The sequence below is a fragment of the Cololabis saira genome, chromosome 11, assembly GCF_033807715.1.
Source record: "Cololabis saira isolate AMF1-May2022 chromosome 11, fColSai1.1, whole genome shotgun sequence".
Classification (NCBI taxonomy): domain Eukaryota; kingdom Metazoa; phylum Chordata; class Actinopteri; order Beloniformes; family Belonidae; genus Cololabis; species Cololabis saira.
In genome coordinates this window covers 16342376-16413700 of record NC_084597.1, presented here as the reverse complement: position 1 = coordinate 16413700, position 71325 = coordinate 16342376, and the positions used below count along the sequence as shown (strand labels likewise).

The following is a 71325-nucleotide window of genomic DNA, read 5'->3' as shown; positions in this document are numbered from 1 at the left end:
AAGAACGCTTAGATTTTATGAGGAGCTCACTAATGCAGAGGAAACTGCATAAACGCATAACGAGAGGGACACCTAGTGGACAAAATCCTGAATGATTTAGAAGGACAGAGGCAGAAGCCTGTCACTTCCTCTGTGTACTGGCCACAATGACATAAAACAGACAAAGAAATGAGCACCCACCTGTTCTTTGTTCACACAATAATTTTAAATCTTGAATATTCTTTTGATTTTATTTCATCCTGTCCAGTTATGTGCTGAATTTAGTCCCTACTCTTGCACTATGATGCTACTTTTTTAGTCTAAAACCTATTCACAATCTCCCCGCAGGCCTTAGAAACACTCAGATATAACTTCAGATCAACAAGGTATAACTTTTTCCACTATGCAAAGTATTTAACAGAAAAAAAGGAGGTTATAATAACCACCCCCAAGTTTTAGATCCAACTTTGCCAGCAATAACTTTAAGTATTAATTTCCTGTATGGCTTTATCAGTCTCTCACATTGTTGTAGGAGAATATTTGACCCATTCGTATTCACTGTGTTTCCGTTCATTGAGGGTTTTTGGTCATTCACTCATGCACTGCTCTTTAAGGCCACAGCATTTCAGTTGGGTTGAATTCTGACACCAAACTGGGTCAACTTCACTTTGGTCTCATCTGTCCGGAGCTCATTGTTCCTGAGGTATTGTGGTTTGTTCGACTGGAGTTTTGCGTAGCTTAGATGTGCTTCCTCTTTTTAGACAGAAGAAACTCACTCCTGGCAGCCCTCCCAAACAAGCCGTGCTCGTTCCGTCTTTGCTGCCACGGACCTCCACATTCTAGATCAAGCTGTGGGATGTTTTGTTAATAATTGCTCTGGGGCTTTCTGGAAAGCTTCTGTTGTAATAGGCGCTATATAAATAAAATTGAATTGGATTGAATTGGATTGAATTGAATTGAATTGAATTGAATTGAATTGAATTGAATTGAATTGAATTGAATTGAATTGAATTGAATTGAATTGAATTGAATTGAATTGAATTGAATTGGCCCCTCCTTGAACCGCCACCTTACTGTAGTGGAGGGGTTTGTGTGCCCGAGTGATCCTATGAGCTATGTTGTCGGGGGCATTACGCCCCTGGTAGGGTCTCCCATGGCAAACAGGTCCTAGTTGACGGGCCAGACTAAGAGCGGTTCACAAGCTTGTTATGAAGAGGAAGACAGCGAGGACCGTAACGTCGCCCGGATCGGCGTCACCGGGGCCCCTCCCTGGAGCCAGGCCTTGGGTTGGGGCTCGAAGGCGAGCGCCTGGTGGCCGGGTCTTTGCCCGTGGAACCCGGCCGGGCTCAGCCCAAAATGGCGACGTGGGGCCGCCTTCCCGTAGGCCCACCACCTGCAGGAAGGTCCATGACAAGCCGGTGCCATGTGATCTGGGTAGCAGTCATGGCGGGGTGCCTCGACGACCCAATCCCTGGACCAAAACCCTCACAGTGGGGACATGGAATGTCACCTCGCTGGGGGGGAAGGAGCCGGAGCTTGTGCGTGAGGTTGAGAGATACCGGAGATAGTCGGGCTCACCTCCACACATAGCTTGGGCTCTGGAACCCAGCTCCTTGAAAGGGGCTGGACCCTCCACTACTCTGGAGTTGCCCAGGGTGAGAGGCGGCGAGCTGGTGTGGGCTTGTTTATAGCCCGCCGGCTCAGTCGCCATGTGTTGGAGTTCACCCCGGTGAACGAGAGGGTCGCTTCCCTGCGTCTTCGGGTCGGGAAACGGTCCTTCACTGTTGTTTGTGCCTATGGGCCGAACAGCAGTGCGGAGTACCCGGCCTTCTTGGGGTCCCTGGGAGGAGTACTGGATAGTGCTCCAACTGGGGACTCCATTGTTCTACTGGGGTCTGGGGGACTTCAACGCTCACGTGGGTAATGACAGTGATTCCTGGAGAGGCGTGATTGGGAGGAACGGCCTCCCCGATCTGAGCCCGAGCGGTGTTTTGTTGTTGGACTTCTGTGCTAGCCACAGTTTGTCCATAACGAACACCATGTTCAAGCATAAGGGTGTCCATCAGTGCACGTGGCACCAGGACACCCTAGGCCGGAGGTCAATGATCGACTTTGTTGTCGTTTCATCTGACCTTCGGCCCCATGTCTTGGACACTCGGGTGAAGACGGGGGCTGAGCTGTCAATTGATCACCACCTGGTGAGTTGGATGCGCTGGCGGAGGAGGAAGTTGGACAGACCGGGCAGACCCAAACGGATTGTGAGGGTCTGTTGGGAACTTCTGGCTGAGCCCTCTGTCAGGGACATCTTCAACTCTCACCTCAGAGAGAACTTCTCTCAGATCCCGGGGGAGGCGGGGGACATCGAGTCTGAGTGGACCATGTTCTCTGCCTCCATTGTCAACGTGGCGGCTCGAAGTTGTGGTTGCAAGGTCTCCGGTGCCATTCGTGGCGGCAATCCTAGAACCCGGTGGTGGACACCGGAAGTACAGGATGCCGTCAGACTGAAGAAGGAGTCCTACTGGGCTATGTTAGCCTGTGGGACTCCTGATGCAGTAGATGGGTACCGGCAGGCCAAGCGAGCCGCGGCTCGGGCGGTCCTGGAGGCAAAAACCCAGGTGTGGGAGGAGTTCGGGGAGGCCATTGAGGAAGACTTTCGGTCGGATTCGAGGAAATTCTGGCGGACCGTTCGGCGTCTCAGAAGGGGGAAGCAGTACTCTGCTGGCACCGTTCATTGTGCGGGTGGGAAGCTGTTGACCTCGACTGGGGACATTGTCGGACGGTGGAAGGAATACTTCGAGGATTCCCTCAACCCGACTGACATGCCTTCCACTGAGGAAGCAGAGATTGGGGACTCTGGGGCGTGCTCATCCATCACCCAAGCCGAGTAGAGGTCACTGAGGTGGTTTATAAGCTCTTCAGTGGCTCCGACAGCTTCCCATTTTCATCCTTTCTACACCTTGCCTGAAACCAGAAACCTCTCTTTTTACCGCCTCTTTCTTTGAGTAAATAAACAAAACAATTTTTTTCTAGATAATTTGTTAAGCAAAATGCTACACTGTTGTTCAGCTTGTAGTTATCATACCACCCAGTAATTGTTTTCAAACTAAAAGGTATCGTGGTCATCCCTAGGAGAAGGATGCAGTTTAGTTACTGTTAACTGTTACTTATCTATAAATACATATGTGTTTGTTTAAACAGTTGTAAACATAATACTGTTGTACTGCCAATCCTGGTAAATGTTTCCTCAAAGTTTTACTAACGCAAGTCCTTTTTGTTTCTTCCAGCAGTAGCGCCTCTGGGTGCAGATCATTCCCAAGATGTGATTTGAAGTTACTAGAATTGAGGTCAATCGTCTTGAATGATATGAAAATAAAGGCCTTCTGATTAAACTGAATTTATGATTATTGCAATATTTAATTTCCCTTTTGGGATTAACAACATATTTTTGAATTGAACTGAATGAATGGATGATGGAGGTAGTGACGTTTATATTGTCCATGGGAACAATAAGCATATAATTATAATCTGACAACGTTGCTGATTTTATTCAAACACAACGAAGCGTAAAGATGCTTCTAGGATGCTGCCCACCACCCAAGCGCACTTTAAAACTGAACACGTGATAATCAAACTGTCATTTGGCGAACATAGACCAGTGGGGCTGGTTGTTATGGACTATGGACTTATCTCATTTATGGCAACATTGTTTGGGCAAGTACATATTCATCAAATTTACACAAATTACTCATTACTCAAAAGAAGTTTGTAAGAATAGCTACTTCTGCTTCCTATTTGGCCCCATCTGCCCCTTTGTTTAAAAAATTAAATTTATTATCCATCTATGATATTAACATACTCCAATCATGTGCTTTCATTTACAAATGCACTTATCTTACAAATATGCTTCCAAGTACTTTCAAAGATTTTTTTAAAACCAATTCACAAATTCATAACTATAATACTAGACAATTTGAGGATCTTCATTCTTCATTCAGTCGTACCAATAGCAGTCAGTTCTCCATCAAAGACAGAGGTGCCTCACTCTGGAATTCTCATATACTTATTGCTAAATCTTCACTGTCTATTAGTAGCTTTAAACAGAGATTGAAGACCAGCCTTATGGATCAAGCGTCTAGAAGTGCTTCCACTTAACGTGGAGTCACTTCTGCACGTGCACATACACACGCACACACAAACACATACAAACACACATGTGCATGCTCACATGCAAGCACACACACTCATTCAACCGAGAAATTGTTTGTTTGTAAATATCCATCTTTTTGGAACGCTGTTTTTTTGTTTTTTGTTCTTGCTATTATTACAGTATAATGTATTTTCTTGGTGAGAACTTTGAATAAGCCCATTTAGGGCTTCCTTTCTCACCTGCACATATTTTCATGCTTTTATGTTCATTTCAACTTTTGTACCGTTTCTATGTTGTGCAAATAAACAAATCAAATCAAATCAAAATATGGAGGACTAATCTTGAACTGATAAGCTGATTAACAAACTGCTCAAATTAAAACAGGAGTGAATGATAGGCCACCATTGTGGTATGGCAAGAACATCACCTTCCTTTGTCACTGATTCTGTTTTATGAACAGAATTTCAAGGCCCAGCTTAGGGGTGGAGGGGAGTCCCAATCAATAGCATCAGGATTTGGTCTCTGCTTTTTACAGATTATATTGTCCTGTTAGTGTCACTGCGCAAGGAGCCTCACATTTCAGTAAAGTGGCTGGAACAATTCGCAGCCAAGCATGAAGCGATGGGAATAAAAATCAGCATATCCAAATCTGAGACCGAAGAAAGGAAGAGTGGAGATCAACAGGGGGATTGGTGCAGAGCCCAGTACTGGCCTGCTGTGATGAAGAGAGAGATGGACCAGAACTCCAGGCTGTCCTATAATTGTGACTGAAAGAACATGATCGCAAGTACAAGCAGCTGAAAATGATTTCCTTCTAATGTGGAGCTTTATGTATATTCTGTTAACAGATGTTAGCACTGCAGTCCCTCCTCTTTTACTGTTACTGCCATCTCTATCGGATCATGTAGTCTGAAATCGAAATGTTCACGCAAATGAACACATTATGGATGATGAGCACATTTTAATAAAATGTCCAGTCATTGAAAGATGAGACAATGACGTCCAAAAGGGTTCCCTCTAAAGCTCACCTTGAAAAGTCTGCTCGCATGAAGACTGTCTTAAGTCCCTGTACTGAAAGACAGATAGATCCGTTCATTGCAATTATATTTCTATCAACTCCTAATTACCAAGTGTCTTTTACAATGAGGTGGGTTGAAGTGAGCAGTCCGACATCGTCTGAAAGGGTGTTATCTTAAGGCAACAGACAAAGACATTGAAATTCCTGCCTAAGCTGTTTTTTTTGAGGAATCAAGAGCTTCATTGTCTCAAAGCAACAGATTGGAGGCTTCTGCAGATCTTGGAAAGCGATATAGCTACACTAGATGAACCCAGGCAGACCTGGAGCAATCTGGAGAGCTGTTATCAGCCTGTGCTGTTTGCTGCATGCTGACTCAAGTAGGGCTGCAGGGGCAAAGGCCGAGGAATAGCCGCCGCTACTGAGACACAGGAAGACAAAAGGCAAAGTTAATATTTGCAGAGAGTTGCAGAGATAAGACATATCTATGGGGGGGTGTACATAAGAGCATAAGAATATGACAAAAATAGTGTTTACTGTTGCAAAGATGGTTTTCATGTATGGATGGGGAAAGCTACTTCTACATTTGTGAAGGTTGCTGCTAATTACATTTCTTCTTTCTGTTCAGTAACCTGGAAAACTTTGAATTGTTTTGATAGTACAAGTTTGCATTTAGGGGAGAAAGTTTTTTGTATCATGCAGTTGAGGGTTATCATCTCTAACCAGCTCTCTCATGCGGCTCAGATTTGACCTATTGTGGAGTTGTGATGCCGGTGCGAGTTTGTGTTAGCCTGTTGAATGAAGAGAGGAAATTATGTTTCACGATCAAAGAGGAGGAAAATGTAAGTAATTTATGACTTCATTTCAACTGGAAGTTGAGTTTACTTAATTTCATCTTCGTAATACAGCAATAACAGGAAGTGAAGAAGAGGACACGCTCGTGATCGGTGGAGAAACAGGTTTGTAGATGCCACTAACTTGTTACCCAGACTCTGGTAAGGCTCACGTGACTCCACTTATTACATAAAGGTTATTTTCAACAACCAAGCCTCATAACGGCAGACTGAGTTCCTGTTTGTGAGTGTCTTGACTTGAAGGCCTCGTGCCAGTGCTGGGGCATAGCAGCTGTGGAGCGCAAAAAACGTGACAGACATCAACAATGCCTTCAAGAGACTGTCTCTGCATTGCTGTCGTGTGGTGGAGCTTCCAAGTGCTTTATCGACTCTTATAAAAGCTACAGCTGAGCCACTGTTTCCCAGCTCCTGTCTGTGGTATCTGAATGGCTGACATTTTGAGATGTTGTACTCTGACCTGGGTCTGTGATGACACAATACCCAGTAAGCCTGAATGACTAACTGAATGACATAGTTTCAGAGTTCAGTTAGGGTTGTGTTATGTCAAACTTTTGGATCTGGTAGTTACTTCATACACCCCAATATACAGTCTTAAACACAAATAAAAGTTTATTTCTCTCAATATGCACCCTATAACAAATGAAATAGAGATGATGGGAGAAAAAACATTAAATATCTTTGGTTCATACCGTCTGCAAAGAAATAAAAGCCAAAGCAAATGTGAGGTTTACTGTGTTTGTGTGCACATATGTGAGTATTTAATTAATTTATTTTACTTACTTACCCCCCCACCCCCTCAATCGAGTGTCCATTTACCTCGGATATTATAAGTCGTAATGACATGTGACAGCACAACTGAGTAGACTGTGATTCGGTTGTGTTAATTCATAACAGCGCTGTTTTAGACACCTGGAAAAGGTCTAGCAACACATTCAATGATAAAAAAAAAGCTAGCAATGATATGTGTTTTTCTAATTTAAAGGATCATGAGGCTCCTTTTAAGAAATGAGACTCTCTAGCGCCACCCTTCACCACGACGGCCGTTGGGGGTACTGCAGCCAACAGTGAAGCCGGCACGGGAGAACGGGGAGAACGTGCACGCAGCGTCATGTGACGTCACATCCGCAGCCCAGCGCGGGAAATTCGGGACCGAATTGCAGCACATTTTGCAGCACACAGCCTGTTCAAGGCAAAGGAGAGATACACTAGAGGGCTCATTCTTTTGGGTTTGGAACGCTTCATCTGACATTATTACTAGAAAACTTAAAATGTATACAGATTTTTTTCATAAATCCTGCCTCAATCCGGCCTCAAGCTCCTTTAATGTGTGCTATGTTATGTGCTATGTTATGTGTGCTATATTGCTTTTTTTGTGATTATTATTATTGTTGTTTGTATGATTTTTGCTGATTACATCTGGCAGGGGGACTACCGATGTAAACCAGCCTATAGCTGCAATCTGGGTGCATCTACATTTTTTTTTTTAAATGCTGATTGATGTACATTGTCCCTTACCAAATAAATACATTGAAATTGAAATGTCAATATAATAAGACAGAACTCCCAAAAACAGTAAAAGTAGCTCAATGTTACTTTGAAAATGTGACTAGCTGCTGTGTTGAATTCTTAAGTCAAGGTAGAAGATGTTTTAGTGCGTTCAAGTTGGACTCAAAAATCAGAATTTCCTACTTCCTAATCTGATGTTCAGACTGGAATGGCCCTGCAGATGGTATTTCCACTCATAGCAACTACTCCAATGTCTTCAACCAACGTTGATAGCATCACTTCCTCATCAGTCACAATCGCTTTACAAACCTTAGCAATTATAATTTTATGATAACTGTACGCCGACTAAATGTCGATTAAACTTTCTGATTTTGTCACCGAAACAACATCTGAAACGGGATATTCAGCTGCAAACATTTACCAGCGGCTTTGCAGCTCCTCGCGGCATGGATCGGCTGAAGGAGCTGGTAGCCATGGCAAACATGAAGCAGGCGTGTTCAACCCATTTGTGTCATGATGTTGTGCAGTAGGAGGAAAAAGAGACTTCAAAACTCTCTCTCTCTACTATTTTTGCTCAACCCCTCTAATCAGAGGCGTCGCCAAAGTGGATCAGTGCAGTCCACGCATCTATCAGGGTTTACGATGGATGCCCTTCCTAATGAAAACCCGTAAGCACAGGGGAAACACACACACACACACAATCAATCAATCACACCTATGGACAATTGTGAATCATCAAGTAACCTGACATAATGTTTCTGGACTGTGGGAGGAAGGCAGATACAGCAGATTAAACTCCATCCAAGCACACAGAGAACATGCAAACTGCACACAGAAACACTCCTGCTAACAGTTAAACTGGGAAGCTTCTTGCCGTGAAGCAACAGGGCCAACCATAAGACCCCGTTCTTCACTGAGACTTCAAAACTGCTCTTCAGAAACCCAACGGTTGACATCACAGAGGGTTTGTCCAGTCATTTTACACTCTATGGCGTTAATATGTTTCCCTTTATACTCTGTTATGAAAACATACATGTATCTGCTTTTACTACATTACTGTATATGTGTGTGAATGAGAAGAACCCAAGTGAAAGAGTGAGGTTACTGGGAGAAGAGATAAAGAAGGGGGAGGATTTTAAGTACTTAGGGTCAACAGTTCAGAGCAATGGAGAGTATGGAAAAGAGGTGACGAAACGTGTGCAGGTGGGATGGAGCGGGTGGAGAAAAGTGTCAAGTGTGATGTGTGATAAAAGAGTTTCAGCTAAAATGAAAGGAAAGGTGTACAAAACTGTGGTGAGACCAGCGATGTTGTTGGTCTAGTGCAGGGGTCGGCAACCCAAAATGTTAAAAGAGCCATATTGGACCAAAAACACAAAAAACGAATATGTCTGGAGCCGTAAAAAATGAAAGGTCTTGTATCAGCCTTAGAATGAAGACAAATGGTGAAAGGAGAAATGTCGAAAAAAAGTCAAAATGTGGAGAAAAAAGTCAAAATGTAGAGAAAAAAGTCCAAATGTTGAGATTAATGTTGAAGTACAATCTCGAGAAAAAAGTTCAAATGTTGAGAAAAAAGTGGAAATGTCGAGAAAAAAGTCGAAATGTTGAGAAAAAAGTCGAAATGTCGAGATTAAAAAGGAAAGGAAAAAGGAAGAAAAAAAAGTGGAAAAAAGGAAAGAAAGAAGAAAAAAGAAAAAAAACAAGAAAAGAAAGAAAAAAAAGGAAAAAAAGAGAAAAAAGAGAAAATAAAGACAAAGAAAGAGAAAAAAGCAAGAAAAAAAGAAGAAAAAAGGGAAAAAAAGGAAAAAAAAGAAGAAAAAAGAAAAAAAACAAGAAAAGAAAGAAAAAAATGAAAAAAAGAGAAAAGAAAGAGAAAGAAAGAGAAAAAAAAGGAAGAAAAAAAAGAAGCAAAAAAGAAGAAAAAAGGAAAAAAAGGTGAAACATTTTTGAAAAAGCTCCAGGAGCCACTAGGGCGGCGCTAAAGAGCCGCATGCGGCTCTAGAGCCGCGGGTTGCCGACCCCTGGTCTAGTGGTCTAGAGGCAGTGTCACTGAGGAAAAGACAGGAGGCAGAGCTGGAGGTAGCAGAGATGAAGATGCTAAGATTCTCTATGGGAGTGACTAGACTGGATAGGATCAGGAATGAGCACATCAGAGGGACATTTTAGAGGCTTTGGAGATAAAGTCAGGGAGGCCAGACTGAGATGGTTGGGAGTTTTGAACTGCCAGGCAGGAGACCCAGAGGAAGACCAAAGAGGAGGTTTATAGATGTAGTGAAAGAGGACGTGAAGGTGGTTGGTGTAAGAGAAGAGGATGCAGAAGACAGGCTCAGATGGAGGAAACTGATTCGCTGTGGCGACCCCTAAAGGGAAAAGCAGAAAAGAGAAGAAGAAGTTTTCATTTAGGCTCTATTATAGGAATTACACACATAGAAAGTACACAGTATGTCAGTGTCAACAAAGGTAGTCCTGTCAGATTCTGAGCACATAATTGTAGTTTGTAAGTGGTTGACAGGTAGTTATTTTAGATTTCTTGTAAACCTGTCTTAAAATGTAAGATAGTGAACCTGGGTTGGTGGAAAATTTCCCTTATTTTTAAATCCAAGACTTGACAGGTGAGGTTTATAGATGTAGTGAAAGAGGACATGAAGGTAGTTGGGGTAAGAGAAAAGGATGCAGAAGACAGGCTCAAATGGAGGCAACTGATTTGCTGTGGCGACCCCTGAAAGGAAAAGCCGAAAGGAGAAGAAGAATAAGGCTACTATGTAAACTTCTGATATCAAGCTCAACTTCAGAGTAAATATAGAACTCACTATTTTCTGTGTTGAGGATGTTTTCATTTATTTCACATCTTTAATTAATCAATTAATAAAAAAAAAAACTGTGCTTGAGATTATTTATATATTGTCAGACACTAAATAAACCTTACTTGAGAAACACAAATGTAGGACGGAGTATTAGAGCCAAACTAAGACAAAAAAAAATTGGAAGTTACGAGAATAAAGTCGTAAAAATTACGAGAATAAAGTCATAATAGAATAAAGTCGTAATATTATGAGAATAAAGTCGTGATATTACGAGAATAAAGTCGTGATATTACGAGAATAAAGTCGTAATATTACGAGAATAAAGTGGTAAAATTACGAGAATAAAGTCGTAATATTACGAGAATAAAGTCGTAAAATTCTGAGAATAAAGTCGTAATATTGCGAGAATAAAGTCGTAATATTGCGAGAATAAAGTCGTAATATTGCGAGAATAAAGTCGTAATTTATGAGAATAAAGTCGTAATATTGTGAGAATAAAGTCGTAATATTGCGAGAATAAAGTCTTAATATTGCGAGAATAAAGTCGTAATTTATGAGAATAAAGTCGTAATATTACGAGAATAAAGTCGTAAAATTCTGAGAATAAAGTCGTAAAATTCCGAGAATAAAGTGGTAAAATTACGAGAATAAAGTCGTAATATTACGAGAATAAAGTCGTAAAATTACGAGAATAAAGTCGTAATATTACGAGAATAAAGTCGTAAAATTCTGAGAATAAAGTCGTAATGTTGCGAGAATAAAGTCTTAATATTGCGAGAATAAAGTCGTAATATTACGAGAATAAAGTCGTAATATTACGAGAATAAAGTCGTAAAATTCTGAGAATAAAGTCGTAATATTGCGAGAATAAAGTCGTAATATTGCGAGAATAAAGTCGTAATATTGCGAGAATAAAGTCGTAATATTGCGAGAATAAAGTCGTAATTTATGAGAATAAAGTCGTAATATTGCGAGAATAAAGTCGTAATATTGCGAGAATAAAGTCTTAATATTGCGAGAATAAAGTCGTAATTTATGAGAATAAAGTTGTAATATTACGAGAATAAAGTCGTAAAATTCTGAGAATAAAGTCGTAAAATTCCGAGAATAAAGTGGTAATTTATGAGAATAAAGTCATAATATTATGAAAATAAAGTGGTAATTTATGAGAACTCTAACAGGAAGAGCAGTCTTCTCCCTGTGTTAAAATGAGGAATATTGAGCAGCTTGTAAATTATATTTATATATTTATAATATATTACAACTTTATTCTCGTAATATTACGACTTTATTCTCAAAATATTACGACTTTATTCTCGTAATATTATGACTTTATTCTCGTAATTTTTTTGTCTTAGTTTGGCCCTAATACTCCGTCGTACAAATGAGTAAAGAATCTAAATGTATTTTCAAACTGGTTCCCCTTTAAATGTTGGTATTCCTTCTTTGAAGCGCCGCCCCGCGGGCTCATGAATAAAGCCGTCGTGTTTCCGCTTTCCCAGCAGTCTTGTGACTGAAACTAAACCAGTGCTTCCGTTTACTTTCATTCATAATGTTGCAGTTTACGTTTCTCCTGCTGGTTCTTGGATGCTGCCAGGGGCTGCAGCCGGACTACGACTCCGAAGACTTTCAGCCCGTTGTCCAGGCTTCAAAATACGGCTCTCTGTGGCCTCTGCCGCAGAAAGTGCAGATCTTGGACGTTTGTTTCAAGTTAAGTGGCTCCAATTTCAAATTTACTGACGCCAAAGACTCGTCTGCCGGTCCGAGCTGCGTCCTGCTGCAGAATGCATACAGGAGGTGAGGAGATTAACTTGTTTATTTATTGATCAATCCCCCTGAGTGGTTGAGGTGGTGTAGTAGTGATGCATTCACGGACTGTCTCTACAGGTATTTTGAATACTTGTTTGGAGCTGCTAAACAGGTGAAGGCTGGCAGAAGCTGGCTGACTGGTTCCACTGCGGTGACACAACTGCAGGTGTGGATCACATCACCTGACTCTGAGTGTGACACCTACCCCAGTGTAACATCTGACGAGTCATGTGAGTACCTTCACTCCTCATCATGTCATTTCAGGAAGTACTTGTATAGCCTACAGTAAGTTCATGTACTTTCGTTTCACCTGAGCTCCTTATGCCTTAAGCACAGTACTGGAGTTGAGGGGGGATGAGGGGGGATGGCATCCCCCCTGAAATAAAAACGGTCCAAATCATCCCCCCTGTGAAACTGCCATCCCCCCTTTCTATCCCTTATGTCATTTCATCACTGAATGTGGTTTTACTGCTATTTCAACATTTAGAGTCATCACCAGAAAAATAACACCAGAAAAATAACTTATTTGACAATTTTCACCTGTTTCAAGTACATTTTCACTTGAAATAAGTAGAAAAATCTGCCAGTGGGACAAGATTTATCTTGTAATTACAAGCAAAAAAAATCTTGTTCCACTCGCAGATTTTTCTACTTATTTCAAGTGAAAATCTTCTTGAAACAGGTGAAAATTGTTTTTTTTTTCCAGTGATGAGTCTTGTTTTAAGTATAATGAGATTTTTTTTACTAAAATGAGACATTTTAACTAGAAATAAGACAAATATTCATGTTAAGATTTTGAGTTTTTGCAGTGATCCATTTTAATTATCCTGTGAAGGACAGTCATAATGATAAGTTCAGAAAACAGTTTTTTATTGTTGTGTTTTGATGTATTTGATGTAAGCCCAGTGGATATTTAAAGCTTACAGAAGGCTGCATGTAAAGATAAGAGATAAGATAAGAGATAAGATAAGATAAACCTTTAATAGTCCCACAGAGGGGAAATTTGCAGTTTACAGCAGCAAAGGGGATAGTGCAAAAACAAGAGGCAACAATAGGAAAAGTAATAACACAGTAATAATAATAACACACTATAAACAGTAACTGGTATACAATAATAATAATAATAAGAATAATAATAAGAAAGATAAATAATAAGAAATACTAGTATATGAAAAAGATAACAGACGGATATTTACAGAAATGCTGCTATATCATTCCTGCAGTATTTCTGCAGGTGTTTTGGTCAGTGCTATTATTTGTAATATATTATATTATTTGTAATCAGCACAAATGATCTGTCCCCATATGATAAAATCCACCATCCCCCCCTGATTTTTTTTTTTTTACAACTCGAGTACTGCTTAAGCATATCCCAAAGTTTCCAAATGTAGGTAAGATCTCAGGTCATAATGACTGATAAATGTATGCACAAGATGTTTCATGCTCTCAATCTTTATTAATTTCAGCCTAGTGTATATTAGCATCGTTATTTCAAGATTGATCTCTGACTAGATACGGATAGATTGTAAGAAGAAGGACAAGGTCCAGTGATTTGTTGAACTCTATCATGTCAAAGACATCTGCAGTGTGGCAGAATTTGCAAGTTAACTTTGCAAGCAACAGTTTGCATATCTACGGTACATCAAACATGGTGTTTCACCTGAAACGGTAAGCCAACTCCCCCCATCTATTTTAAACCCCAAAATAGCTGAATAGTTGATTTTGAGGGGTTCAATCGACCAAGAATTTCTTTGTTTGATTACAGCCCTAGTACAAATCCAGAGGAGTAATACAATGTCTCAGTATCTTGGTAGATGGACTGAAGATTTTTCTTTCAAAACCTCTACAGAAGTTAAATATGCTCTTATCGTTAAGACTTTGCTGACTGTATATAGATAAGTCTTTGAATTTCCTGTCATTTCTAAAAATCTCTGCTTGGAGGGAATTTTTTTATTTCTTTTTTTATGTACACAGTTTATTTAAGAATCGAAAATACTGCAGGCTAAGAATTTACAAAAATACAATTTTCTCCAAAGAGTACATGGAAGATGAGACCAAAAAATCCCGTCAAAGACAACCCAATTCACTTGTATTATATTCCAGTTCATTGTAATTCAGTTATTTAAATTCATACTAAAAGAGTCCAGATTCATCTAAGTTCATGTAAAAAAATAAACAACAAAAACAGATTGCATGTATTCCCCATACTGAGGAATCACAAGGCAAAATATATAAGCAACTATTTCTAGTAAACTACTATTTCATAAAATTTTGAAACATTTTTGAACGCTTTAAGTTATGAGTTTGAAAAAAGAAAAGCACATTTGCTAAACTATTGATGCATCATAAGGCATTTTTGGTTTTATTTTATTGGAATATTCATTGTTCATGCTTGTCTGTGACGAACTTTACAAGGAATCTAGAGACCATCATCTTAAACTCATCAATCATCTTAAAACATTTGTCCAGCTTTTACGGTACTGAAAATGTATTTGTAATTTAAAAGAAAATGCTTGTTTGCAGACGAGCTGACGGTGGATCAGCCAGTCGCCGTCCTGAAAGCACCGACGGTCTGGGGAGCCCTGCATGGTAGGATATGAATCTTTTAAGTCTTTTCGTCAGATAGTATTTTTTTTTTTTTTTTTTTTAATTCTATAATTTATTATTTATTTTCTTTGACTTTATTAAGATTTATTTATGAATTGGCTTTTACTTATATAGCACTTTATGGCTTAGCTTAAGATGAAGACAGGAAACTTGAAGCTAAATACCAGGAATAATGACACTATTCCTGGAGACACTGCTGTGAGATTGCTGCCACTGCTTATCCCCGAGGTGTGCTTCCCGTACAACAAATTAAACCAACATGGTATGATGCATCATTAAACTAACGAGCATCTGATGTTCGACTGTTTCTTGTACATTGCTTTACCATGTAAGCTTTAACCACAGCAGTCAAAATTGCAACATTTCCGAATGTTTGATTTGACTTCAGCAACAGAAAATTCACTGTTCGAATGCTGATTTTTGAGAAACACCCGTGTCACGTAACGATGGATCGTACTGTGTAGGTTATCAACATTGTTGCCTTCTTTGTTCGAATTCTGTTTTCCATGGTGACCTGAAGTCCCAAATTCCACTAGTGAACAGTGGTGTTGATCGTTTTCTCATTAAACTGTAAAAATATAAATATTTTGGACTCCATAAAACTATTGCTAACAGATGAAGGCTTGTAATCAATGTGCTAAATTATTTATTTTCCAATTAGTTGATAGAATAATCGTATCGGATAAATGAAATGATCAATAAATGCAACTTTAAATGTTTTAGAATGATTTTCGCTCTTATTTTCTTTCTTGAACATTTTACACATCTTGTTAGCCATTTCACAGCAACCAAAATTCAACATTTTTTACATAAATAAAATGTAATTATTTGCAGTTGTGATGCTTGGTAGTTGGTAGTATGGTAGGAAAAAAACATGCTAGCATTTATTTTTCTTTCTATCACCTCTATGCAGATGATACCCAACTCTACCTGTACACGCATACATTTCGTTTCGACTCAAAACTGCTTAGATGCATATCTTTTTGGTTCCTAATGAAAATGAAATTAGGGGGAACTCTCGCAACCCCCTAAAAATGATCATGTAGGAACTTTTAAGTTAACCGTTTTGGGAAAAAAGTGTCCAATGTCTACAAATAAATGTACTCTGCTTTTAATGTCCATTTCACTTTAAATATTTGGAAATGGGCTTCAGTATTACATTGGAAATCACTATAAAAGTTTTTTTTTGATCAAATTTCTTAAACCTTTTTCATTTTAGGTTTAGAAACATTCAGCCAGTTGGTGTATGAAGATGAATATGGAGCTGTAAGTGAAGACCGTCTGCTGCTTCTTACCTCCTGCTATCATTAAATTAGGACTTTTTGAGCAGTTGTATGTGAGTTATGTCATTAAATCATGCTTTCTTTAAATTTTCTGAAACCTTTCAGAAAAGCATCAACTCGACAACAATCAGCGACTTCCCGAGGTTTGCTCATAGAGGCATCTTGCTCGACAGCTCGCGGCATTTCCTTCCCATTAAGGTCATCTTGGCCAATCTGGTATGTTCGACTCTTTTCTCTATTTTCATCTGTTTATAACTTGAGGTGTGTGTGTGTGTGTGTTGTTTTTTTTTTTGTTTTTTATAAATGCTTTGTGTTGCTCAAACAGGAAACAATGGCGATGAACAAATTCAACGTCTTCCACTGGCATATCGTTGATGATCAGTCCTTCCCTTACATGAGCCGAACGTTCCCACAGCTGAGCCAGAAGGTCAGTAAGACGATCTCTTTTGTTAAATCTCAATATAAAAATCTATGTTTAAATTTACGCATTTAATATGTTCACAGGGAGCTTACCACCCGTACACGCATGTTTACACGCCTGCTGATGTAAAAATGGTGATCGAGTTCGCTCGTATGAGAGGCATTCGAGTCATCCCAGAGTTTGACACTCCTGGACACACGCAGTCCTGGGGTAAAGGTGAGTTTCCCAGATGGTCCATTTTCTTTTTTCTTTTATTCTGCTCATACAGTTTTTCTTTTTTTCCCCTCATTCAGGCCAGACTGATCTGCTCACGCCCTGTTTCTCCGGCATCAAACCCTCCGGCACCTTCGGACCGGTGAACCCCATCCGGAACACCACATACAAGTTCATGGATCAGTTCTTCCAGGAGGTCAGCGCCGTGTTCCCTGACCACTACGTTCACCTGGGAGGGGATGAGGTCGACTTCACCTGCTGGTGAGACTTTTTCCATAAAGATATCAGCAACTTTATCCATACTTGACGTATTGCAACATTGTTTGGGGCGCTTCTTATTCTTCGTACCTTAACCAATTATTTTTAATTCAGAAAAGATTCTTGAGAATGATCTCATATTCTTCTCATCAAGCACCTTCTGCACCCTTATTTAGCAAATTTAAATTATTATCAATTTTCTCTATTAACAAGTTTCAAACATGCCTGTTTATGTTTAAGTTCATTCATTTCAAACAAGACATTCCAGGCACTTTTCATAATTTTTTTCTGTTATCATCAGATATTCACTCTTATTCAGTTAGAGGTGGGAAGAACTTTCATTTACCTCTTTGTCGTACCTGCAGTCACCAATCCTTTATTAAATTCCATGGCCCTCAACTCTGGAACTGTTTAGATAGATCTCTTAAGTTAGTGTCATCCTTAAAAATGTTTAGGACCAGCTTAATGGGGTATCTTTTATTTAGACAAAATTAACAGGCTATTCTTACTGAAATGAAATTGCCATTTCATGGATATTTTTGTTTGTGTACTTATTGTATTTTTCTTTGTTTCTTTTACCTTTTCTTTTTCCTTTCTATTCTCTTGCTATTGACTGTTTTGTTTTGGTGATTTTGTATTGAGGGGAGGATTTTTTCATAAGCCCTTCGGCCTTCTTTTCCTCTCCTGCACAAATTATTTGTCCTTGTATGATTAAAAAAAAATAATTATTGTGTTATCACTGTGCAAATAAAAAAAAAAAAAAAAAAAAACTTCAGCTCAACCTGGGCGTTGAGACGGATGTTAACTGCTGGTTCGGTCCCACAGGAAGTCCAACCCAGACATCCAGAAGTTCATGGCCGACCAAGGCTTCGGACAGGACTACAAAAAACTGGAATCCATCTACATCCAAAGGTGTGTTTATTCATACTTTTATGGAAGTGAGATTATAATTAGTTTATTATTACCTTATTATTGTTGTTATTGTTATTATTTTAACCTATTTGGTCCTAATAGACTCCTAGATATTGTCACCACAACCAAGAAGGGCTACATCGTCTGGCAGGAGGTCTTTGATAATGAAGTCAAGGTAGGACGCTCACGTGCTGGCATTGTTTTAGGTATTCTCAGTACCAATTTTCCTGTGTGTAAGTATTTCCAGTTTCTTTGATGTAGCTTCTTCTTTAATAAGAAAGAGCCATAATTGAATCTTGTTAGTTTATTTGTTTTTAATTAAAAAATCTTAAATAAAAATGTAAACAAGTGCTATTTGATCATAGTAAAACGTAATTTTCTGTTAAAGGAAAACAAATGAAATTAGAGGTGCTTGTAGGGCTTTTTTTCTTTTTGTAATTTATATACAGTTGAATCTGTTTCTAATTGTATAGAATTACAACACTGGCAAATTTTAGTTGTTTTTAAAAGCAGTATGTTCAAGAAGGTTATGAATGTGGGCTTTAAGCTTTGCTCTCGGAATATAAACATCTAAATTCGAGGAAAATAGTTTAGAAGTTACGTTTTTTTGAATTTATAGAACTGGCTCGAGATTAATTGTACAATTGACCAAAAAACGTTATAACTGGGAAACATCCAAGCTGCTCCTTTATCACGTCTTCTTCAGTTAAGCTGGTAAAACGACTTGGGGTGATTCCAGAGTCTTGATTTTGCATTTGCTGGTTCCAACAAATATAAAAAGAGCCTTCAATGCAAGCAGAAGAAGAAATGGGCTACCAAAACAAAACCACTCAGTCAGAGAGATGGCAGTAAAATTTAACCATTAGCCAAATCAGTAGTGGTGTATGATGGGACTTTCAGCTATGCAATTTGACCATAAAGAAAAACCCTCAGCACTGATGGACTTAACTGTCTTGAACAAAAAGGCTGAACTGGAGTTTAGTAAAACACGCTTCAAAAGCTTTAAGTCGACCACATGCTACAAGATAACCCCCCTCAGCTATCTCAAGTAAAGTTCTGATCATCTGGATAGGGCTACTGATAGTCAGATTTATTGCGTCATTAGGTTCTTAAAGCTCATATTTATTGTCTTACTTGAATATAATTTAGATTTATTAAAATAAAAAACAACAACAAAGATTGTCAGTGATCAAACATTTCTAGCTCTTTTCTCAAGTGGCTGCTTATGGTAACTTCATAACTCTGTCGGTTCCTTTAGTTGAAACTAGGGTTGCAAAATTCCGGGAATTTTCAAAGTTGGAAACTTTCCATGGGAATTAACGGGAATATATGGGAATTAACAGGAATAAATAAGAAATTTACAGAATTGAAGGTTGGCCCTTAACAGGGAACTTAAATATAGTTGGGGGAAATATATTGTAGCATAGTCTTGGCTAAAACAACCAGATTTAATGCAAGTACACTCCTCAATCACATGCACACAGCACATTGCTTACTGCAGGGCTATTGAGGCCACGCCCCCTACATGCACTGTGCATTCCTCCATCACATGCACAGGTGATTTCTTGAAGCCTGGAGGCCACACATTTGAGCTCAAAGCACAAGACTATTGAAGCCACACATTTGAGCCCATGGACTATATAAAGTCAAGTAAGTTTTGATAATATTATGGGGTAAATATATTTGATCTATAATGGTATTAATGTTTAACTTGCAAATATTAAATAAGAATGTATTAACACAGTAGCTAGCTAGCTGGTAAGTTAGGTGCTAATGTTTGGATATGATACAGTTTGTTTAAATTACCCCCAATTTCCAGTTAATTCCCATAAATTCCCAATAATTCCCATCCGATTTGGAATATTTCCAAAATTCCCCAGCTAAACTTCCCATGGAAAGTTTCCGGAAAGTTTCCGGAAATTTACCGGAAATTTTCCACCCCTTTTGCAACCCTAGTTGAAACCAATTCAACTGTAGTCTCTAAACTAAAGACAGAAGCTTGGCTTGTAACGATTGCAGCTGAAACCAGACACGGTAGTGCACGTGTGGATGTCCGGTGGGAGCGCTGCAGAGATGAACAAGGTGACAACAGCCGGATACACCACTGTCCTCTCTGCCCCATGGTACCTAGATTATATTAGCTACGGACAGGACTGGCAGAAGTACTACAAGGTTGAACCGCTCAACTTCAACGGTTGGTTGTTTTTTGTTTGTAGTTTTTTTTCACTCTTATCCTGAATCCATTAACTCGGAGGGGGATTTAATTTTGGGGGTTTTTTTTTGTTTTTTTTTTCTTTCCCTTCTTCTTTTTCAACAGGCTTACACTTAAAAACTGCACAGTTGTGACATTGTGTGTTCATGCTGAAGTGGGCAGAGGGTACAGTGAGGAGGATGGTTTAGTTTGAGGTTTTAACCAGGATTTTATTTCGGATAAGCAGGTGGTGAGGAAGTCGGAGGTGGAAGTCGGTGGGTTGGGGGGGGGGGGGGTTGATTTGCTGGAAAGGTAAAACTGGGTGTAATCCACCAAGCAGTGGAAATGGATATTGAATCTGCAGGAAAATATGGCCAAGAGGAGGAAGGTAGCCGAAGAGAAGATGCACTCATTTGTCCCCAAGGAACACCTGCTGTAACAGGGGAAGGGTGGGATCTGAAAGACTTCGGTTGGATAAACCGAGTGCAGCCTGAGAGATGTCAAAAGGTTGCCAGTGGGAGACAACCTATTGATGAGAATAAAGTGAGAAATTATATCAGAGGACGAGAATAGTGAGTAAACCAGACTCTCCTGCCATGAGAAGGTTGTCAGGGGTGGTAACCAGACTGGAATTGTTTATATAGGCAGTTTTTTTCACCATATCCATCTCCACCCTGTGGAGGGCACTCATTTTTAGCCCCTTGTATTCACAATCTCATTCTTTCAGTCACCACCTCGACGTGTAATGAAGACTAAACAGAGACCTTTGCTTTTGGCTCATCTTTCCCATGATCAGAACAGACCAATAGAGTCTGCGTTACTGAAGATATCGCTCTGACCTCCCCATCAATCTCCTGCTCCAAGACCCGAAGATCCACTTCGGGCATCACATCGCTCGTAACTTAACAAGGGGACATGGGTAGAAGATCCTCTGCTGGGGACTAGATGGTTGAGGGTCCTGTCTTCTGACATCGCCAACTAAGTACTTGTCTTGGTCATTCTTTGTTGATTAACCTGCCTTGTCAAGTAATAGAGCTTGAAAATGACATATGGATATACTTGGAGTGGGCATTGGAAGATATTTCCTTTCACAATGAAATAATTGAATTATATTTTAGTCCTGTTTTGGTTTGGCATGCTTTATTCCCAGGAGGAACGCAGCAGTTTCTTCTTTTTGGAGTTTTTGTCTCTGGTGTTTTTTACATTTTGCGTGAAAACAACCACCCCGAGCGAGAAAGAAAGCTTGAGTTTGTTTTTAAACAGACTAAAGACACTTCAGGTGTGACTGGAACGTACACCCATCAGCCCCTGCGCGTTTTCTGTTGTTTATTGAAATCATCTTCCTACTCCTGATGCCTCCATGTATGTGTGCCATGTAGCTGAAACCAGACACGGTTATCCATGTCTGGAAGGGAAATCTGCAGGCATACCAGAAGGAGATGGCAGACATAACATCAGCAGGGTACCAGACCATGCTGTCCACTCCCTGGTACCTGAACCGCATCTCCTATGGCCAGGACTGGCAGGGCATTTACAAGGCTGACCCACAGGATTTTAAGGGTTTGTGTTCGCATGATGGTCTCCATATTTTGACTTGATTATGCCTTTCATTACTCATTGTTAGTTTGTTGTTATGTTTTTAATTCGTTCACACAGTCCTGGTCAAAATAAGAGTTGGCACAAAATTGAAAATATCTTTTATTTGAAAGATGCGGTAGACCTCGGACAAAATGGTAGTCCAGCACAGGGACAGGTTTTTCTTTTTATTATTATGAAATGCAAATGAACCAGGTATGTGTCAATATTGAATCCCCAGCGATGTTGATCCCAACTAATCAAAGTGGAGCTCTATGGGAATGTTGTACTTTATTTTTTTTTTTTTTATCCACGATTTTTTTTTTCCCATTTTTTTTTTTTTACCAAATATTCCTGTCAATATTTTATTCAGATTTTTTTTTTTTTATATCTACCTATCCTATGTAAGTTGTGTGTGTGTATAACTGTGTGTGTATGAGCTGTGTGTGTATCAATCTAATGTACATAGAAAGAATTATGTTCTGACTTTTTTTTTTCTTGATATTCAAACTTTTTCTTTTGTTCAATAATGTGGGACATATTGACACGATGGTTCATTTGCATTTTTAAAGGATGTTCTGCACACGTGCAGCTGAACTCCAGGGGTGTTAATATTTCTAATCAGAATCCGGTTTTATTGTTCCGTCACTCCTGTGCCAGTGTGTTTGTGTTAGCCTGTTGAATTAATGTGGGAAATAAGTTTTTCTAATTACAGGGAATAAAATTTAAACAATTGTTTATCTTGTTACACTTGATGAACCCAAGACCAATTTTTCCTAACCTTTTGTGTTTTTATGTGACATTTTGAAACAGGAACTGAGGAACAGTACAAGCTTGTGATTGGTGGAGAGGCTTGTATGTGGGGGGAGTATGTGGACGCCACCAACCTGACACCCAGACTCTGGTAGGGCTCCTGGGATTCCGCGTTCTCAGAGTATATATAGCTGGGAGGGAATATGTCAACAATCATGAAAATCGTGCACTTGGTGACAAGTTTTTGATATTTGGCATGGTGTTAGTTATGGACGTAAGGTTTTCAAAAACCACCGCAAACAAATTAGGACGGCCCCCTAGTGGCCGGTTTGCAGAAAATTCAAAATGTCACCTGCCGAAAAGGCAAAAGGTTATATCTCATCTTCTCTTAGTCCTAGATTGTTGTATTTTGTCACTTTCTCAACTTTTTTGGTGCTAGGAACTCAATTCTGAGATACATTTCCTATTTCAAGGTCATGTTGAAGGTCAAATTAAATTTTTCAAGGTCATTTTTTGCCCAAAAAACTCTATTTCCAGGAATTAAGTCACATAAAAATATTGTATAAGGCTCTAAACCCCTATTTTCCCCCCCAAGGAATGCAATTTTCTGTTTATTGGACAGGTCACTATCGCTGTAGTGTCAATCTCATTTGGTGAGAACAGTGGCCTTCATTCAGGCTTAAGATGAACATGAACTAAGTCACAGTGAAAGAATAGGATTCTATTAAAATAACACACAAAAAACATCAGCTGTGCATATTTAAACTCACTAAAACCTACAATGCATGCCTCTATTGCCTCGCTTATTGATTCATTTTGAATTTTCTGCAAACCGGCCACTAGGGGGACATCCCAATTTGTTTGCGGTGGTTTTTGAAAACCTTATGTCCATAACTAACACCATGCCAAATATCAAAAACTTGTCACCAAGTGCACGATTTTCATGAATTCCCTCCCAGCTAATAGAAGTATTTTGAATAAGGATGTATCTTGATTTTGTTTGTTTTGTTTTTGCAGGCCTCGTGCCAGCGCTGTAGCGGAGCGGCTGTGGAGCGCCAGAAATGTGACCAACATCAACGATGCCTATAACAGACTGTCTGCGCACCGCTGTCGTATGGTAGAGTAAGTACTGAGCTATGTATTATTACCATAATTTAAAGGAACGTTCTTGAGTTACAACAACCCTAGGTCAAACATTAGATAGTGACATGTATGCATGCATGCATAAATATCTGGGACAATGTCAAACTAGGCAACTGTCAGAAGTAGAGGTCGGGAACTCGGCTTTTGCATCTGGCGACTCCTGTTAAAACAAAACATGTTATTTTACTGAAAACCGTTAACCCAAGATTGTTTCAATTTGTTGTTTTACACGCTTAACCAGCCAATAACAGAGCTAGGGTTGATTTGAACTCTGGAGCGGTGCTCCCGATTAGAAAAAACACACTGTAATGAGGTGTGTTTTTCTTTTGTTTTTGTAAGGCGTGGGATCCCAGCCGAGCCGCTGTTTTCCAGCTTCTGTCCTCGTGAATACAAAGGCATCTGACGAGCGCTGAAAGGCTGGTCCGGGAGAGAAACAGGGAAACAACTCGATACATGATCAACTCCACGCTGGAATTTTTAACAGAGGAATCAAACTGCTTTATAGACCTGTCGTTGTGCCGAGTTACCTTTCTTTTTTTTGGAAACTTTACATAACAGAATTATTTAACAATCATTTCTAATGAATATTGTATAATTTATGATCAATAAAATGTTGAAATTTTTTCCAACTGATTTTGAAAAAACAAAAAAATGCATTGATACAAGTTTATTTTGCATCCCACACAGATTTCTTTCCCGCTATAAATGACATTTTTTCCAACTGCTCAGCAGTGGTTTGATGGTTTGTCCATAGTCCTGGAAACATGACGTCTGTCTTCCAGGGGTTCTGCACACCACCCAGTCTTTTAAGCAGGCTGTTCTGGTCCTGCGGGTTCATGGCCTCGTAGGCATCCAGCTCCAGTGAGAACGTGGCGTTGCCGGACGTCACGGTGCGCAGTACGGTGGAGTAGCCCTTTCGATGGGTGAACACATTTGAAATCAGTCATTGTCAGGGTATCAAGTTAAACAGAAGATAGATTTTTCTTTTTTAGTATGATGGGCATTGCCTCACCATCATCTCAGCCAGGGGCACGGTTGCCAGCAGCACCTTGTTGTCATGACGACCCTGAATGTCTCTGACCGTCCCCCGTCTTTGGGCCAAGTCCCCCAGCACGGAGCCGAGCTGCTCCTCTCCGACAGTGACCTCCAGTGACATCATTGGCTCCAGGACCCGCCCCCCTGCCAGCCTCATGACCTGCAACCCAAGATGCAACCTTTAGCTCAACGAATCCACAAATAACAGTTGTCCCGCACCAGTCGTTAAAGGGGCTTTTTGTAGTTAAAACAACCTTAAGGTCTAGGATTAGCAGAATTTGTATCAGCTATTTTACCCCCAAAATGTCAATTTTTAAAGTTTCACCTATGATATTATTTATTTGTCCAACCTGGAATCTGTACCACTAGTTACGTTAATAGAATATTTTGGGAAATTCTCAGGATACAAGGTCAATAAATCCAAATCTAGTATTTTTTTATTTATTTTTTTTACTTTATTTTTAAAGATTTTTATATTTTTGACATTACAACTAAAATGTAACAATGACATAAAATTAAAAGCAAAGCAAAATAAAATAAAAATAACAAAAGTGCACAGATTGTACCAACAGGTCAGGTCGGTGAGCCACTCTGAAATCAACAGCAAAGGAAAAGCCACGTGGCAACATTTGAAGTTCACCTCCATCAAAAGTCCCAAACATAAATCCCAGGCCATCAATTACACAAACATATATACCGACACAGAGATGTGAAGAACCTGTGCAACTGTCTATCTTCATAAACATCTGCCTCACATTCTCACAAAGATATACACACACCTCTACAACCTCTTCTTCACCCATCAAAATAAGACGACCACTTCCCCCAGTAAGTATTAAATTTACCCATATTGAGGTTCAAGGAGAAGGTTATTTTTTCCATAATATATACTTCATAATAATTCCTGTCCATTCCTCTTTTGTCAGGGGCTCTTTAGTTAGCCACCTCCTTGTTAGAGCTTTTATTTTAAACATTATTTTAAACAGGTATTTGTCACTTGGGTCAAGTGTGGCAGGGATATTCCCAAGATATATTATTTTGAAATCCTGTGTGATCTGTAAACCCAATATTGAGTTGGTTATATTTATTATATCCCCCCAGTATGGCTGGATCTTTGGGCAGTCCCAGAAGATGTGGAAATGATCTGCCTGGGGTTTTCCACACTCCCTCCAGCATTGTCCACTTCCTGGCTGATCTTTCTGTGGTTGTTTCATTTTTGGAGTGATGAAAAATCTTACCATATTTTTCCACGCAAATTCCCTCCATAGACCCGAACTCAAGGTGCTCAATTGGGTTTTACAAATGTTTGACAAATTCTCGTCTGATATTTTTATTTTAGCTTCCTTCTCCCATTTATGTTTAATATAAAGTGTGGAGTTCCCATTTTGAGATTGTAAACATGCGTATAGTCTAGCAATCATTTTTCTGATGGACTTGGATTTATACGAGTTGATCAAAATATTTATTAGATCTGTGTTGTTTTTATATTACTGTTATAATGGGCTCTAACCTGAAGGAACCTGTAGAAGTCATGTTTTTCTAAATTATATGTATCGTTTAGTTTTTGGAAACTGTCTAATACTCCTTTAACAGAGATGAGGCAGTATGTAGTAATTCCTTGAAGGGACCAGTGTTTGTATCTCCCATCCATCTGAGCAGGTTTAAAGTCTTTATCATGTGTCACCCATCTTAATAGTTTGATTTGTTTTTCCAATTTAAGTTTCCAACATTCCCCAAACCATATGTTTATGGGCGTTTTTGTCCAGCAGTTTAATTTTCCTTTTTGTTGTAGGTATTGAGTTCTGTCTCAAGCAATGTCTGGAGGGGGATGTCCAGTTGGGACAAGTCTAGGTCCTTCCATTTAGCGCTGTAATTTGGATCACACCAATAAATCAGATATCTCAATTGTGCCGCTTTGTAGTAGTTCTCCATGTTTTGTAAAGACAGTCCCCCTTCTTCTTTAGTTAGTTGCAAAGTGTTATATCTAACCCTGGGTTTTAGGCCTCTCCATATGAAAACAGAGAACATTCTTTTCCACTCAATAAATTGTTTAAGTGGTATTTCTATGAGTATCGATTGGAAGAGAAAAAGTAAACGGGATGTTCATCTTAATGATGTCTATCCTGTTATGCAGGTCTAATCGTAACAAGGTCCATCTGTTTAATCAGAAGAATCAGAATCAGCTTTATTGGCCAGGTTCGAACATTGTCCATTGTAAATCTGTTTAATATCTTTAGTCATTTTCAGGTAATTTGTAACATTAATAGTGGATAACTCCTTTGGAATTTTAATTCCCAGATATTTAATGGTGTCATTATCCCATTTGAAGTTATAAAGGGTGTAGATTTGCGGGTGCAGATCTGTAATTGTAGGAGAGGATCTGCGTTTTGTGTGTATTTAGTTTATACCCAGATATATGACCTAAGGTTTTCATACAGGACATTAATTTGGGAAGGCTCATATCTGGCTGTGAGAGAGTGACCAGTATGTAATCTGCAAAGAGGCAAGTTTTGTATTCAGTGCCTTGAATCCAAATTCCTTGGATTGATTGATCTTCTCTGATTGCCTGCGCGAGTGGCTCAATGAATAGAGCGAATAGGGCTGGACTTAGAGGGCATCCCTGTCTGCAGCCTCTTCCAAGTGGCACATGGTTAGATAAACTGCCATTTATTTTTATTCTTGCAGTGGGTAATTTGTACAGTTTTTTTTTTTTTTTTTTTTTTACTTTTTATTTATGATTTTTTTTTTTACATTAAAAACATATTACAAAACAAACATGTGAGGTCATGGTATGATTAGTAACTCAAGTCAACTTTAACAACTTCACAGTGTAATGTCACACAGAAAATTTATGAGGTGCCTGTCTCATCGGCTAAATAAATACACCATTTTGCCCACCGATTTTCTCCCAGTTCTTTTTGGAGTCGTATGGAAAATTTGTACAGTTTTTTAAAAATTAGGATTACTGAACTGTTAAAACCAAATCGTTGCAGCGTTAAGTATAAGTATTTCCAGCTGACAGAATCAAATGCCTTTTCAGCGTCAAGGCTCAGAGCAATAGATGTATCCTTGTTTTTACACATATGGTCCACTAGGTGTAAGGCCCGTCTTGTATTATCATGTGTCTGTCTATTTTTAAGAAATCCTGTTTGATCTTCATCTATTAAATCTGGAATTATGTTTTCCAATCTTATTGCAATTATTGAAGCAAACAGCTTATAGTCTAAATTCAGAATAGAGATTGGTCTGTAGGAGCTGCATTCAAATTTGTCTTTACCCATCTTTAGAATTACAGTCTGCGCCCGTCGTTACGCAACGACGGGAGCGATTTACATCGGTTGTCCTCCGATGCGTGAAACCAACGCCCACAACTAACTCCGCCGGCCGGAGCTTCCGACATTTTTTCGTAGGTAAGGAGATAAGGAAGTTACAGAATGGGAAGATGAAGACATGGCTCAGAGGCTAAATTTTAATTTATTTAGCAAAAACAATCAAAAGCTTGTTTTTAAGACATTCAAGGCCTGTTTAAAATTGGTATTAGATGCCATAATAGGTCCCGTTTAAAAAAATAAAGTTTTACCTTCTGCATGCAGCGCGATGCACAGGCAGACACCATGGCAGGTGACGTCCCAGGTTCCATGGTAACGCTGTGGATCAGTGTAGATACGCCCTGTACGGGGTAACCCAGCAGCGGACCTGAAGGACGCAGAAGGCATTCAGATAACCTGTCTTCAGTTTTATTTTTTTGGAAGGAGCAGTTCTGTCCCACATTGCGACATTACCTTCAGTTTATTACATTTTTACTGTAACTTTCAACTGACTTTCATACAAATCTTGTGATTTCAGTGGCACCATGATTCTCATCAAATACATTTTAATAATTATCACTGCCAATCCCTGGTCTTTTTAGAATGACACAAGTACGTGAGACTAAACATAATACATTTTAACAGTGCATTGGTTGATGACCTTTCACATTATTTACTTCAAGTATAACACTGGAAAAGATCAGAGGAGCCTTTGACATCAATATTCCATCAGTCATGTGACAGAATCTGTTTGGTAAAGTTATTGGCTCATTATTTCAGTGAGCTGGGAAGCCAGGAATGGAAACGTCTCCAACTCAAACAAACATCTCCGCCCTCTCGTCTTAGAAAAGCTCAAAAGTCAGTCTGATCTTTATACAGCGTGAACTTTGCTCCCACATATAAAAGAGATCTTAATCTCAAGACTGTTTTCCTGATTGCAAACTCTTAACACACACAAACAACAAAAAACAAAGCATCAGTTGACTTTGAGGGTCAGATAACAACTCCAGTACATATATACATGTATAGTTTTTTCTCCCTTGAAGTAATAAGACATGAGTTAAGTTATCTTTACCTTGCATAAATGAGCTGTTCACGCCGTTCTCTACAGCCTCTCTTGTTTCCTGTGACAGCTGCTTCTCCGGGTTTTCACTGAACATTACTTCACATGAAGCGATGTCCACGGGACTGACAGCCAGCTGCACCGTAACCACATGCCTCCTCTCTCCTACCGTCCGGTCCAGAGTGTCTACATGAACAAGTTCATGTGGAAGCAGACATTTGCAACGTGAAGCTTACTTTACAAGCTGATGAAAAAGAAACATCCCTGAACTGAAATACCTGTAGCTGAGGCTTCGCTGAGAATGGTCTCCCTGTAGGCGACCTGCAGGGGTCCGAGGTGAGTCTCGATGCCGTACTCTCTCTTGATTCGATCTTGGATAACCTCGATGTGCAGTTCTCCCATCCCACACAGGACGGTCTGAGGATGACAGTGAAAAACTTTGATTTAATTCAGTAACAAATTATAAATCCTTAATGGGAAACTAAGTGATGTAACTTTTACTATCTAAAAGTTCCCTAAAAAGAGTCATGATTGATCGGTATGGCTGTGGGCAGGAAGGATCTTTCTACGAGTTCTGGAGAACGAGAAGTTGACGTCAGGTTTTTAGAGGACGGTTTAGGGCTGGGCGACATGGACCAAAAGTCATATCTCGATATTTTCTAGCTGAATGGCGATACTCGATATATATCTCGATATTTTTTCTGTGCCTTAATTGGGGTTTCCCCCAAAGCATTAAAGCATAGCATCTCTGTTAGCTTCATTTTTTTCTGAGGCAAACCCTTAAAAAAACAGTCAGTTTTAATACAAAGCCTCGTGCCAAATGTCACACAGGTACCGTTATTAACAGAGGTCTGCACAATATCAAAATGTATAAAACAAATGAAATAAAAATAAACTGCCTGCATATATAGAATAAAAATGCTTCTTGAATAAAATAAATATCCCTTTCCTGCATAACAATTAAATTAAAATACACTGTGCAATTAATACAATGTAGACAGTAACAGGCAGACTTTTCCACTGAGGTTGACGGTTGTGCAAATAACAAAACATTTGTGCAAATCTCAAATAAAACATTCAAGTCAATTTGTCACAAAATAAGCTATATCAAAATCATAAAAAAAAAAAATGTAAAAAAAAAAAAAATATATATATATATTTTTTTTTAAATCGATATAAACGATATTGTCTCGTACCATATCGTGTTTGAAAATATATCGATATATATTAAAATCTCGATATATCGCCCAGCCCTAGGACGGTTCCACCATCTGTTGCCGTGGTTATTTTGTCAGCCAGAGAAAGCAACAAACGTGGAGCGTGAGTGGCTTGTGGTATGGAGGAAAAGTTTCCTGGTAAGAGGGAAAAGAGGGAAAAGGGCTCCGTCGAGAGAAGCCAAATACCAGCGCCAAGCAGTAGCAGGCTCAGATCAATAACATCGATCTGCAGTTTCAACAAAACAGCCGAGCATCACAGAAACCTCACAACAACAGCGGCATCAATGCCCCCATTCTCACTGAGTGAGCTTTGACCAACTACCTGACCAGAATCAGGGTCCACTCTGACTTTGAGACTCGGGTCTTCTCTCTGGAGGCAAGTCAGCGCGTTGTCGAGATCTGTGGAGGAAGTCAAACGTAAATGAGTGAGCACTAAAACGCTGAAACCGTAATACTTGGGCCACTACGATGACTGACCCGCCTGCTTGGACATGGTGGGCGGTTCTATGGTGCAGAAGAAGACGGGATCAGGGACTTCCACCCCGGAGAGGATGATGCTGGCATGTTCTCCATGTTTCTTATCTTTCCCAGCTTCATTCCGGGCTCGGCGAGCTGCAGCTGCTGCCGAAGCTTTGGAGGAAACGATGGTGTCCCCTGTGACCGTCTGATGTAAAAGCAGAAAACAAGATTTGGCTGGGGGGGTTTGTTTGTTTGGAAAACGCATAAAGTTAATCATATGATGTGTTGTTGTCCACCTGCTTCAGTCCCACAGTGAGTGGGATGTTTCCTGCCGTCATGGAGGGGATTTCTACATACATGTCCAAGATGCAAAAAAATCGATGGAACATTTGTACATATGTTTTGGGAATGTGATCTTTTAATAAGTTTCTGGAAATCAATTCATTCCTTCACACAATCAGTATTAGAAATTAATTTTGATTTAAGCTCCAATTTGTATTTATTAAATGACACACTGGATCTTCAGTTAGTTCGGAAAAAAAGCAGGATATTAATTATGATCACATACTTTGCTAAGAAATGCATACTTTTACTTTGGAAAGATGATTCCCCTCCAACTTTCAAGTTTTTTTTGGATCAAATTTCAGTTTTTTTACCATTGGAAAAATTAACTTTAGAAAAATACAACCGTGCTCATATTTTTCAAGAATTTTGGTTCCCATTATTCTCAAAACTGGATAATTTTTCCAAAGGGGACCAATGAGTATCTTTATTTTTTTTTTCGAACTTGTGCCTTATAGGTATGTATGTTTGTTTGTATATATGGGTATATATATATAGTTTGATATCGCTGTTGCTGCCATTATATATATATATTTTTTTAATATTTATTTAATTTTGTTCTCCCTTAATGTATGTTTTTTTTTTTCCCTAGGGTAATTATGGGGAGGGTAGGAATGTGGGTATAATAGAAATCATGCATGTGAAAATGTGAATTGTGAAAATTATTTTGAAATAAAAAGATATTAAAAGGAAAACGCATAAAGTTAATCAATGATGTGTTGTGCTCCACCTGCTTCAGTCCCACAGTTAGTGCGATGTTTCCTGCCGTCATGGAGGGGATTTCTACATACTGATCAGCAAACGGCACCAGCAGCCGGCTCATCCTCTCACTGTAAAACACAGTCTGTGTTACGACCGTGAACAGTTCAACGCCACAGCGACCGTGAGGTTCAAATCAGACCTCGATAACCACCTACATGCTGTTCCTGTTGATGTTGTGGATGGCTGACTGAGGTTTCAGGGTACCGGAGTAGATCCTCAGGAAAACCAGAGGGCCCCGCTGCTTGTCATGGACGACCTTGAAGGCCAGTGCACACAAGTCGTCTTTGTACCAGCGCCTGCAGGATTATTAACCATTAACAAAACCTTCATTTGGACTAAAATGTTGCACTACATATGTAAAATAATCATCGGGCTATAATGAGTCAGAGTAATACAACCTCAGAAGAAACATAACTTTTGCCAAAACTGAAAAAGAAAAAAGAAAAAGAATCATGTGAGCAATACCAAGTACCCCCTTACTGCTAAGGGTATGCTGCAGGCAGGTGCTGCTGGTTATCAGCACTTGATAAACTGATAATCAGTACGTGTGAAAAGCTTTTTAAAAGCAGATATTTAGGCGTCTATTGATCTGGAGCATTCAGGTGTGTTAACACAATGCAAAGAGGGAACGACATAAGCAGTGATCAAACCCCTGGGCCGCACGATATGGAAACCACTACAGAAGTCAAACACTTCCGAGAACTACCTGCTCAGATGGATTTGTGAGAACAGTTTTTGGATCACATGAGAATCACAGGGTTATTGTATTGGAACTGTTATAACTTGCATTTGCAGTAGCATTTTCAGGCCTGTAGAGGGCATAGTTTGCTTATTTATCTGTTTCGGGATTTTCCCAGAGTCCGTTAAGTTACGTGAAGTGAGGTAACCGGAAGTGTTTTCTTCTTCTCCTCCACAATAAGAGAAACGCACAGACAGTTCGTCCCTCAAGACTCCTCTCCCTGGCCCTGCCCCTTCTCAACCTTTCCCCGACCCTGCACCCCAACCTGGGACTTGATGATTGGGCCGGAGCTTCGGGAGCTGCGTGCTGGCCTGCGGTCCCCACCCCTGGTCATCCCGTTGCTGGCCCCCCCTTCTCCTCCCTTTTCTCTCTTTTGTCCTGCAGGTGGCCGTGGGTGGCTTGTAGCTTGCATTACGGAGCACAAGTCTTTTCCTGACCCTGCACCCCAACCTGGGACTTGCTGATTGGGCCGGAGCTTCGGGAGCTGTGTGCTGGCCTGCGGTCCCCACCCCCGGTCATCCCGTTGCTGCTTCCACCTGCCTGCTGTGCTGTTGCCGTCCCTGACCCACCAGTCTGGCCCTCGGCAGGAGGGTCCCCCCTGATGAGCCTGGTCCTGCTCAAGGTTTCTTCCCTCCTAAAGGGGAGTTTTTCCTTGCCACTGTTTGGCTTAAGGTTTTTCTCCCACTAGGGGAGTTTTTACCTGCCATTGTTTATGTAATAACTGCTCGGGGGTCATGTTCTGGGTATGGGTCTCTGTAAAGCGTCTAGAGACAACTCTGTTGTATTAGACGCTATATAAATAAAATTGAATTGAATTGAAGACAGCGTTCAGATGCTCACTTTTCTCCAACTGATCGTTTTAATCCTGGAAGTGGCAATATAAGTGAGTACATTTGTAATTATTAGAGTGCAAGTGTAAACTGTTCTGTTTGACACTTTTTGTTCTGTTTGACACTTTTATTTAGTTATGTGTTATTATAACGGTCGGATCCGTTCGCGGACGCTGCTCTGCCGTAGATCTATGAATACTAGATCCGCCATGTCCGTTATTAACTGACATCGTTTTGTATCGGCCATTCATTTGTATTTTTCTGTACTTTCTGTTTCAGTTTCACAATTTGTGACATTAAACCTGTCCGACCACAACTTTGCCTGTTCCTTGGAGGTCATAGTGTCATGGAGAGTTTAGCTGGCTGTGAATCCCAGTATATGACAAGAGTCACACTGGGTGTAATAGTACAGTTATCAAGACATTTTAAATACCAATTTCCTGCCATGTCCTGTCTTTTCTTCTCTTATACACTCACATCAGTTTGAAATATCTTTTGATACCATCTGAATCGTCGATGCACAGCCTTAACAGGTTTAACGTAATCCGGATGCCGTCAGAGTCCGGCTCGTTGCATTTTATTTTTAATACTGGATCTACTGGATTCTACTAGATTCCCTTGCTGTGGCTGACTTCCTTATGCTGTGTGTGTAAAGTGGTGACGGTTAGCTGTGGCTGAACACAAGAACAGACTGGCATATCTTCAGTGGACCAGGTTTGACCATCACTTCTGGGATGCTTCTAAACTGGGCTGCAACTTCTGCCAAGTCTTATGGCAGGCCCGGGTCTACGAGGGTGCATAAGCATGCATTGCACCCTCAGTTTATGTGTTTGCATGCTCAGTTGAAAAGACCAAAAGAAAACAAATGCGCGCGCGCGTCAGCCTTATTTATGGTTCCGTGTTAAATCGACGGCGTAGCCTGCGGCGTAGGATACGCAGCGACGCGCACCGTACGTTCGTGTCACCGCGTATCCTACGCCATAAGCTCTGCGTTGGTGCCACGCGGAACCATAAACCAGCCAGTGTACGTCACTCATCTGCGTCCAGCAGTTTCCTGCACCAGCAAGACGCTGCTCTCTGCTGCACCGTTAACACAAAGTAACGATGGATATTCGGAAGTGGTTCAAGCACAACGACGCAAGCAAGTTTACAGGACTGTCTCAGAAAATTACAATATTGTGATAAAGTCCTTTATTTTTCTGTAATGCAATTAAAAAAAAAAAGTCATACATTCTGGATTCATTACAAATCAACTGAAATATTGCAAGCCTTTTATTATTTTAATATTGCTTATTATGGCTTACAGTTTAAGATTAAGATTCCCAGAATATTCTAATTTTTTGAGATAGGATATTTGAGTTTTCTTAAGCTGTAAGCCATGATCAGCAATATTAAAATAATAAAAGGCTTGCAATATTTCAGTTGATTTGTAATGAATCCAGAATGTATGACATTTTTGCATTACAGAAAATAAAGGACTTTATCACAATATTCTAATTTTCTGAGACAGTCTTGTATATTTATGGTTAAATTTATTTTTGTTACTATGTTTTATTTTCTGTTGCTAGATTGTCGATGGGTGAGGTAGCCCAGACTAAATGTAGCATTTTCTTTGTTCTGCAGCGATATTGCTGCAAAAATGCACTTGAAATACACTTCAAATATTCTTGTTTTGCTATTATTATTCCGCTTGAAATTATGGGAAAATGCATAATTTAGTGTTGAATAACGTGCCAGGCATGTGCACCCCCTCTGATCTGAAATGCACCCCTAGTCATCATTTTCTAGAACCGGCCCTGTCTTATGGCACTTTTCCACTAGTACCTACTCAGCTCTACTCATCTCATCTCGGCTTAGTTGGATCATGAAACAGACTTTTGAACTGCCATTGCCTGTCGAATAAAATGAACAGGAAGCCGCCGTCAGAGTCGCTCTTTCGCTGATGTCCACAACCTGATTCAAACGTCTGACGGCCCCGCCCCCCCGACCAATCGGTGTGTGATGACGTCAAATACAGCCGACTCAGCCGCTTAGATCCTCGGCAGAAAAGATACAGAAAAAGCAGGAATCTGAGGGAGCGGATGTAAGAACAAAACTGGACAAGAACATCTGAAACAACCACAACCAAATTCACTCTATCTGGATGGAGCAATTTAACTGGATAGTTTTTTTTTAAAGGCTGAAATGAAATAGAGTAACAAGGCTGTTTTAAAAATGTAAGGAGTAAAAAGTACAGATAATTGCGTGAAAATGTAAGGAGTAAAAGTAAAAAGTCGTTTGAAAAATAATTACTCCAGTGAAGTATAGATAACCAAAATTTCTACTTAAGTAAGGTAACGAAGTATTCGTACTTCGTTACTTGACACCTCTGACCATGGTGCAGCCTGACTGGGGGCTTCCACACCCGGTAGGATCCAGGGGTTAACTCAATGTAAAAACAGTTCTGTCCAGGTTAATAGGAGGTGAAGAAGTTGACTTACACCAGGTCGTGGTGACGTTCATCTGGGGCGGGCAGGTATGCGGTGATGGCATCTAGAAGAGGCTGGACGCCTCTGTTCCTCAGCGAGCTCCCGCAGAGCACCGGGACGCCTTTACGAGCCAGAGTCACTCGCCGCACGGCTGCTTGCAGCTGAACACATTTATTACTGTTAACAAGCAGCCGGGCAGCTTGAACGGGTTTATGTCAAAGTTTTAAGAGACAGAAAACTCACTTTGATGAACGGGACGGCATCAAAATTATCACTAAAACCGGTTAGCAGCACTTCAGCGAACTCATCGTCCAGATCAGCGACCTGTGATCAGAGCAGAAGTTTGAACATCTCATTGTTTAAAACTCACCGTTCCTCGGGTTTGTGAATGTTAGGACCTGTACCTGTTCGATTAGAGCTGCCCGGGCGTCGCTGACCACCTGCAGGAGCTCTGGCTCGTCACACCGGTCGAGGGCTTCGATCTCAAACACTCGTCCGTCGTCTCCTGCGGATCTCTGCTTCCATGTGAGCTTCTGTTTAGTCAACAGGTCGACCACACCTGTGAAGCTCTTCCCGCTGCCCACGGGAATCTATGCAGCAGGATTTAGGGAGATAAGAAACTATTAAAATGCACCAACTGGCCCAATAAATAATACAAATATATATGGTTACCTAGATTTAACCAAGCAAACAATAGAAGCATCCGAGCAGCTTGACGTTCTTTAAAGAACCTCGACAGAAAACATTTGACATCATTTCAGGAGGGCTAAAAATTGCTCTAGTCCAGGGGTCGGCAACCCAAAATGTTGAAAGAGCCATGTTGGACCAAAAACACCAAAAACAAATATGTCTGGAGCCGCAAAAAATGAAAAGTCTCGTATCAGCCTTAGAATGAAGGTAACACATGCTGCATGTTTCTATATTAGTTAGAACTGGGGGAGATTTTTTTTTTCATTATGTATTTCGAGAAAAAAGTCAAAATTTCGAGAAAAAAGTCAAAATGTCGAGATTAATGTTGAAGTACAATCTTGAGAAAAAAGTCGAAATGTCGAGAAAAAAGTCGAAAGGTCGAGATGATTGTTGAAGCACAATCTCGAGAAAAAAGTTGAAATGTTTAGAAAAAAGTCGAAATGTTGAGATTAAAAAGGAAAGGAAAAAGGAAGAAGAAAAGAAGAAACAAAGGAAAAAAGAAAAAAAGAAGAAAAAAAAGAGAAAAAAAGGAAAAAAAGAACAAAAAGAAAAAAGAACAAAAAAAGAAACAAGAAAAAAAAAGCTCCAGGAGCCACTAGGGTGGCACTAAAGAGCCGCATGCGGCTCTAGAGCCGCGGGTTGCCGACCCCTGCTCTAGTCTATATCAAACAAAAATGAACATAAAATTCAGAGATGTTTTTTGGCTCCAGACCATTCAGAGATGAATAAACCAACAGCAGGATTTTAACATCTATTCTCTGACGGACATGAAGCCAGTGTAAAGATCTAAGAACTGGAGTTGTATGGTCATCTCTCTCGGTCTTAGTGAGGACTCGAGCAGCAGCGTTTTTCAGATTCAGATGACCTGAATGTGACGAACGCTGCTGCTCGAGTCCTCACTAAGACCAAGAGAGTTCTGCACTAACTGTAGCCGTTTCATGGATGTTTTAGGGAGACCTGTGAGAACAGCGTTACAGTAGTCCAGTCTACTGAAGATAAGAGCATGGACACATTTTCCCAAGTCCTGATGAGACATCAGTCCTTTAATCCTCCAGATGTTCTTTAGGTGATAACAGGCTGACTTCACCATTGTCTTAATATGGCTGTTAAAGTTCAGGTCTGAGTCCAGAACACCTCCCAGATCTCTGGCTCGGCTCCTGGTTTTTAGCTTCAAATGCATCATTTTCACACGTTAATCTAGACCAGCTCTCTAATGTAAATATTTGGGATGTGTTGAAGACTTTATACAGTAGTCTGACTTAATATACTTGTTAAAAATGAAATAATGCATCTCTGGATGGAAATAAATAACCTACAACGCTACGGTAAATTAATGTCATAATGAATAATCTATTTTCAATCTATTGTACAAGATTTATTTTTTGGCAAATGAGTGTACACACTGTCATTAAGTTTACTTTTACTATATTATATTGTATATATACAAATATTCTCCAGAGTAAAAAAAAAAAGAAAGCAGAGTTGCTTCTTCAACACTCAACTCTGTTTGGAGATGCTTTTGTAAAAGTCGTATAAAAGCTGCTTTTGACTTCAGAGCAAAATCTGATTAACTGTCTCATTTTATGATTTCAAGATAAGATAAGTTGCCAATTTTACATTGGTAACATCCACATGTTCTGTTTTTCAGGGCAACAAAACAAGATAACGAACACTGCAACACACTTGGGGCCTGATTTACTAAAGGTTTGCGTGCGTAAAAACGTGTGCAAACTTGACATCACGCGCAAACCAATGTGCAAGCTGATCTACTAACAGCGTGCAAAGAGGACTGCGCCTCTCAAATGAGCAAAATAGCACACGCTGTTCATTTAGTACTTTTGCCCTGATGAATAATCAATATGGGGCGTACCCGCCAGAAAGCGCTAAATACTGGGAGGGGAAAATGCAAATAGGTTAATTTACCACACGCAATGATCCAAGAATACGCAGAGAGAGAGTCTTTATTCTGCTGCATGCTATTTTAAAAATGGTTGCACAAGTTTTATTAAAGGCCACTTTTTCTTTAGTTCTTCGCCTTATATCTTGCCACCTTCTTTTAACCTCATCTGCCGTTCTTTTTGTCTTACCAACTGCATTTATTCTATCGCAGATTTTCTCCCATATTGCGTTTCTTTTGGTAATGTTTAAATTTCTTTGCTGTAGTTCATGAATGTGTTTATTTGCCTCTTCCACTAATATCTCTAACTCCAACTCATCAAATTTCATTTTGCGCTTGCGACTATCCTGCTTTCCATCCAGACTCTCCATGGCGCAAACCGTAAGGCACGCAACACCTCATTTAAATACTGCGGTTTGCACCTGTTATCAATTGCGCACGCAATCTTAGTTGATCACCCGCAAAACACACAACAACAGCACGTGCAAACTTTTCAGTGCACACGCAATTTAGTACTCTTTATTTAGGATCTTAGTAAATCAGGCCCTTGGTCTTTTGCTTGGCATTATGGGTAATGTGGCCTGCAAAACTAAAAGAAAAAACTTGTCTTTATTTTTAATTTCAAAAGAGATGATACGTCATACGACTGCAACGACATGCTGTCAGATCCAGAATCTGAAAAGTGAAACCATTTTTGTTGTTTCTGCTCCTCGCTGAAGTGCGTATCAGGACCAGATACAATAGAACAAGTACTTATGAGTACATCGGAGGAAAGGCTGAGGATTTACAGCGTGTAAAACGCTGACGTGACAGAATACAGGTGCTTCGACTGGACGGAGTTTACTTTCACCTCAGTTCAGCCAAATCCAGCGCAGCTGGTTGAACTGAGCTTCACAGCAGAGACGACGCAAAATATAACCTGAAAGCAGAGAAAGTGAATTTCCTGCAGGCGCCGAGATCAGTTCCCCAATCTCGGCTGGATGACCTGTGTTTGACTTGCTGAGGAGAATAAAACTAAAAAGACGAAGAACCACAAAAGCATAAAGACAAATAAAAGGCCTAGATATGCATCTAAAGCATCTATTGACAAGAGTTTCTACACCATTGTTAGTCGACTTGTTCATATATATATAACACAGTGGCAACTCATGGACAGAAATAAGTTAAAGGAGCTGTATGTAAGAGCAATAATAAAACGAATCATAAAATGACCCCGATATGTCAACAGACATTTAAAAATCATGTTCATTTCAAATACTTATGTCACTGACAACAGCACTCAAGCCAGGATATTCCAGTTTAAAAAGAGGAGTTGCAGCCCTCAACTGATGTTTATGTTGTCATTTTTTGTTTTTGCCTGAAGCTCCACCCTCCACCTATCTCCCAATCACCAAGTCAGTATTGTTTCTGAAGCTCCACCCTCCACCTATCTCCCAATCACCAAGTCAGTATTGTTTCTGAAGCTCCACCCTCCACCTATCTCCCAATCACCAAGTCAGTAGTGTTTCGGCATCCAGGTTGCCAGCTCGGCTCTAATTATCGCAGCAGCCGCTACGAACGTGTTGGATGAAAAAATGTCTAGCTTTCCAAAACCTAAAAGACCTCGTTATGAATCCGAGTTACGTCGTGACAAGGTCCGAAATAAAACAAGGATTTGTATAGGAGATGCTTTTGATAGATGGAGACGGCTGAAAGCGGAGAATAATTTGAAGACAGACGCCAACGTTGCTGATTTTCTCCTGGACAGGTAAGATTCATGTGGTGTCGTCAAAAAATTACCTATCTGACATTTCATATATATAAACCGTATTTTCGCGACCATACGGGCGCCGTGTGGAAAGGTGCACCCTCAGTTTTGTGTAATTTCTGTATTTAAAACAAACACACGGCGCACCGAACCTAAAGGAGCCGTCTACACACACACGCGCGCGCCGCAGAACACACACACAAGCACACGAGTGTGCGTATTTAAAAATAGAGCAGGAGCAAAACTTTGTTTGATTGTAGGCTACTTTATTTCAGTTTTTACATTAATCAAACCCATCGAAGTCTCATCCTCTGTTTCTGCATTAAAGAGCTCCGCTAAATCAGCTCACACCCCGCTCAACAGTATTTTGAAAGTGACTGCAGTACCAGTTTTGGCCATTTCTTACACACGGCTCCTTTAAAATTACCTCAGTTAGTCTGCAGGGGCCCTATCCCTCACTATCACTTTAGTGGAATGACGTTGAGTCTTGTCGGAGGATTAAAAGAAGTTTATTCTGACATATGTTGATTCCCCTCCAGTATTAACAATAATTACAAATTTGCTGTAAACACATGTTTCGTTCTCAATTAAAACTGCTTCAATTCACATAATTTTGGTGCCCAACAACTTTTAAATTAAACAGAGGAGTCTACACTTTAAGCTAAGTGGTTGTATACTTGTATTTAATTTGGAAACCATTATGGCGAAGGAAAAACATGCTTTATTGGACCTCACTAGGAAGAAGTAAGGTCTTTCTTGTGATGTCTGTTTTTTTTATAAATGCCTACCTGCAGGAGGACTGGATTGGCTTTCAGTTTCTGTCTGATGCTCTTAATTGATAAATCCAAGCTGTAAGAAAAAAAAAAAAAAAGCAGTTCAGTTGTGTGGAGGGGAAGAAAAACAGACGTTTAGCTTCATTGTAGAATATGAGAGGTTCGGTCACCCACTCTGCTGCAGGTTTGTCCATCTTGTTGAGGAAACAAACACACGGGACGTGGTGCTTCTCAGCCTGCCTCCACACAGTCAGAGTCTGAGCCTGTCAAGAGTTTTAAAACACAAAACAAGCAACAAATCACATCAGTTTATATATAAATATATATATATACTGTATTAGGGCTGGGCGATATGGACCAAAAGTCATATCTCGATATTTTCTAGCTGAATGGCGATACTCGATATATATCTCGATATTTTTTCTGTGCCATAATTGGGGTTTCCCCCAAAGCATTATAGCATAGCATCTCTGTTAGCTTAATTTTTTTCTGAGGCAAACCCTTAAAAAAACAGTCAGTTTTAATACAATGCCTCGTGCCAAATGTCACACAGGTACCTTTATTAACAGAGGTCTGCACAATATCAAAATGTATAAAACAAATGAAATAAAAATATACTGCCTGCATATAGAGAATAAAAATGCTTCTTGAATAAAATAAAACAAATATCCCTTTCCTGCATAACAATTAAATTAAAATACACTGTGCAATTAATACAATGTAGACAGTAACAGGCAGACTTTTCCACTGAGGTTGACAGTTGTGCAAATAACAAAACATTTGTGCAAATCTCAAATAAAACATTCAAGTCAATTTGTCACCAAATAAGCTATATCAAAATAAAAAATAAAAAAAAAAAATATATATATATATATTTTTTTTTAAATCGATATAAACGATATTGTCTCGTACCATATCGCGTTTGAAAATATATCGATATATATTAAAATCTCGATATATCGCCCAGCCCTATACTGTATATATATATATATATATATATATATATATATATATATATATATATATATATATATATATATATATATATATACACACATATATATATATAATTAAATTAAATATATAATTAAATAAAAGTTGCTGTGTAGGAGGTGTTTGCCAACCTCGACTCCAGCTGACGCATCAAACACAGCAACGGCCCCGTCAAGGACACGAAGCGCCCGCTCCACCTCCAGAGTGAAGTCAACATGTCCTGCAGTCGCACAAACATCTCACAACATGCTTCCTCTCATTTCCTTTGGGAGATGTAACACTTTCACTGAATATTTTTACCTGGCGTGTCGATGAGGTTTATGCGATGACTCTTCCAGTCAAACGTGACGGCTGCTGACTGAATGGTGATGCCTCGCTCCCTCTCTTGAGCCATAAAGTCTGTGACCGTATCCCCATCATCTACATCTGACATCAGAAGTGGCACAAACGAAGCAATTAACATCAGTAAAAGCTTGACGTCATGTGTTGTGGGTGTTGTCGCACACACCTCCGAGTGCCCTCGTGTAACCGGAGTAGAAAAGCATCCTCTCCGTGGTGGTCGTCTTTCCTGCATCTATGTGTGCCATAATGCCGATGTTTCGGATCCTGCAGATACAGGCTGCACGTTAAAGCGGACCTTAAAACACACATTAATCTTCGGTGCTTTCATAATCTGGCTGCAAAAACTTACTTAGCGATATCTGGGTTGACCACAGCCCGCAGTGACTTGACATCATCTGTTGCAACGAGCACAAAAGGAGAAATAGAATGACAGAATCCAATTGTCCAGCATCATTATAAACTAAAAATTTAATTATTACTAAAGTCGATCCATCCTAATTGGTCCTACAGCAACTTTGTGTAGCAATACCATTCCTGTCCACATGGGGGTGGCATTTCACAAATATATTCATGTGTCAGCAGCTGTCAAAAGAGGCAAAAGGAAGCACACCTATAGTGGAATAAAGTGGTATTTCAAGACATCCTGGACCGTCCCGCTCTTTATTACTCTTTTTACTGCTCTTTTTACTGCTCTTTTTGTCAGACTGTTTTGTCTTTATGCCCCGTGTGGTCAGAAGTGGTACTGGGACAAAGAATGGCTTTAAGGTGAATAAAATATGTCAAAAAGAAGTAAAAGATCAAACTGGAAATTTCAAAATAGTTCTTGAGATCAGCTGTTAAACAAAAAAAAATTGGCATGAGTTGTAAAGTTTAAAATCCACACATAAACTATGTTCTTCAGTAATAAGAGCTAAAACTGCAATTATAAGAATGTTGCAAAAATGTTTAAAACGTAAATAAAAACAGATGACAATGACTTTCCAATTTCATTCATCTTATTCTCAAAAGAACAGAGAATACATATCATATGTTAAAAATTACATAAATGCCTCACTTTCAACATATGATAAATAGTCTGTGATTCACTGCACATAAAACACATTTGGGCTTATACAATTTGAAATCCATTGCATTCTGCTTTTATTTTCATTTTACACAGAATCCCAACATTTTGGGTTTGTGGTTTGGAAAGTAGTTTGTACTTCTAATATTATCGCGTTTCATCATCTCATAAGACATTATATAACTATATAATAGAGAAGTTTATTTAGTCAAAGCTAATACTATCTCAGCGGATCTACATTCAATAAAACAACTTATGTATTTTACTGGTTCAATTAAATGAAAGAGAAAAAAAACTACCTGGAAGAAAGCTGTAATGTCTCTTTACACGACGGCCGAATGAACATTTGGAGCACTGATGCCCTGCTCTTAATAAACACCTCCCCTGTGGGAGATAACACATATGGATTATTATCATGATCATTTCAGTCATGTTTACTACACACAGAAAAAGACAATCACAGTAACACTACAAGGATGTGTGAATACAGTAGTAAGATGGGAAGTGCATTCTAGCTGCAAACCGCGGTTGAATTGGTTTGATATTGGATATTGGATATTATTCAACACCCATAAAACTTGTGATACATACCACTGATTTTGGTCAAACCACTTGTGATGTGTTCATGGTCATCTAGACCTTATATCACAAAACAGTAATTATTATAAAATCATATTATGGGCTGATTTAATGAGGTTTAATGAAAACAATCGGTGTTATGTATCACAAGTTTTATGGGTGTTGAATTCATTAAACCTCATTAAATCAGCCCATAATATGATCTTATAATAATTACTTTCTTGTGATATATAGTCTAGATGACCATGAACACATCACAAGCAATATGACCAAAATCGGTGTTATGTATCACAAGTTTTATGGGTGTTGAATTCATTAAACCACATTAAATCAGCCCATATATATGATTTTTAAATCAGCCCATATATATGATTTTTAAATCAGCCCATATATATGCCCATATATATGATTTTTTAATAATTACTGTTTTGTGATATATAGTCTAGATGACCATGAACACATCACAAGTGGTTTGACCAAATCCGTGGTATGTATCACAAGTTTTATGGGTGTTGAATTCATAATATGATTATCCAATATCAAACCAATTCAACCGCGGTTTGCTGCAAGTCAATGTGCAAAATCAGTTATATGTAATGAGGAGACAGATTGCATAGTTGTTTCTTTAAATCGTTGACAGCACACATTATAAGAGACATAGAAAAACAAATCTTACCAAGATCATCCTGTTAGCTGTGTGTAAGGCTCTGACTGACATCTCTGGGGACTCCTGGTCATTAAATGTCGTTTTAATTAAATGTCAAGCTTATATTTCAGTAGCAGGAGACAGAGGGAGGTCAGCCCGGTCGATATGAAGACACGGCAGCATTCAGACAGTTAACATAATTGAACAAATATCCTTGAAAGACAGAAACATTTCAATAACTCCTCACGATTTGGAGTGCATCTTAAAAATACTTCCTCTGGACACTTTTTTAATTATAGTTCCGCATACGAACCTGCTACTTATTTAATGTTATATAGATTGACCACTTAATATACATTAATTGAGTGTTTTAAAAATTGAAATGAGGTTTTAGATACTGAAGAAACGTGATTTAGGACTGTTAAATGTGTGATGGAAAAGTTAATCTTGACTACTCACTCGAAGGCGTTAAAGGTTGTGACTTGATGACGTAATGACGTGATGACGTAGTTCCTCTACACGTCGGCTCCGGGGAAAACAACACCGAAACGACCCCAGCCCGAAAGAAAAACACCAAATATTCAGCGTACTCCTCAACTGTAACTGCATCCGACTTCTAAAACCGTAGTCTAACGTAACGAGAGCACAATGGTGAGTAATTTGATGATTCAAAGAGTTTTTATTGATTTGTTTTTGAGGGTTCAACGCGTTAGCATTCAGGGCTAGTGTTAGCTGCGGTCCACGTGTCTGTCTTGTCTGAAGTCTGTTTTCAGTGTTCAAACTTGGAGACACTTATGTCTTAGATGGGAAACACATGTAAAACATGGTTTATGATTTATGAAACCTTTTATTGTGTTAAAAAAGGCAAAGTAGGACAATATTACTGCATTGCTGATGGTTCTGTTATGAGGTTCCAATCAAATACTTCATGGCTTTGATTGATTGATTTATTATTTATTGAGTAATTATGATAGCTCAAACCTGAAAAGAAATTGTCTCAGCGAGTAAAGAATATATAAAACAGAGTTTGTGATTTGTGAAGCTATTATTTATCTTGTGAAAATGCAAATTGTTGGTGTCAAAAGCGTGAAATGTTTTGCTGTTAACTGTGACTATTCGTTTCTAAATTTGTTACGGTTGTAGATTGTTGTTATGCCAAATTTAATGTGTGATAGCAGAGCAGATAGTAGAGTTGAGTCCTGTTAGTAAAGATCTGACTCTGTAAAGAAGAATTTCACTAGACTCTTCTAGTCAAAGTTGCACGTGTATTTTTGTGTGTTTATATGTATACGTGTATGTATTCACATATACTTACAACACATACCCATATATAAATATACACTCACACACTTAATTTAACTGATCAGAATAGAATAGAATAGAAGACTTTATTGATCTCCCAGAGGAGAAATTCAATCTTGCAGCAGCCAAACACACACACGCTCAACGGTTTATACAAAAAATTAAAATAGAAATAACCAATAAATAGCTAAATAACAAAAAAGAGCAATATAAAATGTAGAAAAATGAGTAATGTACAAGAGAAAAAAATAGTAAACACAAAAAAACGGATAATATTTACATGTGCAAAAATACGTGAGGTATTTAGCGGGCAAAGGTTATTGCACTCGGGTGGCTACAGTTGGTTATTATAAAGTCTGATGGCTGTGGGGATGAAGGAGCTGGTGTAGCGTTCCCTCTTGCAGCGCGGGTGGAGCAGTCTTTGGCTGAAGGAGCTGCTGAGGACTCCCACGGTGTCACCATCAGCTTGTCATCAAGATCTACACCTTAGAAAAATTACCCATTGATTTCTGAAGAGACGTTTCGAAGTCTCTTTTTGTTCATACTGAGGGCAGCCATATTGCTTAGAAAGCTAACGAGAACTCACACCCCATATGTCAATCCAAGTCAGCTTTGGCTAGCAGCTCCTTCCTTGACTTGCTTTTGGAGCCAGATGTGAAACTGCAACCAATCTTAGTTCAGTGTGAGCCTCAACCCAGAAGTTAAAGTGGTTGACGCTTGGTCCTCACAAGTCTGTGAATGTCTGACTAATTTGAGCCAGTTGTGTTGGAGCAGAGCATCATCCAAAAGATTTAGGGCAACGTTCCCAGAGAACCTGGGTTGAGGAACAGTGTAGTATAAATTAAACAAAATCCAAACATTAATAAGCAGAGTTATCAGGAAAACATTTTTTATTTACCTATGCATAAACATTGGTATCGTTGAATTCTTGTGAAATTTTCCTCTTAAAAAAGTGCTGTTAGACTATTAGATCTTTTCCACCAAATCAGTTGTGCCTTGCTGCTTCCCAAACACTGCTGGGTAAGTTACAAAGGCAGGTTATGTTAAGGGTCAAAGCTGGGATTATTGTGACCAACCAAAACTCATTAATGGACACTAAATCAGAATCAGAAATGGGGTTTATTGCCAAGTTTGTCAACACACACAAGGAATTTGTTGTGGTGATTGGTGCAATACAGTAAGAATAAAAATATAAAAGCAAACAAATATATATGGAGATAAACTGAGAGATAGAATAAAGTAAAATGTATAACAGGGATAAACAGAAATGTACAATATGAGGATTAAAAAGTGCTGGATATGAATCTTTACAAAAAGTGACGTAGGATGACAGATAAAATGTATGAACAGAAATGAACAGTATAGACAGAAATGTACAATATGGGGTTTTTAAAGTTTCGGATGTGAGTCTGTACAAATGTTACTGGGTTGGAATATTTACTTTAATGTAACGTAGAGTGGGATGGGGGGGCAGTCCGTAGTAGTCGGGGGGAGGGGGGGGATGAAACAGCAGTGTGCCGTAGAGGAGACCGTGGCCGTGTATGAAAGTCATTGAAACGCATCTTTCATCACAGTTCAGCAGCATATGCTGAATACTCTTCAAAATAGCACTGCTCTCATTGAAGTTTTGAAAAAAGAAAAAAAAATGTTTTAACTGAATTGCATGTTTGTTTGTTTTTGTAGCCCCAGAACGAGCACATTGAGTTACACCGGAAGCGCCATGGCTACCGCCTGGACCACCATGAGAAGAAAAGGAAGAAGGAGAGCAGAGAGGCTCACGAGAGGTCCCACAAAGCCAGGAAGATGATCGGCTTGAAGGCAAAACTGTACCACAAACAGAGACACGCAGAGAAGATTCAGATGAAGAAGACGTGAGTGTACTGGGAGGAAAATGGTTTTACGTTATAAGTCACTGCCGAATACACAAACAGCATGCTGTATGTTTGTTTACAGCATCAAAATGCACGAACAGAGGAAGACCAAGCAGAAGAATGACGACAAGACCCCTGAGGGAGCAGTTCCAGCGTACCTTCTGGACAGAGAGGGACAGTCCCGTGCAAAGGTCCTCTCCAACATGATCAAGCAGAAGAGAAAAGAAAAGGCTGTAAGTGTCAACAGATACAGATGCAGATTAATGGAAGCAACAATGGTTTATAAACCCAAATGTGCCCTTGTTTGTTTAGGGAAAATGGGAAGTGCCCCTGCCAAAGGTGCGCGCTCAAGGAGAGACAGAAGTTCTCAAAGTCATCAAGACTGGAAAAAGACAGAAGAAAGCCTGGAAGAGGATGGTCACAAAAGTTTGCTTTGTTGGCGATGGCTTCACACGTAAACCTCCAAAGTATGAACGTTTCATCAGACCCATGGTAGGATCACAGTAAAGTTGAAAAGGTTTATGCTTCATGTTCTTCAGGCTCTTAACAGTTACCTCACATGGACTTTAGCTGTGTTGCCTTGTTTTTAGTGTCTAAAACCCACTTTAAAAAGCTTGCTTTCTTTCCTGTTGCGTTCTTAAGGGTTTACGTTTCAAGAAGGCTCACGTCACACATCCAGAGTTGAAAGCAACATTCTGTCTTCCCATCCTCGGTGTGAAGAAGAACCCCTCATCGCCTCTCTACACCTCTCTGGGAGTCATCACGAAAGGAACAGTCGTGGAGGTCAACGTCAGCGAGTTGGGTCTGGTTACACAGGGAGGAAAGGTTATCTGGGGTGAGCGCTCACTTCTGCTTATTTCAGTCACATCCTGCTCTAATAAGTATGATGGGTGATTTTTGAATAATTCAGTCCAATGTAAACTTTTCTTGGTGGGTTTAAAGGCTCATATATGCTGACTGATAAAGATACACATTTCTGAAGTGGTTTATTACCAGTATCTTTAAAGTTCTCACTGGCGGAGAAGAAAACATGTGCTTCAACATTAATATTGTTTTGTTTTTTTTGTCAGACTAATGGTTCACAGTTTAAAAAATACTTGGTGTAATCGATGTGTGTAATCTGTAAGTAATGCATCTCCTCTGTTTCTCAGGTAAATACGCCCAAGTGACAAATAACCCAGAGAACGATGGCTGCATTAATGCAGTTTTGCTGGTATAAAACTCAACCTGCCAGGGGACTCTTGCTTTACATCAAGATTGAAGATGACGTCACATGTGGAACAAGCTGCGGCCTTTCGTGCACTCAAAGAGTGATGAGGCTGCTCTCGGGAACATTTTTTTCTAACAAACAGGACACTAGGAGGAAGGATATTTACTGTTGAGTTTGATCAAAATAAACCTGAAATGGCACCAGATGTTTTTCTGACTTTTGTGGATTTTTGTTTTAAACTTTTAAACACTTAACTCGATGGCTCTGATTCCAGGTGTAGGAGTATTGGAAAATGAGTTAGTGATCATTGTCCAATACGCGTCACCATTATGGATTTGAAATAAAACACTTTTACTGGCCAGCATTGATCAATTCCCTCATTAAGTCAAGACAAATTCAAGTTTTAACCCCATTTAGGTGAATACATCAATTCTAAATATATCTGGTAAGGTTGCAAAGCTAGATCCTATTTTAAATTTCAAGGTTTCCAGAGTTTTTGCCTTTCACTTCCATCATACGTTATAACATACAAAAGCATCAAATCGTTTATAAACATTGTATAAAGTAATGGTTGAATATTATTATTATTATAAAGAAACTTGAGTGAAAGCAGGATGGTTGTATTAAGTGTTCGTTTGTATATGTTTTTATTTAAGATTAGTTAGGGAGAGGGGATGAGGCCAAATAGGTCAACAAGATTTTAAGACTACATTTATAAATCTGAAGTGTAATTGATCCAAATCAATACACCACAATATACTTCTATAAACGAGAACTCAAATAGCATCTTGCAGAAGGCCTGCAAGCTAGAAACGGCTTTATAAATGACATATCAACTTGAGTAAAAAGTGGTATGACTGCTGATTTCAAAGTAAAGTTTTGCTGAATATATTTGTTAAAATCAATGTATTGAAATGAGAAAATTAACATATTATAAACGGGAAATTTATGGGAAAATTCCCTATCTGGCATGTTCAGACTTGGACAAAAAACAACAGAGAAAGCAGCACTAACAAAACAATGAATCGGTCCTCTGAAATGAGATGGAGGAGAACTTAGTTCAAGCTCTCAAACTGCTGCTTAACTTATTTAAAAGTGCAGCGCATGTATCTAATCATCCATACATCACATCTACCGCACCACGTGAAGGTTCGACACATTTATAACCTTTTTTTCCCTTCCTCCGGTGAACACAATGCTGAACTTTGTACAGTCCTCTTTTGCAAAGTATTTGAGCATTACACAACGCCCGGATCAGCCGGAGCCGTCACACCGCCCGTATTACAATATTTCGCCTTGCAAGCGAAAGTTGGTGACGTTTGAGAAGCAATGCCACCAGTTACTGTTGGCGTTTTTAACTTTTTTTTGAAACAGCCAAGGCTCTCGCTGGTGACAGCTTTCCATCCACAGCTGATTCCTTTGTATGGAGCTAAACAATCTCACAGAATGTCTAACTACAAATGCATGGAGTGCTGCTGGGTGTGAGAAACAGTATAGAAACAGAGAAACAGAAGAAACAGAAGTATACTTCAGGTGCTCTTCGGCATGGGGATTCAAAAATATTGAAAAACTATTTAGAAAAACCGAGGCACTCAAGAAGATAGAAAAATATAAAAAGCCTTTATTTAATCATGGCTTTGTAAAATTTAAAAAATGCCAACATGTTTTGGCCATGTAGGCCTTCTAAATTGTTTTTCAGTCTCACAGAATGATCTGCAACCAATCACATATCCTCCTTGTTTCAGCCAATCATAATGCCGCGTTCCATTTACCTCGGAAATCGGAAGTGGGAACTGGGAATGGCAGCCATCTTGGAATGGTAACTCGGGGGTGGTGAAGCTTCTCCCACTCTCCCAGTAGGAAATCCGACTTCGAGGGGCGTTCCAGTTGAACATTCCGACTAGGAACTAGGAAATTCCGACTTCCGAGGACAAATGGAACGCGACATAAGAACGCACCCCAAGTGGGACGACAATTTACATATAAGCCAATCACATGAGGCCATTCAAACCACTATATGATGTGAATTTCAGTCAGTTCAAAATGGTTCCATACTCGGACAGCAGAAAAAGAAGTGAATCATCTAATTTAATATGTTCGGCTACTAAATCCCCTTGTTTGTTATGAGAAGTGTATTCATTGTATTAATCTCAATCGTTGCTTCAATTGTTAATAAAGTTTGACTTACAAAATTTAAATAAAGTTCTGAGTTGATAGGCGGAGCCTGAACAGTCATCTGACTCGGTCTGAATGAAGCAGTGAAGCGCTTCGAAAGGCAGCAGTGACGTCACATGAAGCAAGCTCCGGCCCACTGCTTCACCACAACAGCTTCATTCGTGCTTCGAAGCATCGGTGTTGGAGGTAGCATCAATCAGTTGTGTAACTACATACAAACCACATGTTATTGTAGTGTCAGCTGTCCATGCTGAAGCACTGTCAGATGGGACTCATGGGATGCCATTTTAGTTTGGAGGTTTCATTCACTAACTGTGGTTTTGTGTGTTTTATATGTGGTTTTGACGATTTTTAGTTTTTTTTTTTATTGTTGTTTGGTTGCGATTGTTTTCACAGGTGATGTTGTGGTTGCTGGTGCACCATGAGTGATAAGAGTGTAGCATCTAAACATATCTCTGTGTTGTTGTTGCTTCAATTGTTAATAAAGTTTGACTTGCAAAATTTAAATAAAGTTCTGAGTTGATAGGCGGAGCCTGAACAGTCAGCTGACTCGGTCTGAATGAAGCAGTGAAGTGCTTCGAACGGCAGCAGTGACGTCACATGAAGCAAGCTCCGGCCCACTGCTTCACCACAACAGCTTCATTCGTGCTTCGAAGCATCTGTGTTGGATGAAGCATCAATACCATGGCAAGCCGTTTTAACATTTAATGGCTAAGTTTGACTATCCAGAATTAACAATGCAGATATCTACAACTGCATTTTGACTAGTCAGAATTGTCATTCAAGATATCTATAACATCACTTTGAATAGTCAAAACTCTAATTCAAGATATCTGTAATTACATTTTGACTAGACAGAATGGAAGTTAAAGATATCTCCAATTTGAGATTTCTTTAATTAAAAATAATTTCATAACTTGATTATAGATATCTACAATTAAATCATGACTATCCATGATACCAGTTTTAGATATCTACAACGTAATTTTGACTAGTCATAATTCCAGTTCAAGATATCTACAACTTGGTTCTGACTAGTCAAAACTTAATTTAAGATATCTAAAAAAGGACGATGTAGATATCTTGAATTGAGGGGAATTAAAGATATCTTGAACTGGAATTAGGACTAGTCAGAATTAAATTGTAGATATCTGAAACTGGAATTACAGCTAGTCGTAATTCAGTTGCAGATATCCGTAACTCACATTGCAGATATCTGCAACTGAATTGTAGATATCTGTAATTAGAAACCCCACACACATGAATGGCAAAGGTGACGTAATTTTTCCCAGGCAGAATGATGTTGTGGATATTTGAAATGACTATTGTGGATAGGAAGAATGTAATTGTAGATATCTGAAATGATCTTTTTGACTAGGAAGATTTGAATTGTGGATATCTGCAACACATATCCAGTCTAGCTGTTAAATTTTAAAACGGCTTGCCATACAATACTGTATTCTCAGTAGTAGTTGACAGGCGGAGAGAATACAGTAGTGATGCTACCTCCAACACCGACACCGCATATAGTGGTTTGAATGGCTTAATGTAATTGGCTTATGAGTAAATGAGTCCCCATTTTGTGTGCGTTCTTATGATTGGCTGAAACAAAGAAGATATCTGATTGATTGCAGAATATTCTGTTTAGAAAACGACATTTGTGGATTGAGGCAAGTCAGGGGAGTCTCAAAATTCACACATAAATGCAGCAAAGTCCACAGACCACCAACCGTTTGTAAATCAGGTTATATAGTCTAGGAACAAGTCCTCAAAAAAGGCTTTAGTTTTCGAGATACCCCTACCCAAGGTAGAACCAACCACAACAATGATTTTTATTATCTTTAGCGTCTCCTATTAGTGAAATAGGATGTTGTGGTTTTTGATTTTGGAAGGGAAATTTGTTTTTTTTGCCTGTTCTTTAGAACTACTCCAAACCCTGAAAATGGGCCAAATTGGGCCAGTTCGAATAGGGGAAACGGGAGGAAAAAAGCCCATAACTTGAGAATGCTCACTCTTTTCTGCATCAAACTTGCTGAGGTATGAACCAGGTGGCTGTCCATCACCACCAAACAGTCAGAAAATGATTTACCTGAGAAATTAGTGAAATATAGCACTGTAATCGTATACCTTTAGTTTAGGCGGAAATTGTACTTTTTGGTAATAAGAACATAGGACTCCTTCACTTTTCTCTCATTTCTCTCCCTATAAAATATACTGTTACTTAGTTGTTTTGGATGCTATTGAATACCAACCAGTGGTTTTATGGAGATATCTGGTACAGTTCTCTTGAAAATTAAATTTCGTCCAATTAAGTAATTTCGAATGGAGGATTAGTGGCATAATATACTATAAATTAAGTATGCTCTGATGGTAATGATATTTGAAGAGGGGGATGTCAGGTGGCTGAATTACATCACCAGATAGTCAGAATGTGACTAACCCAATAAAATTATGTTTACCTATATTACAAGCCTCTAAAACGGAGATACGTGTCACAATAAATTTACCGAAACTGGAACATCAATCCAATCTACATATATAGTAGTACTTCAAACATACAAACAGAATACCCAATGACAAGTCATACACTTTATTGGAAAAAAAAGTCATAACATTTCTGGAACCAGGAAAAAGTCATAGAATTTCATGGAAAAGGTTGTAAACCTTTGTGAAAAAAATAATACAATTTTACCAAAAAAGTCATACAGTTTTTAAGAGAAATGGTGAGTTCCAATGCATTTTTACAAACACATGTGCCATAGGTTGCCTACCCCTGCAGTGTTGAATGTCAGGTTCCTCAGGCACATTTTGCAACAGATTTTGAAATTCTCCACAGCAGGTACAGAACTCCACTGGCACTTTCCACCCTCTCCACAGTTTGCATCTTTGCAATACAAATGGATTATGTCTCTCACTTCTGTTGGTGCTGGGGGTTTTGTGAATAGGATCGGTTCAATGGCTCCATCTCTGACCATCCATCCTTTGCCGATTGGAATCCATAATGGTGGTTTGGGCATGTGCCTGTGGACCCATATCGCTGTTTGATACATGCATCTTTTAACATGTTCAAATGCATCCTCTGTTGGTGGCAGATTTGCAGAAGATGCATCTGTTGTTAATGCAATGATGAATCTCAATTCATCCAAATTTGTGTACATCTTTCCATTGTCCTTTTTCCTGTTTCCATAAAGCAGAAGCGCAAGTTCTCTTGCAACTGCTAAAGAGTCTTCTAAACTGAAGGAGAGTCCAAAATGGGCCAGATCTTTGAGCTCCTTGAAATTGTTCTTCAGTTTGTTGAACGCTGTAGTCTTCACAATTCTGTAGAGACTGCTTGTTGTGTCACACCCAGTAAGTGAATGACATGCTGGTAGACAGTTGGACATGTCTTTTCCAAGGTTTTTGGCTATTTTGTTGATGGGGACAAATCTCTCCCGTATTCCATGGCCTGCATGCATGTACAGCAGAGATGAGCCAAACATTCCTTTGCTTGCATAGTAAATCAGTAGGACTTTTTAATCTGTGTCATCTGACCTCACAATGATGCAGGAACATGACTCTGCTAGATGAATGGCATGTAGCACCACCCTTGTATCAGCCTTCTCCTGATTACTATACAGTGATGTCAAACTGCTGACTCCTGCTGTGCAGATGCTCTTCACCTCCTCACCCTGGTCAAATCCACCAGCCAAGATGATGGAGTCATCTGGATGTAGTCTCTGTGGGGCTACAGTGACAATGTAGTTGCTCACAAATTTGCACAGTGCAGACTTGTTTCCATTACTCCTCATGTATTTCCTATAGTTTGGAACATTTGTGTTTCCAGTGATAACATGTGTAGCTTTTCCACCACTTGCACCTCTCCTTTGATTGACTGTGTGTTGTCATACCTGTCAAATACCATGACCACACAATGCATTTCTGGTTCTCTATTTAGAAGTGACCAGATCTTTGTCAGGATGCATTCTGCTAGCTCACTGAAGGTCTGAAAGGTGGAATCATGGAGGACTTGAAGCTTGCCATGCCATCAATGATATATGTAGATTTCTCTGTGATGTCAGGCAGCTCCTGCATCACTTCTACTACACACTACAGTTTTTTTGCAAAATCTGCTTTTGTGGTTTTTCTCATCGCTCCATCATCATAGAAGAGAGAGGGAGGGATAGCAGCCAATTCATGACACATCATATTCTCCAAAGACACGTGTCTTTGTTTTGAAACAGAAGAGGACATCGGAATCCATGTGAAGCTGTTTAGATTTACTGCTTCATAACTTCAAAACTAAGAAATCACATGCACATAAGTATTCACAGCCTTTACCATAAAGCTCAAAATTGAGCTAAGGCACATGCTGTTTCCACTGATCAGCCTTGAGATGTTTCTACAGCTTAATTGCAGTCCACCTTTGGTAAATTCAGTTGATTGGACATGATTTGGTAAGGCACACACCTTTCTATATAAGGTCCCACAGTTGACAGTGCATGTCAGAGCACAAGCCAAGCATGAAGTCAAAGGAATTGTCTTGCGGCATAAATCTGGGGAAGGGTACAGAAAAATGTCTGCTGCTTTGAAGGTTCCAATGAGCACAGTGGCCTCCATCATCCGTAAATGGAAGAAGTTGGGAACCACCAGGACTCTTCCTAGAGCTGATCGGGGGAGAAGGACCAAGTCAGGGAGGTGACCAAGAACCCTATGGTCACCCTGTCAGAGAGGAGAACCTTCCAGAAGGACAACCATCTCTGCAGCAATTCACCAATCAGGCCTGGCCAGATGGAAGCCACTCCTTAGTAAAAGGCACATGGCAGCCCGCCTGGAATTTGCCAAAAGGCACCTGGAGTACTCCCAGACCACGAGAAACAAAATTATCTGGTCTGATGAGACGAAGATTGAACTGTTTGGTGAGAATAGCAGGCGTCATGTTTGGAGGAAACCTGGCACTGCTCATCACCAGACCAATACCATCCCTACAGTGAAGCATGGTGGTGGCAGCATCATGCTGTGGGGATGTTTTTCAGTGGCAGGAACTGGGAGACTAGTCAAGATAGAGGAAAAGATGAATGCAGCAATGTACAGAGACATCCTGAATGAAAACCTGCTCCAGAGTGCTATTGACCTCAGACTGGGGCGAAGGTTTATCTTTCAGCAGGACGACGACTCTAAGCACGCCAAGATTTCAAAGCAGTGGCTTCAGGACAACTCTGTGAATGTCCTTGAGTGGCCCAGCCAGAACCCAGACTTGAATCTGATTGAAGATCTCTGGAGAGATCTGAAAATGGCTGTACACCGACACTTCCCATCCAACCTGATGGACCTTGAGAGGTGCTGCAAAGAGGAATGGGCAAAACTGCCCAAAGATAGGTGTGCCAAGCTTGTGGCGTTATATTCAAAAAGACTTGAGGCTGTAATTGCTGCCAAAAGTGCATCAACAAAGTATTGAGCAAAGGCTATGAATACTTATGTACATAGGATTTCATTTTTAATAAATCTGCAAAAATCTAAAAAAAAAAACCGTTTTTTACGTTGTCATTATGGGGTGTTGTGTGTAGAATTTTGAGGAAAAAATGAATTAAATCAAATTAAGAATGTAACATAGCAAAATGTGGAAAAAGTGAAGCGCTGTGAACACTTTCCGGATGCACTGTGTATATATGTAGATTGGATTGATGTTCCAGTTTGGGTAAATTTATTGTGACACGTATCTCCATTTTAGAGGCGTGTAATATAGGTAAACGTAATTGTATTGGGTTAGTCACATTCTGACTATCTGGTGATGTAATTCAGCCACCTGACATTCTCCTCTCCAAATATGATTACCATCAGAGCATACTTAACTAATAGTATATTATGCCACTAATCCTCCATTCGAAATGACTTAATTTGACTGTTTCAGAGAGGGGCTGTGTCTAAAGAAATCTCATTTTCAAGAGAACTGTACCAGATATCTCCATAAAACCACTGGTTAGTATTCAATAGCATTCAAGACAACTAAGTAACAGTATATTTTATAGGGATTTATGTTTTTCTGATAAATGAGAGAAAAGTGAAGAAGTCTTATATGTTCTTATTACCAAAAAGAACAATTTCCGCCTAAACTAAAAGGTATTATTGCAGTGTTTTATTTCACTATTTTCTCAGGTAAATCATTATCTGACTGTTTGATGATGATGGACAGTCACCTGGTTCATACCTCAGCAAGTTTGATGCAGAAAAGAGTGAGCATTCTTAAGATATGGGCTTTCTCACGTTTCCTCTATTCGAACTGGCCCAATTTGGCCCCTTTTCAGGGTTTGGAGTAGTTCTAAAGAAGAGGCAAAAAAAACAACCCCCCCCCCCCCAAAATTAAAAAACTACAACATCCAATTGCACTAATAGAAGACCCTAAAGATAATAAAAATCATTGTTGTGGTTGGTTCTACCATTATCTCGAAATCTGAGGGCCATTGTTCCCAGACAAATATTTGTGTGTGCATCGGAAATACAGTGTGAATTGTCCATTGCATTTGTGAATCTTGTCCTGTGCATTTGTGAATCGGTGTGTGCATTTGTTACTATTGAGACTGTTCTAGCTCCATACCTTTGCAGCACCTTCCAGGTCCAACAGCGAGATGCAGAAAACAGAAAACGTGAGAGCTTTGTTGTTTCACAGAACTTATTTTGGTGATGAGGGTCAATCATTTTTACTTCCAAAGTAATTTTACAAAATTAGTTAAAACACCTTCAGTACAGTAAAAGAAATTACGTTTTTATGAATGAAATCCCCCCGCCCCCCCCGATGTGTAGTTCATGCAGCTCCAGTGATGTTTTAAAACACAATCAGTCAAGTTTACATTCTGAAATGTAACTATCCAAACAAACATTTGAGATTTTACTCTTCTATAACATTTATGTCCGGTGTTTGGTAGAAACCAGATTAGATTCTGCTGTGCCAGTGGATTTAAGTTTTATGACCGAATGAAATTATTTAAGTTTTATGACCGAATGAAATTATTCGGATGGTGGGTTTATCGTAAAAAAAAAAACCAAAAAAAAAAACAGTTAATACAAAACTGTGATAAGAAAAATTAAGGCAGATCTTTCCAGGATTCAACAAGTTTGAAGAAAAATCCCCAAAGGTTACTGTTTCACTGATAGGACACCTTTGGTCTTCAAGAAAAAAGTCAGACATAAGCAGACATTAAAGCTTCTTAAAAGGTTACTACGGTTCGCATTTCAATCATTTAAAATTTACTTTCTGCTGGTGCCAAGCTCTCCATCGGCTCCTTCATTCAGTGTAAGTGCGATGCACCATCGGAAAAAGTGTCATCTCCATGGCCACAAGGGCAGACAAAGACCCACACAGTCAGCTTCAGTGAGCTCAACTTCCTCTCTTTAGTCATTTGGCTGTGAGAGTTTTTTGTTTCAAAAGTCATTTAGTGCCTAACTGTGTCTGTTTGATTATGTGTAGTAATCCAGTTTGGTCTCTATCGTCTTGCAGCCTTTGACAGAGAAAACTCTCTCCGATTTGGGGAAATACACTAAATCTCTGGCAACCATGTCCGCCACGTCTTGGTCCGGTTTACGATCTCTGTTCCTCATCTCGGCCATGGTGCACTGGACGATGTGCTTGTACTCCAGAGGCAGGAACGGGACAAAGAAGTCCACCATGTGCTTATCAATCAAACTGGTGCGAAAAAATCCACCTGGGAGGAGGAGATTAACATAGTTGGAGGAAGTCTGTTTCAAAAACGGGTATGTGACATATTCATGTAGTCTCCACTCACTTTCTTTGTTGTTGAAGACGGAGAGAGACAGTGATGTTTCCAGGTCTCTGAGCTTGATCTCCTCCCGGTCTCGTCCTGCTTTCCAGAAATCTAGAGCCGTCTGTATGATGCTGTCCCCTCCAGCGTTGCTGTCAAAGATGAAATCAAAGACGATCGATCCAAGAATTAACCAAGAATTAACAGCTCCGACCAATTAGGACTCGGTCAATTTCTGGATGTCCTGGCGACATCCAGAAATTGACCAATCAGGAGTGAGTACAGTACAGGCTCCGCCCGCTGCAGAGCTGCTGGGGATGTTTTTTCAAGTTTACGCTGTTCAGAAAAACCAGCCTGAAGATTGTTCAGACTACAGCAAATCCTCCCCCCAAACATTTTCCGGACGTTTCAGGAGTAAGTGCAAATACATTTTTATAGGAAGATCTGGGCCATAGCTCTGTAACGTACATGCTACTAACGGTGATGTTACTCGTAAAGGTGGTTTTGGGACTGATGCTAAATCCTGTGAATGTAAAGTTATGTACGAATAAACAATACAATGCAGTGCAAAAAGACAACAAAGGATCATCAACTTTTTATGAACAAACCTTGGCGAATTATAATGATTGAAAATCGGATATAGGAGTAAATCAGATGAGCATGATTTGGCTTTGTAGATCAATCTAACAAAACATAAAGGAGTTTTTCTCCAAATTGTCACAGGTGATGGCTGCACCTGGTGGCTCACAATACATACTTTCATATATATCTTTATCATCACAATCCACCCAGACACAAGCACACGATGAAAGCCGACGTAGGAAACAAGTAGAAGAGCACACAGCCCAAGGAAAAAGAAAATACACAAAAAAGACAGATGTGGTTATTTGCAGCAAGTGCAAAAAAAGCCGAAAAACGCCATCACACACGCAGTATTTCGGCAACTGGTACTGTGGAGAAACAGAGACATAATCGTATGATGAATAGAGGGCTGTATTTTGGAGAAAAGGGCTACAGAAAAAGCGAAAAAAAAACAGAAAACAAGGACCCTCCTGCTTCTTAAAGGTATTGTGACATGAAAAACACATTTTTCTAGATTTTTTGTGTTTTGTTGGGTGTCTTGACATCAATTACACCCAAAAAACAACGAACTTTTAACATTCAGTGTATTGTGTGCTTTCTGGGATTTTCCGCATAACTGTGCAAAAACGGCGCACCTGGTTTGGTGGCGGGCCGTGACGTCAGGGCCCGCTAAATCACCGCCCCCTCCACCCAGATCCCTGCCTCCTCTCCTCTCCAGCGCACCATAAAGGCTGATTTATGGTTCCGCGTTACACCGACGCAGAGCCTACGGCGTAGGGTTACGCGGCGACGCGCACCGTACGCTGCGTCGATTTAACGCGGAACCATAAATCAGGCTTAACACGGAGCTGTTAGAGCCTCTTTTGTTCTAATCACCGGAGGAAAACAGCTAAGAAGACCCGCGGCCACTGACTGGACTTAAGATAAGGGGACACTTTATTTACATGCCTTTATTTTTGTGATTGTTTGCTGTGGACTGTCTGCTTCGCCCTGCTGCTTTTCCGTGCATGCTTCGCCTGTCGCTTAAAGAGGCTTAACTCTCCGACGTCGCTGTGAGTGTATTGCTCGCGGGGAGCTGCGGTCCCGGTGTTGTGCCAAAAAGTGATTGTCTGCCAGAATCTGATTTCTTCTGATTTCTGGCCGCGGGAGCGCGCACAGCAGCCCGTTGAACGATAGCGCTAAAATGTCAGATTTTCAGATTATGAAGCTCAAGAATGAGATCAAGTCATATTTAGGCAGAAACAACTTTTCATTAACTGTATTTGGCCTTCAATCAATTTTTGGCAGGTGAAAATGCCTATTTTGTGTTGTAATGGTCCTTTTAAAAGAGTTAAACGCAATCCTGTGAGCTCTGGTGTTTATATTATAAAGTTCAAGAATGAGATCAAATCATATTTAGGTAGAAACAACCTTTTATTAACTGTATTTGGCCTTCAATCAATTTTTGGCAGGTAAAAAGACCCATTTTCAGGGGAGAAATCAGATTCTGGCAGGCAATCACTTTTTGGCACGACACCGGTCCTCTGGTCCCGGTTGGACTTCATCACCGGGCTGTAGTCGCCCTGTCTGGGCTGTGTGTCGGTGTTTGTGGTCGGTGTGCGCGCGTGTGTGTGAAGACGGCAGAGGTGTGTAGCGGTTGGTTGGAGGAGGTTGGGAGGAGGAGCGGGGCAATGATTGACAGGAAAGGGGAAAAAGGACCCGTTTTTCACGGCACAAAAAAACACTGTCATAAAAAGGACAGAATGGAGTACTAGAGTGAAGTTTTTCTTGTTACACTCTTTTAGACACATTTGAGGGATGTTGGCCAAGACTTTTAATAGTGTTAAAAGCATGTTAAAAATGATGTCACAATACCTTTAAAAGTTAATTAGTTGTGTTTAGTTTAGTAGGTGGTAACTTTTTTGCTGTTTTTGTGTTTAGCAGCTTTTTTTTTAAACCTTCATTCTTTTGGGAATATTGTTATTGTTATGGGTGTTTTTATTTGTTTTTTATTTCTAAATATTAGTCATTACATGCCTTTTTACATCTTATTGTAAAATACTAGTATTGTAAATATAAATGAGTAATTACATGACTTTCTACATCTTCCGAGCCTTCTGCTCCGCTGCCCCCACATCTGGAACTCCCTCCCTGAACACCTACATCGACCCCAGTCTGTGGACACTTTTAAAAAAGGGGCTGAAGACTTTTCTGTTCAGGAAGTCTTTCCCTGGTCTTTTATAGATGTTTTTATTGTCTCTGTGCTTTTATGCTTTTACTTCTGGTTTTTTATGTGTCTTGATTTTATTCATTTTTGTTTATTTTGTATCTGTAGCACTTTTATTTTATGAAAAGTGCTTTACAAATAAAATGTATTATTATTATTATTATTATACTTAACGCTACAGTTACGATTGTTATTGTTGTTATTGCTGTTTTATTTTACCATGTAAATATATATTTATATAAGTTAATAGACGTTTATAAATATGAGTCAGCATTTATTGTGATTTGTGCTGTTTCTATTGTTGTTATTGTTATTATTTCAATAAAATGGTATGTTTATAAGTGATTTTATGACTTTCTTCCTCTTCATCCATTGTTATAAACTCAAATAGTAAGATCCTTAGTTAAACGTTGTGTCCAAGGTGTGAGACAACGTGCTTACAGGTACGCACATAGATATACATAATAAAAGGCTTTTATTGTGTATATCTACGGGTAAACATAATAAAGTATGCATCCCCTATAAAGCGGAGGACGGCGGCGTCCTTTTCCTAACGCATGTCAAAGGTTTAGTTGTACAGACGCCGTCCAGGACCAAAAAAAACAGCGACAGCGAGAATGAGCAAACGCAGCCAAGCCAAAGTAATAAGAGGAAGACACAGAAGATGTCAAAGGTGTGGGATCATTTTAAATTAAAAATGATGGACCCGGTCCACATTGTATAAGAATTTCTGTTTAAATGTGTTGGTTCTGAATGTGAAGCTGCATAATTTAAAGGCAATGTTTAAGAATGTTTTTTATTTTATTTTTGATACTTAGAAAAATAAGTGGGAAATTATTTTATTTTAAGTTTGAACCTTTTTCTTTGGAAAATGTAACAAATAGTGACTAGTTTGCATAATATGTAGGTAGATGTCAATTTTTCTTATAAAGGAAACAAATTAGTTGGTGTTATTAAGTAATCTGTCTTTTTTTCTATTGTATATTTGTAATTGGGCTTTAATTAAGCAAAAGTATGTTTTATGCAAGTACTCGATTAATTGATGGAATATTCAATAGAATAATCGATTAGTTAAATTCGATAACTGCAGTCCAAGTCCCGATGGAAATGCTGTGACAATAATAGAACTACACAAAAACCCACAACACCTCAAGAAATTGAAGCAATGTTGTAAACAGGTAAAAATAAGAAAACCTAAAAAAACAATGTGATGTATGAGCTGATGTATGAAAAGCAACGACTGTATTTTCATTTCCTCATCCAGCAAATCAAGCTTTTTGAGTGAAAAATGAGCAAGTTCACATCAAAATAACCACTTAAGTAGTTTAAAATGCTGTGTGCTCCAACATATTGTGTTGTTGCTTGTTAACTCTTTCTTATCAGACATAAAAACGTCTGTTTCCATATTTCAGCTCCAACTTAATAGAAAAAAAAATACACATATTTTGACTGATGCCTTTTTCTGACTGATCGAGATCAGAGTGAAGATGTCACTCCCTCAAAAAAACTACCAAAACACTGGCGTTGCAATGGAAGGAAGCCGTGCTCAACCCCGTCTGAAACAAACATCTCCACATTCACACCCACCTCCTGTCACTGAATAGCAGTGGAAAAGCCGGTGAACACTCGATTTCCTGTTTGTTAGACAGCACATTGTTCTAACTAGGTTCAATTGGGGATATGAAGCAAATGTTTTCTTTAACAGAATCCCTTCATATTTCAAATTTTTGCTCTTTCTAAATCCGATCAACAATTTAGGGACCTCTAATTTCTAGATAATTAATACTCTGGATTAGGGGTGGGCAAAAATATCGATATGGCAATATATCGCGATACTTTTCAAGCCGATTCAATATCGATATTCAAAATTTGAATATCGATTTTTTTTTTTTATCCCCGATCTTTTTCCCATTATATCACCCAGTGCTCCTACCTAAGTGACAGTCCTGGGCATTGCCACTCTCTACCAACCCTGGGAGGGCCCTGCACTGAGCTCAGGTTTTATTTCATTTTATAATTTATTTTTTATATAACACAATTGCCTGTCCTTAAAAAATGAAAAATAATGGACAGAGGTTTATTTATTTATGGATTTATATCTATACTGACTGATCACTGTGCCTGTCGTTGGTTTTAGTACCCATCTTTCTTGTGTTTATTATCATTTGCCACATAATTAAAGCAACCTCATACTAAATTTAATGTTAATTTCATATGATGTAAATAATATGAAAAACATATACAAATATGTTGTAACTTTAGCTTGTATAGTTATAATAAAACATTGTTTTGACTCAGTTTGTCCCATGAATTGTCACTGTAATCTGATGAACGTGCAACTCGGATTTTAAGATCCATCACTATCATCTGATGTACATATATACAACTTGGATTTTAAGATGTGTAATGCATTTTTAAATTTTTCGGTGAACTATGTAGAATATAATAATCGGGATATCGCATAATTGGGATATCGCAATGTGTATCGTATCGTGGCTCAAGTATCGTGATGCGTATCCTATCGTGAGGTCCTTCCCAATACCCACCCCTACTCTGGATTCTTTTAGACTGAATTGAAAAATCACTAAACTGAAACCGACTGTACTTAACTGGACTGTAATTAACCGGTATGCGATATGGAAGCAGATCCAGATCTTGCTAATGAAAACCATCCTAAAACATAACCCCGACCTTTGGAAATGTTTTCAGTCTTTCACCTGAGGAAGATGAAGATTGATTTCCGATAAGAAACTCCATCCAACTTGACATAGTAGTCCAGGTACGGCTTTATGCTGTCAATCAAACCGGGCTGCATCTTGTCCATCTCGTCAAAGATGAACATGGAGCGTTCACAGTTACTGACGTTGCCTTTGATCCACTTCTGTAACTGAGCCTGAGGAGAGACAGCAGCACATTCAACGGATGCAAGGATCTGACTAGGACGACGTCACTATTCGCTTATATCGACTCTATTCCTTACCTTGTAAAGGGCATTTTGACTGGGATGTGGGAAGTGAAGCGTGGATGTGAACATATGGACATACTTGCTGTCCATTCCCTCCTTGTAAATGTTATCCGCGATAAGCTTGCTAACAAAGTTCTTCCCTGTGCCAGTCCATCCGTGCAGAGAGAGCACCAGGGGCTTGTTCGGGTTCTCGTTGCTCATGAATCCCTTCACGGCTTTGAAAATGATGTCTGATGCAATGTGCTGCCCAAATAGTTTGTTTTCCAGGTCGGTCTGTAGACCTAGAGTTCAGAGAGAAGGTTCAACAGGATTAGAGGCTGCAAACATGTAGCTGAAACAACTTTCTCGAGCTACTCTGGTAAATCACAAATCTTGCAAAGATCCTTATCAGATGACATTTTAGACATACATCTTTAACAGTTCAGCCTTCAGCTTTGTATTTTAAAATAATTTATTTTCACAATATCATTGCTCATGAGTCTTTTTTTTTCTTAAGTATGAAAACTATATGAATGTTTTATGCAGCGTGAGAGGCAGCAGGGCACAAATCTCCCTCCAGCTCTTAGATACATGTGCTAGTTGTATCTCATCCTTAATAGCGCAACACATGCAACGATATGTTGAAAATACTCTGGCAGTTCACTATGTGGTAAAGACTGCCATCTACAGCGCTGTGGTCTGATAAGGCCTCTTTAGAGGTGCCAGTTCTTCTGTAAGACCCGTTCCACAGAAGACAGTGACCGAGCTTTGAGTTTCCGACTTCGCCCCCCAAACTAGGCTTGTTAACAATGCTCCCAACTTACTGACTTTTAACTTTCTAGTGACTTTTTGATTTCCAAAAATGCGACTAGCAACTTTTTCAGGTGTATCATGTATTTACTCGTTCCTCGGCGAGAACCCGGTGCGTGGGCTTCTCTAACATACTAGGGCACTCTCAAGGCAGCCCAGAGCTCAGGCAGCAGCTCCTGCCTGCTCCAGTCAGAGGTGGAGATGTTCACCCCGGCCTATTGTATTGGCTCCCCATAAAACTTCCAATACAATTCAAAATGTTATTACTTGCATATAAAACCCAAAACGGCCTAGCTCTGTAATATTTTCAAGACCTGATAGTACCTTATGTTATTGGGTCAAAGATGTGACGCTTACTTTTTCTGTCCGATGGAACTTTTTACCTAATAATAAACATAAAAATGAATAAAAAATATAACATGTATGTCTAATACGTTCCTTCTACATGTGCCCACTCTTATTTTATTTAAACATGTTGGTTATTGGTCATTTTCTGCCATCTGAAGTGTGAAAACATCATGTGGGGTGACCGTCCGGCCTTGACTTCTGTTTAGACAACTGGTTTTAAATCACATTAAAACAATTTAAAAATAATGCTTGCCCTATTGGGCATACTTTCAAACGTGTTTTAGATTTATTGACAAAGTTATGGAACATTTGTACACACATTTCAATCATAATACACAAACTAATCTTGTCCGAATATGTTCATTGTCTGAATTATCATCTGGGGTGACCATGAAAAAAATACAATTGAGGGACTTTTATATTGACAATCATCTCAAAGAGGATGTTGCATCAGCCAGTTACTCCATGAGGGTCCCAGAGAGACAACCTGCAGGTCAGTAGTCTCTCTCTCCTTTACAAATAAATCCTCTTTCTAACTGCTGCAGTGTATACGTCACATTTTGATATCATGTGGGGTGACCACCCTAAAACTGTAAATAATTTGTTTTATTTGCAAATCTATATTTTGAAGGTAAATTTGTTAGTGATATGTGGTGAGAAGTAGCTAGCTTAGATCATATAGCTAACTGTTAGCCTGTTATATTTGATTAAACTTGAAAGCATCATGTGGGGTGACCACCTGTCATGTGGGGTAACCAACAAATGGAGATTCTGTATCAAATTCAAAATTGAATGTCTATCAGTTTTGGTTCAAATATACATTATTGGTATAGCATGCATAAGTGGATACACCTTGTACGCATTTTAAATCAGTTTTATGAATTTTAGAGTAAGTAAGAGGGTGACACTGCCATTATGGATAGAATGTATTTAAAAATGGTTTTCAAAAAATGAAAGGAAAAATGTGTCTATCTGTCTTGAACAGTTAATTTAATTACTGATACTTATTAAAATATAAATTTTGTTATGGAAATCTATTAATTTTGAGATAAATGGTCGCCCCAAATGACGGTTTAAAGGTTTAAAAACACTAAAATACCTTTGTTTGAAGTTTTCACATACATGTATGTGTACATTATATTTCAAATGTTTGGAAAATGGCCAAAAATATCTTTATTTTAAGTATTTTTAAAATGGGCTACTCAAAGGCCTTATACGTCTTTGACCCTTATGTAATTATTTTATCATTATTCAATTAGCCTACAGGATAAAGGATGAGAGTTAGAATTGTGACATTTAAAAAAAAACAACAACGAGCAAAAAGGTTAATTTAAGGTTAAAGTTCTAAGCATATACCATGTTTTTAAATTCTGTTTTACCTCTCCCACCAATTCATTTATTTCTCTTACATCTTTTTTTTCTTCTTGTACTGGACTACTTTTATTTTTATTCCACTGTATATACTGTTTATATATTGTAATGATATATTTCTTACTTTTTTATCCTTCTTTCGCTACATGTGTGTGTTGTGTGTACTACTGCTGCACAAAGCGAATTTCCCCACTGATAGCAAGTTTCAAATTAAAAGACACGGACAATTTTTCAGTTTGAACTTATAGGCATTACAGGTACACGTGACGACATATTTGTTGGTACCCCTACATTAAAAAAATAAAAACCCACAATGATCACTAAAATAACTTGAAACTGACAAAAGTAATGATAAATAACCTGCTTTTTTTTTACGCATCCTGCACCTGCATTATTTTTTTCTTCTTGTACTGCACTACTTTTATTTTTATTCCACTGTATATACAGTTTATATTTTGTAATAATATATTTCATACTTTTTTTTATCCTTTCTCTGCATGTGTGTGTTGTGTGTACTACTGCTCCACAATTTTTCCACTGAGGGGTGAATAAAGGACTATATGATCTAATCTAATTCATTATAACTTTAAACATGTGGCAATTTATCCACGTTAGCTGATGACGTCACGTAGTGACTTTCAGGACATGCATAGCTCTGAACAGAGCTGTAAACCCAGGCTTGAGAAGGGAGCGGTTGCACTGCATTTCTCTGGCTTTTTGAACAGAACAAGTTTTACTTCTGAAAGGACATTTCTTAACCCGTATATTTAGCTGAGTTGAGTTTAACCGGGTTTAAAATAAAAGCACCCTCGCGCAGCGCCATGTTCACCTGGATGCATAATTTTCTCTTTTTTCAAATCTGATCCCTTTAGTTGCATCAAAGCGGGGTGTGCATGCTCACCTGTTGCATTGAAAGAAATCCATCTCGAGTCGCAACTCTCTACAAAATACTTGGAGAAGTACTTATACGTTCCCACAGCCGCACTACCCACGACAAATGCTGTGGTGATCGGTTCAATCGCGCTCACCAGCACGCCGGCGATCAATAAAATGTGCAACACCACATGCACATGTGCCCGTTTCATCGTTAAACCCCTTTTAATATCTCACATGGGTCGTTTCCGACAACTAAATCAAATGTAAAACCCCACAATAAAACGTCAGCAACGGTTAAACCGAACCAGCTCCTTCCTTTACAGCGCGGCAACATCCGCATACGTCACGTCGACGTCACAAAACAAAGCTGTGCTCAACCTGCACACCACACCGGGGAGAGATTTCCTTTAAAATGCTACACAGATTCTATCCTACCAATCATTATTTACAGAGACTTAAGAAAGACATTGATGTGAGTTGTACTTTTTGTGGTTTTCTCAATGAAACACTGATTCATTTATTTTGGTCTTGCCTGTACACAAAAAAAACTGTGGAGTAAATTGTCCCGCTTTATTGTAGATCAAATCTACCCCCAATTTAATTTGTGCTGGAAAAATGTATTGTTTGGATATATTGAATTTGACAGGAATCTCAACTGTAAATTTTATTTGATCAATTTGCTCGTTATTTTAACTAAATTCTATATCCACAGATCCAAATTTTTAAATAAAAAGACGAATTTTCCGGAGCTGTCCGCATATATCAAACAATACATATTCTCCATATCTGATTCTGTAAATAAAAAAGCTGTTAAAACTTATGACCTTTGTAAGCTATATAAGATATTTGTTTAATTTTTTTTTCTTTGTCAATGACTAATTCCCCTGGCGTATTTGTGACTGTATAATTGTGTAGTTTATGTTGTATACACATATGTCTGATGTTGCTCTCAATTCTGTGTATACTTATGTCTTTTGCTTCAATAAAGTTGAGAAAAAAAAATGCACACCACACCGGGGAGAAAGTGATAGAAAAGCGACGATTTTTCGTTATTCTTGTTTATTTTACAGGCGCAAAAAGTAATGCATGTGCTTTTTATAGCTGGTTAACGATGACAACCAATGCATTGAAAAAAACAGTAATGTATAGAGCAGTCACACTGGAACCATCTCCCCCCATGTATAGTTGCAATAATCAAGGTGTCAAGTTTTAAAAGGAGACTGAAGCAGCTGTGGTTCAGAAGGAAGTCATGATCGGTCATAGGTATATATTGTGATTATTGTGCAAATTGTATATATATTATAAATTTAATAGTAAATATATTCTAAATCACTGTAGGCTATGAGTGTATATAGAGTTTAGAAGTATGAGTATATTATAATGTATGAGTATATTATGATATATATTTATACTACTATAAATAGAGGTATGGGTATATTATAAATAATAAAGTCGTTGCAAACTATTTTGCTCAAAAGTGGAACGGATCTGGTGATAGTAGCAAATATTGTTACTTAAGATGTGGATGGTTGTTTACTTAATCTTTTATTTTTGGTTCAATTTATTATTTCAGGAGTTGTAGTGAATGTTTTTCACCCTTTTTGAGTTGGATTATTGTCATCTTTTGTATGTCTATGTGTAGACCCCAGGAAGAATAGTCTTCCCATGGTGAAGACTAATGGGGATCCTTTTTAATAAACTAAACTAAACTAAATAATGGCACAGGTTTAAAAACACAACAGACTCATGATTATCAACATGTCCAAAGCAACAGTGTCGGATGCACCTGTCAAGTTTTGGATTTAAAAATAAGGGACATTTTCCATCACCAGCCCAACAGAGGTCCATTATCTTACATTTTAAGCCCGGTTTACGAGAAATCTAAAATAACTACCTGTCAACCACTTACAAACTACAATTACGTGCTCAGAATTTGATAAGACTACCTTTGTTGACACTGTTTTGAAATGCTGTGTACCTCCTATGTAATTCCGAGGATAGAGCCTAGAGCCCAAATGAAAACATAAAGGGGAATTAAAGCACATGTATTTGTTTTAAATATTTTCAGTTAATATACAAGTAAAACATTCAAGTAAAACATTTAAAATTTTCTTTTAATTTGTCATTTTCACTCATGTGGCTCTCTGGCATTCACTGACTGATGACACAGAGGCATGTTTCTGTTACACCTCTTTAGAAAAGTACATTGTCTATCTCATTTTTAGAGATATTTACAAGAAGTCTTCGCTTTTTTTTCTCCAGAAATATGCTCTCTATCTGTATTGGAACTGTTATATCCTGCATTTGCAGTAGCATTTTCAGGCCTGTAGAGGGCATAGTTCGTTTATTTATCCGTTTTGAGATTTTTTTAAACTTTATTTAAAAGAATTATCACAAAACAGTATACAAGAACAGTATACAAATAAAAAACAGAACATGTGCCAGGGCTGATGTTTGTTATTCAAGAAGATTAATCATATAATACAAGTCTACGGTTTTAATAGCCTTTTCATTTGTTCATTTTAGGATTAATTTCAAGTAAAGTTCCATTTCTTTCTGGAAAACAAAAAAACAAGGGGTTTTCTTTGAAAATGTACTCTTATGAATATGAAATTTGGCAAGAAATAAAAACAGATTTATGAAAAAGTAACATTTTCCTTCTTTCTTAGGGAAACAATGGAAACCAAAAACAACATTTTCCCAATGTAAATTAAAATCTATAGCAAAAGAGTCAATAATAAATTTGCTAATATCTGCCCATAGTTTTTTCGAATGAGAGCAAAGCCAGAATAAATGAACAACTGTTTCTGGATGTAAATTACAGAAGGAACAATTTGTATTAATGTCCTTTTTAAATTTCTGCATGTAATGGTTAGCAGGATAATATTTATGTATGATTTTGTAGGAGACCTCCTTAACCTTATTTGTGATTAAAAACTTGTTAGGAAGCATCCAAGTTTTTTTTTCCAATCAATAGGATCTGTGAAACGATTCCAATAAACAGTAATATTAGGGGTAGCAACAATATCTTTTTGAAATAAGGCACGCACCCTTTCATCATTATTCTTTTGGGTCAACGTTACATCCAAGTGGCAAAAGTAATCCCTGTATTCAAAGCCGGTGACAAAACTGACCCTGCCAACTACAGGCCCATTAGCATCCTTTCAGTGATCTCTAAAATTGCTGAAAAGTGGATTGCTACATCTATTATAGAACATCTTAATAACAGTGGTCCACCTCTCCATCCTATGCAGTTCGGTTTTCGTTCCCACCACTCGACTGAGACAGCCGCCTGTGTTTTTATCGAAAAGGTCAAATTTTATCTATATAGAAACCCTTGTGTGGGTGCTGTGTTTATTGACTTTAAAAGGGCTTTTGACACTGTCAACCATGATATCCTCCTCTCCAGACTTTCTGGCTTTAATTTCTCTGATAATGTCATTACATGGATTAAATCTTATTTATCAAACAGGAAAA

General features: G+C 39.0%; 4 protein-coding genes across 6 annotated transcripts in view; 2 read left to right on the top strand and 2 right to left on the bottom strand.

Moving 5' to 3' along the window:
• The first annotated feature begins 11794 nt into the window (after positions 1-11794).
• Positions 11795-24133, top strand: hexb (hexosaminidase B (beta polypeptide)). 2 transcript variants are annotated; one of them, XM_061733814.1, is made up of 14 exons: positions 11795-12099; positions 12190-12341; positions 14635-14700; positions 15938-15984; positions 16107-16217; positions 16327-16428; positions 16506-16638; positions 16716-16896; positions 17719-17805; positions 17908-17980; positions 21376-21556; positions 22385-22475; positions 23342-23446; positions 23807-24133. In XM_061733814.1, exons 1-14 carry the CDS (start codon positions 11855-11857, stop codon positions 23868-23870), a joined length of 1638 nt encoding a protein of 545 aa, XP_061589798.1. In that variant the 5' UTR covers positions 11795-11854; the 3' UTR covers positions 23871-24133. The 2 variants fall into 2 exon arrangements, with proteins under 2 accessions (XP_061589798.1, XP_061589799.1); XM_061733815.1 differs by lacking the exon at positions 21376-21556 and adding an exon at positions 19825-19999 and having other exon boundaries at positions 23807-24132.
• Positions 24103-44671, bottom strand: gfm2 (GTP dependent ribosome recycling factor mitochondrial 2). The gene is made up of 20 exons (XM_061733813.1): positions 44451-44671; positions 43495-43579; positions 42482-42527; positions 42299-42396; positions 42091-42216; positions 41922-42010; positions 40972-41060; positions 40813-40873; positions 36095-36280; positions 35934-36014; positions 35703-35851; positions 31809-31949; positions 31622-31721; positions 30568-30754; positions 30413-30489; positions 29152-29290; positions 28886-29059; positions 28083-28198; positions 24480-24662; positions 24103-24380 (listed from the first exon to the last, which is right to left on the bottom strand). Exons 1-20 carry the CDS (start codon positions 44490-44492, stop codon positions 24135-24137), a joined length of 2415 nt encoding a protein of 804 aa, XP_061589797.1. The 5' UTR covers positions 44493-44671; the 3' UTR covers positions 24103-24134.
• A 245-nt stretch (positions 44672-44916) lies between these two features.
• Positions 44917-49008, top strand: nsa2 (NSA2 ribosome biogenesis homolog (S. cerevisiae)). The gene is made up of 6 exons (XM_061733311.1): positions 44917-45071; positions 47406-47593; positions 47676-47826; positions 47906-48085; positions 48236-48428; positions 48745-49008. Exons 1-6 carry the CDS (start codon positions 45069-45071, stop codon positions 48810-48812), a joined length of 783 nt encoding a protein of 260 aa, XP_061589295.1. The 5' UTR covers positions 44917-45068; the 3' UTR covers positions 48813-49008.
• An 8616-nt stretch (positions 49009-57624) lies between these two features.
• The window catches only part of tor1 (torsin family 1), a 15918-nt gene continuing 2217 nt past the window's right edge, over positions 57625-71325 (bottom strand). Inside the window, exons 1-5 of one of the 2 annotated variants that reach the window (XM_061733812.1) lie at positions 67874-68175; positions 64480-64745; positions 64217-64392; positions 58736-58863; positions 57625-58654 (exon numbers count right to left, since the gene is read on the bottom strand). In XM_061733812.1, coding sequence (XP_061589796.1) covers positions 58410-58654; positions 58736-58863; positions 64217-64392; positions 64480-64745; positions 67874-68057 — 999 coding nt within the window. In that variant the 5' untranslated portion in view covers positions 68058-68175 and the 3' untranslated portion in view covers positions 57625-58409. Of the gene's footprint in view, positions 58655-58735; positions 58864-64216; positions 64393-64479; positions 64746-67873; positions 68176-71325 lie in introns of those variants that run through there. The other variant, XM_061733811.1, reaches the window with a different exon arrangement.

What these genes read in the sequence shown, in the direction of transcription:
- hexb (XM_061733814.1), top strand. Translation starts at nt 11,855, where the DNA reads ATGTTGCAGTTTACGTTTCTCCTGCTGGTTCTTGGATGCTGCCAGGGG. An exon ending in TGTAACATCTGACGAGTCAT is followed by an intron (nt 12,342 to 14,634) that starts GTGAGTACCTTC and finishes GCTTGTTTGCAG; the next exon opens with ACGAGCTGACGGTGGATCAG. An exon ending in GAATCCATCTACATCCAAAG is followed by an intron (nt 17,806 to 17,907) that starts GTGTGTTTATTC and finishes TGGTCCTAATAG; the next exon opens with ACTCCTAGATATTGTCACCA.
- gfm2 (XM_061733813.1), bottom strand. Translation starts at nt 44,492, where the DNA reads ATGTCAGTCAGAGCCTTACACACAGCTAACAGGATGATCTTG. An exon ending in GGGCAGCTCTAATCGAACAG is followed by an intron (nt 36,015 to 36,094) that starts GTACAGGTCCTA and finishes CTCTGATCACAG; the next exon opens with GTCGCTGATCTGGACGATGA. An exon ending in GAACAGCTCATTTATGCAAG is followed by an intron (nt 28,199 to 28,885) that starts GTAAAGATAACT and finishes TGCGTCCTTCAG; the next exon opens with GTCCGCTGCTGGGTTACCCC.
- nsa2 (XM_061733311.1), top strand. An exon ending in AGAAGAGAAAAGAAAAGGCT is followed by an intron (nt 47,827 to 47,905) that starts GTAAGTGTCAAC and finishes TTGTTTGTTTAG; the next exon opens with GGAAAATGGGAAGTGCCCCT. An exon ending in AACGTTTCATCAGACCCATG is followed by an intron (nt 48,086 to 48,235) that starts GTAGGATCACAG and finishes TGCGTTCTTAAG; the next exon opens with GGTTTACGTTTCAAGAAGGC.